Source organism: Dermacentor albipictus, chromosome 6 (genome assembly GCF_038994185.2).
Source record: "Dermacentor albipictus isolate Rhodes 1998 colony chromosome 6, USDA_Dalb.pri_finalv2, whole genome shotgun sequence".
Taxonomy (NCBI): Eukaryota; Metazoa; Arthropoda; class Arachnida; order Ixodida; family Ixodidae; genus Dermacentor; species Dermacentor albipictus.
The window spans coordinates 88,244,241-88,306,807 of record NC_091826.1 but is presented as its reverse complement, the minus strand read 5'-3'; the positions used below and the strand labels follow the sequence as shown (position 1 = coordinate 88,306,807).

The window sequence follows — 62,567 nt, the reverse complement described above, 5'->3', positions numbered from 1 at the left end:
ACTCCTCGCCAGCAGCACGGCACACATCGCAGGGGATGCTTTCCCAGCAGACGCGCTACGGCGCCACGATCCCGTCAGAGGCTTCCAGCATCGGACGCTGCACCTATACGAATCGTGCTGTCAGCGGAAAGAGGAGCCGCGTCGCCTAAACACGAGGGTTCGAGTGACGCACGCTGGAAGTTGGAAGGGGAGAGAACGAGAGAACTTATTAAACGCAAGGGTATTGGGGCATCCTCACACTGGTCCCCGCACGGCCCCCATGCGCTCAAAGGAGACGAAGGGGAGAAGTGGGTGAGTGGCACGGCACCTGTCGGGGCAGCGCCGTGCATCGCGAGGAGGGGGTCTTCTGTGTTTGCCGCAAGATGGCTCTGCGTGTGCGCCAAGCGCAGAAGAAATGCAGCGAAAACGTACTTCGCTACTCGTTTAACTGCGACCTCTCTAATTTACATACTCATATTTACCGATAAACACCGCAGTATAACTTTCTACGGCACGTTTCTAAGGGAACACCACAATCACTAGAGGCGCTTTTGTCCCGTATGAACCATTGAACTCATGGCTGAGTGGTAGCTTCTCCGTCTCACGCTCCGGAGACCCTGGTTCGATTCCCACCCAGCCATTCCTGCAAGCTGTTTTTATTTATGAATTGCCTTCCGCCATTTCTTGCTCACGGCTAACGCCACCGACGACACCGACTTTTCTGCGACACGAGCTCCTTAACGCTTTCGCGTTAAAATTCGTGGGGCTGCAGCATTCAGATGGGATCGGATTACCAGCGAAGTTGCTTAGGCTGTATACATCGTCTGCGTAAGTTATTAAGTTACGCGGGGCAAAACGTCATTGCTACACAGAATTCATCTGGGCGTTGCTTTCACCCGTCGCTACGCGCACCTCATCGGCCATTCGAACAGCCCTGATTGCGAACACTGCCAGGTGCCTGAAATACTGGAACGCATACTGTGCGATTGCCCAGCATATAGGCTGGAGCGAAGGACATTAATGAGTTTCCTAGCCAGCGTTGGCAGGCAACCACTGTGGGAGGAAGTTATCCTCGGCCTATGGCCTGACACTGCAACTTCAGTGCGTGCAAGTAAAATGTTGTTGAAGTTTCTGCACGACACCAAGCTTGACGAGTGGCTCTAGCAAGGCAACTGCCTCATACACATAAGCACTGACCACTTCTCTTATCGTCATCATCCATCCCAGAACTTTCACGCCCCTTCCTTCTTCACCATTGCAAAGTAGCATATAGAGCGCACTAGGGGCGCTGTTCTGGACACGCATGGCGGCTGCACGGCCGCCATTATCCGCCATGTTTACTCTCTGATTGGCTGTCGAAAGGTCACGTGTTTTGAAATTTGTGCCGGGAAGCGGAAGTATTGCAAAATGCAATTTTGCGTTTTCATCAAGATGACGAAACGTGATGTGGAGCTGCAAATTTTATGGACTAATACATTTTTTTGGTCCTTGGCAGATATATTGTGATGTCAGCGCTTCAAAAAGAATGTGAGCGGTAGCGTGCAGAAGCCAGTGCAATGCATCTGCAATTGCGCGAATATGTGGTGGCTATCCAAGATATGCGCCATGCCAGCTTGCTGATTGGCTGAAGGAATATCTCGTGAGGAGCGTCACAGGAAGGGCTGTTTCGTAATCGTCATTTTCACGATGCGTGACGTTGCGCTGGGCCGCCATTGCTGAGATTTTCCGCCATAATTTTTGCTGCGACGTGCCGCGCGAATTATGCTAATGGACAGCCATATGCAATGGCAGCCGAGAGGAATGCGTATCGCCACATTTTCCCCGTCGTTTGGCGCCACGAAAATCTTTTGTTCATAACGCGTGCTCATAGTATTTGCATCGCTCTCGGGTGGTGTTGGCATTTGTGTTTGGGGCCATCGCTTTTTAAAAGAACGCGTTTGTACGAAATAATATTGGTTAAATATAGCAAACTTTCAGCAATGTTATCCATTTTTCACTGCTGCATTTGTATTGTAATCGAGATTAATGCCTTTTCGCACAATCAGACGTTATGACAACGGCCTCTTTCTAATTTATAAAAAGAAATGTACGCAAGGCGGCGCCTTCAAGTTCCCTCCCGCGGTGAGAGAACCAGTGAAATGAACAAGAGATGGCAGCGCCGGCACTTGCGTCGCGCTAGTGGATATCTCTGGCGCGCGCAGCGCTATCGGTGAAATTCGGCCGTTTCTCCGCCAGCCGAGTCGGGCTGAGTAACTTGCGTTTCACAAGAGAGCGATAACGTGGCCTAGAATGTGCGCGCATCACCACTGGTAGGTCGCGTATGTTGTCTCAAGCAAGAAAACAAGCGAGTTGGCGCCAACATGCGATGACTCATTCCATTTTCCGGGGACACGCATCCTAGCTATTGAAGCAGACGACGTCTTGTACGCAGCAGACGATGGAAGCGAGAAGCGTTTTAACGCGATAGCGTTAAGGAGCTCGTGTCGCAGAAAAGCCGATGTCGGCGTCGGCGGCGTTGACCGTGAGCGATAAATCACGGCAGGCACTTCATAAATAAAAAGCAACTTCCAAGATGAGCTGGGTGGGAATCGAACCAGGGTCTCCGGAGTGTGAGACGGAGACGCTACCACTCAGCCACGAGTTCGATGCTTCCAAGCAGTACAAACGCGCCTCTAGTGAATGCGGTGTTGCCTTCGAAACGAGCTGTGGAAGGTTATACTGAGGTGTATGTCGGTAATTATGAACACGTAACTTACAGAAGTCGCAATTACACGAGTAGCGAAGTGCGTTTCCGCTGCATTTCTTCTGCGCTTTCCGCACACGCAGAGCCATCTTGCGGCAAACACAAAAGACCCCCTCCTCTCCATGTACGGCGCTGCCCCGACAGATGGCGCGCCACGCGCGCATTGGACCTGTGCGGGGCGGGTCGCTCCCGGACTCTCTCTCCCCTGACAACGCTTCGCCTTGCTCCCTTTCTTTCTTTAGATCTCTATCTGTCTATTTCTCTGCCCGTGCCGATCACAACGTTTGGCTGGCGTGCATCATTTCCCCCTCCGAGATACCGAGTTCTTCGGTTCGTTCCGCTTGCTCAGGCGCACGTTTCGTTGCTGCGCCGCACGCCGCGTTGCTCGACCATATGGCTCGACGCTCACCGCGTCCGATGCAGGGCGCCTCGTAAGTGATGGCTGCCCTGTGGCCCATTATCTTACACCCCTTGGCGGGTCGACAGGAACGCTGTCGCGTTCCACTCTTGAAGGCGAAGCTTAAGCGTCCTCCAATTTTTCGACTGAATAATCATATGCTTTGAGATAGCTGCTTTATTTTTACTGCGGAGGAAAACTGTTTTGCTTTACTGATAACGCTACATTCAGTGCCTTCATTTCAGTTTCTTAGGCGAAACGTCAAGTTAGCGTCACGTTACGTAAGCAAAACTGGGCCACCAGCGCCATTTTGTTTGCGTCGCGCCTACGCCACGCACCGAAGAAAATGGCGGAATGTCCAGAATAGCGCCCTAGCTCAGAGGCCGAATCTTATAACGGTTTGGAATACGAACCGTTCACTTCGCCGCTTACGTCACTAGATGTGCCACTCTCAAGCCGGCGGTGCAAGAAGGGGAGGACGCGACCAATAGATGAGAGGGTGCCACCTCTGAAGTGTACGTCACTATATGACGAGCTAATCGAGGAATTGCAGAATGTTTCTGCTTGCTAAACAAATGTAAAATATAAATTAAATATTATACGCCAAGTTTTGAAGTATAAACTTGTGGTGCCGGGCGTTTATGCAATGCAGAAGTAATTTATTAATGTCATTCTTTTTCATTCTCAGCCCACAGGCGGTATCGTAAGCGTAAATGAGTTGGCCACGGAGTGGGCAGAGCGCAGCGCAATGTCGTCTGCTACCAGGAGCTCGCACGATGCATGCAACAGGAACGCACTACCAGCACTTCTCAAATAGATAGCGCGACAAAACCGTGAACTGGTTCTTAGGGACACATTTACTAGCCGACTATATCGGTTTTCCTTCTTTTTTCGTCCTTCGTCATCGGCTCGGACATGATTCGCTCGCCGCCGCGCTGCCGCTATCCCTGGGATCTGCCCCACGGCGCGTCGCGTGATAGAAGCAATGGAACTTAAATCGAACATTATTATGGTATACGGGCCCTGCGTTTCCTGCGCGAAGTCAAATCGAAGAGTGTGGTGCTGACGGTGCGCGCTTTGCCGTGAAATTGAGAAACGAAGTATGGCACTCCCGAAATAGAGAAAAAAGGGCAGCCAAATAAGAGAGCTCTACAATAACTTCCCGTCCTGACTGTATAGTTTTATCAGCCGAACGAAGGAAGCGCTGAACTAGCCTAGGTTGAACCCTTCTGACTGCTGAACGGCGATCTGCTCGCTATTCACACTGGCGTTAGCACTGGGAATTCGATTTCACCGTGCAAATATCTCCTTGGCATTCTTTGAAGCTGAGGTCACGGGAAAGCTGACCCAGCCCTTCAACGGGCCAACACAGTAATTGCGAGAGCAACTTTGTGGACAATGTCGGCAGCAGAGATCTAGGCAATTCCGACGAATACTTCGAGTCCGACTGAGCTCTGGGAGCTGCAGGCCGGTGGCAATGAACCCCAGCGCGCAATATTCCTTCCTCTGCGTGTAATGGCCACTCGTACGCTTGCACCCGAGTCTCCTCCATTTGATAGCGTAGCCTGCAAAAGGTCTACTTAGAAAGCCAGCAAGGGCGGTGCAACTCATTATCCGTCACTTCTTCGAAAGCGTATCGCATTTCCAGCCGTGGTCGACACCGAAAGAGCCAAGCAGACGACGAAGGCAAGTAATAGCCTCCGAAGCAACCAACGCACGCGCGCGCGACGCCCGCGTGTCTCCGGGGACGCGCGACCGGCGCGCGCGGCCAGGGTCACAAGCCAACAGCCCAGCCACAGCAACGGAACCCAAAGCGGACTACCCCTTCGCCGGTTCCTACGACCGGTTCGCTTTGAAGATGATTGACAGATGCGTGACGTATTCGAAAATTGCGATACCGCCCCGCTGCCTCTGACGACCTGTGACGTAATCAAAATTTTGGCCAATCAGGTGAGGCCAAAGGAACGGTTCCCCAACCGAACCGTTACAAGATTCGGCCCCAGGTCGACCTTTCCGTCTTTACTGTCAATAAGTTCTATTGTATTCGCCACACTAAGCCGACGCATGCCCCGCCGCAATCAACACACCTCCTATGCATCTGCTGCAGCCTTGCCGGCACCTACGACGCGCGTGACGTCATAATTACAGAAGCGGAGACCACGTGCGCAGGTTCCGTCCCCACACTCCTTTCCCTCACCTTTGTCCGTTCCAGCAGCGCCGGTACTTTCGAAGTGCCAGACGTTATCACCACGGAAGGACGAGCCAAGTGCGGAGGCACCATCGCCACACTCTTTCTCCCTCTCCCTCAGATGGTCAGCTTCGCGCATTCCTGTCCACGCGCCGTGTCCTGATGCGGACGCAAGCCGCCCAGGGTACCCACACTGGGAACGCATGGAAGCGATGCGTATAGCGTCGCAAGGTAAACAGCATGGCTGTAAAAGAAATCTTGGGGCCGCAGCATTCATATGGGGCCCAATTATCATCGAATCTGTTTCGAGTGCGTACATGGCCTGCATAAGTTATGAAATCCTACATTTTGCATACGGCTCCACACTAAGCCGACACAGGCGCCGCTGCACCTCCCAAACATCTGCCGCAACCGCTGCTGCAGCCGGACCGGCTCATTCGACGCGCTTGACGCTATAACCAAGGCCGATTCAAATAGGTCGCGAAGCTTCGGGCGAAAAGCGGTTCAGGGGCGCTATTCTGGACATTCCGCCATTTTCTTCGGTGCGTGACGTAGGCGCGACGCAAACAAAATGGCGCTGGTGGCCCAGTTTTGCTTACGTAACGTGACGCCAACTTGACGTTTTGCCTAAGAAACTGAAACGAAGACACTGAATGTAGCGTTATCGGTAACGCAAAACAGTTTTCCTCCGCAGTAAAAATAAAGCAGCTATCTCAAAGCGTATGATTGTTCCGTCGAAAACGCTTCGCGCTTCCGTCGTCTGCTGCGTACAAGCCGTCGTCTGCTTCAATAGCTAGGATGCGTGTCCCCGGAAAATGCAATGAGTCATCGCATGTTGGCGCCAACGCGCTTGTTTTCTTGCTTGAGACAACATACGCGACCTACCAGTGGTGATGCGCGCACGTTCTAGGCCACGTTATCGCTATTTCGTGAAACGTAAGTGACTCAGCCCGACTCGGCTGGCAGAGAAACGGCCGAATATCACTGATAGCGTTGCGGGCGCCAGAGATAACCACTAGCGCGACGCAAGCGCCGGCGCTGCCATCTCTTGTTCATTTCGCTGGTTACTCGCACCACGGGAGGAAACTTCAAGGCGCCGCCTTGCGTACATTTCTTTTTATAAATTAGAAAGAGGCCGTTGTCATAACGTCTGATTGTGCGAAAAGGCACTAATCTCGATTACAATACAAATGCAGCAGTGAAAAGTGGACAATATTGCTGAAAGTTTGCTATGTTCAACCAATATTATTTTGTATAAACGCGTTCTTTAAAAAAATGATGGCCCCAAACACAAATGCCAACACCACCCGAGAGCGATGCAAATACTATGAGCACGCGTTATGAACAAAAAATTTTCGTGGCGCCAAACGATAGGGAAAATGTGGCGATACGCATTCCTCTCGGCTGCCATTGCATATGGCTGCTCATTAGCATAATTCGCGCGGCTCGTCGCAGCAAAAATTATGGCGGAAAATCTCAGCAATGGCGGCCCAGTGCAACGTCACGCATCGTCAAAATGACGATTACGAAACAGCCCTTCCTGTGACGCTCCTCACGAGGTATTCCTTCAGCCAATCAGCAAGCTGGCATGGCGCATATCTTGAATCGCCACCACATATTCGCGCAATCGCAGATGCATTGCACTGGCTTCTGCACGCTACCGCTCACATTCTTTTTGAAGCACTAACATCACAATATATCTGCCAAGGACCAAAAAAATGTATTAGTCCATAAAATTTGCAGCTCCACGTCACGTTTCGTCATCTTGATGAAAACGCAAAATGGCATTTCGCAAAACTTCCGTTTCCCGGCACAAATTTCAAAACACGTGACCTCTCGACAGCCAATCAGAGAGTAAACATGGCGGGTAATGGCGGCCGTGCAGCCGCCATGCGTGTCCAGAATAGAGCCCCAGTACAGATTGTCACCGAAATCAGCATGGGGGGTTATGGGAGCAGCGATCGAAGCGCGACTATGTTTGGAGGGAACACACACTGGGAAAGAAAAACGCCTTTTTTTAATTCAAACGAGACACAGTTAGATTCATTCAACGAAAATAAAATTCCTAGTCAATTTTATATATTCGTGATGAGTTCAATAAATACGTTTAATTTTATTATTATTAATAAATGCATTTAATTTCAGCGCCCATCGCTACAGGAGGCGTTGACGCCACTATCACTCGCAGTGCAATGCACGTCTTGAAATAGGCAGAAAGGCGCACTCGTATCACCTGTTGAAATACGCCCCCCTCACAATTTGTGCTTTCTTGCTTGTCGAAGTTTGTCTGAATTTGGTGACGCGGGTAGCTTCACTGCTTCTTAATCTGTTCAGTCAAAAGTAGTGGGTTACGACCGCCAGATAATTGTGGAGTTGTTTTCGTGCGACTGCGTTGGCCGACGGACTTGGCATCCGACAATAGGATCAGCACTCTACACCTAAAGGTTTCGTCGGCCTCCAAAGAAAGTATGTTCTGCGCAGGGATGCGATTTCGACAACCGTACGGCTGGCCTTTTCCTGCATCGCTTTCCACGCTGAAAGCTCGAAATGCCCATCAAGTCGAATGGCGAGGCATTTGAATATATAGCTCCAAAGGAAGAACAACAAAACAAATTTCGCGCCTTCGAAAACAAAATTACGTCACTTCTGCTTTTAACGGACATGGCGTCAAGTTATTTTTTCTTCCGCCGGAAGTGTTCCCACCACATACAGATGGCACTAAGCCCCATGAACCGGCGATGGACCGCCATGTTTTGAACGTATGGGCTCCTATGGAAGCTTCGCTACCAGGTACATTTACCTTGCTATAACCACAGAAGCGCAGGCCTCGTGAACAGACGCAGGCGCCACACTCTTCACCCCGCTCTCCAAAATTGTCGGCTGCATGCGCATCTTTCTCTCCCCCTACTTTCATTCCCTACCCCCTGTGCAGCGCGGTTGAGGTGTCCTCTGCTGAGAGACAGTTACTGCGCTCTACTTTACCCCAACCTTTCCTTCCCATCATCAAGAATCTCCTTCTCTCCTACCCCCGCACCGTGTCCCTAATGTGGACGCAAGCCGCCACAATGCCCCCTCTGATAACGTTTGCGGGGGATGCACGCGGGACTAGAGGTAAACAGCTTCGCCGTAAAACATGACGGTAACCACGCACGTTCCTTGTTGCGAGGCGTACGCTGCTCCGGGAATGGCGAAAAATGCGAGGAGCCCATTTACAGTCGTATACTTAAACCGCTAGATGATTATTTTTTCTCCACACAGCGCTGAGTTATACGCGTTCACTGATCATCGCGTCTCATTCGTTTCCACCTGTACAAAAATGACGCGTCCTGGAGTTCTGTCCATAGCTGGTCACTGTGATAGCCCCGATTACCTGTCAGGCACCTCCACATTTTCGTAAACATTATGTATTGCTAATCGCGCATTACAACACACGCATACCTACATTCACACAACAATGTGGTTCTTTTTCCTACGCAAATAATAGCCCACTGTATTACGTGGTGCATGCCCGAAGAAAAGCCGATGTCACTGTCCTTCATGCACAGTCCGCCACAACCCCCGACGTTGTAAACTTGCGCTAGTAAATGCCAGCGTCGCCAATTTTTCATCACGTGGTTTACCACACACCGATGATCCGCGGCACACAATAACTGCTAATCTGGCTGACAAGACTATAGTGGTTCACGAAAGAAGAATTGCACAAAGCACTGCACCCTGCCGAAATCTGCCATAGGCAGTGTTTTTTCTACCAAAGCCACTGAACTTGCGCCGGTAACGTCATGCTATGACATAGCAAGCGCTCTGTAACGGACCGAGGAAGAGGTATATGCAGGGTTTATCAGCGAACATTTTCAAAAATTCAAGGATGCCCGTGGCAGAGAGCAAAATTCTTGTTCATGAGGTGGTCTATACTCAAAGCGGCGGACACTACTTTCAACGAAAAATTGAAATGCATAATTGACAAATAAAATGGGTTATTGCCCCTATTGCAATTTACAAATTGTAGTCGAGGAGTTACACTCTTAGAAAAATTTACACCCTTTGGGGCGCATCTTGTCCCACAACAATAATCGTCATCTGTCTTGCCCGCGTTTCCTTTCTTTAACGCTGCGAGCCCGCTACTTCCCAGTCACGAACGGCATGCGCGTTATCAGTGTGATGCGTCGTTCTTGACAGGAAAGTAGCGAGCGCCGAGTTTTCTAGAAAGGAAACGCAAGCAAGGCAGATGACGATTATTGTTGTGGGACAAATATACACCCGAAAGGGTGCAACCGTTTTAAGAGTGTAGCAACGCAGATACATTTGGGACGAATTCCCATTAGGATACCAGTTTCAAGATAATAATTCTCGAAGTTTGCGGAGAAATGCATTCGCGTTTCGTTACATCATTAACCACACGTCGTTGTATGCGTTCAAGCACAAAAGTAATTGGAACGCCTATGCATTTCTTTGCAAAGTTCGGGAATTCATATCGCGAAGACGGTGCCCTCCGGAAAGTTCGTTCCAAGTGGATCCTTGCTAACCCCACCCCGAAAATTTGGAAATTGTCATATTGCCTACAACGTAATTATTTAAAAAAAGTGAATTACTGAGTTTTTATTGTTTGTCGATTATACATTTCAACTTTTCGTGCATGCAGCATCCGCCTCTTCGAGTAGACCAGCTCAGGAACCAGAATTGTGCTGTCTGCCACAAGCAACCTTTACACATTTTTGAAAGTGTTCGTTGAAGCACCCGGTATATCTTTGGAAACTGGATACGCGTTCGGGGTCGTGATGCTGTGGTGCTCGTTGCATCCTTGTCATACAAGCTTCGTCATCCGACTCCGGTCATTCCGTCGTCAACGCGCCATCGCCGTCATTACGCCTCGTCACGCTGACGTTTTATCACTGTCATCAGTTCACTAACGTGTTCCATTTGTCTACGTGCAATAGGTGTCATACTCCCTTTGTCGTTCGATCAACGTCAATCTTTATTCGTCATTGTATTGTAATCTTATTGTCGTCATTGAAACGTGATTTGGGCGACCTTGTCATAGACAGTCGCTGCCATGCTTGCATTGACAAACCGTCGTCGTAATGCCATCTTGGTCGGCCCGTCATCGTCACTCCAGCTCGTCATCCGACTCTAGTCATGCCATCGTTGTGACGCCACCATAGTCACACAGGTTTAATGATGCAGTGGTCTTCACGTCATTGTCATCACACACTCTTGACGATGAGTGTGTGATGACAATGGCGCCCATGGCATGACAATACATGGCATGCACTGGCATGCCATCTTCGTCACTGCATCATCATTGTACAGTCGTCTTCATGCATTCGTTGTCGGGTCGTCATTGGGATGGCGTTCGTGTGTTTCCCTAGCTATCAGTATATATAACTTCGATATTCGATTCTCGTGATGCTGTCATCGTCATACCGTTGTCTTCATGCCATCTGCGTCACGCTGTCAATTCACCATCGTCATCACTTCAGTATCGCTATCCAGTTGTCATCATGCTGTCATCGTACCGCCTCCGTCGATCTACCGATCTACATCGGTAGATCTAATGATCTAGCGATGAATTCGACACCATTTCTCGTTCGTCATTATGTCATAAAGATGCTGTTGCCATTCAATCCCGACTATGCCGCCGTTGTCATTTATGGTCATTGTGGCGCTGTCGTTACACAGACGCCATTGTGCATACGTAGTCATGCCGCCTTGATCGTGCCATCCTCGTCATTCCTGCTTCTTCATTTCCCGGTTGTCGTCATAGCATCCTCGCCGAGCCTTCGCCTTCATACGGTCGCACTCATCGCATTGTACTCATATCGTTGTCGTCAAGTTGTCGTAGGACCATCCTTATATATTAAGAATTGTCGTCTCATTGTTGTGGTGCCATCTCGTTAGACGCCTTTGTCATTCCATCGATATCATGCCTTCGTCATTTCATCATAATGTCATCAGCGTTACATGGTCATCGATATGCCTCCATGCTCATGAGTTACCTTGGATAACGAGCACCATAGCAAAATGGGACGATATCAGATTATGTGGCATATAACCGAAAGAACGGAAGTCTCACAATTACCACTACACGTGTCAAACTAACATCACTTTAAGAATGTCGTCTGCCGCAACATTGCGTCGCTGCTGTTCGCATTACCGTGAATATTAATCGTGAGTTGAGTTCTGCCGTACTTTTAGTTTTCGCACTTTCGACATTCCTAATGCTAGCGCACTTATATGTACGGTAGCTATTTTGCAACCCAGCGCATTCGAAAAGGTTGATTTCGTGATTGTAGCTTCTAGCCTCGCATGGTGAAGGGCGTCGTATTGTTGTCATGCCTTAGTTCCACTAACTTTTTTTCTGGCGTGTTTGTGATGGAAATTTGATGACCTTGCGCTACTGAGCTCTGGTTCGGACGCTCGATCCCGGCGGTGGTAGCCGCTTTCCTACGGCAGCGAAATGGGAAAATGCTCGTGTACTTAAATTCAGGCGCAAGTTATCAAACCGCAGGTGGTCAAAGTTGATTCGGGGTGCGACAGCACGTAGCGCCACAATCACAACGAGGCCTGGCGTGCAAAGCTTCAGAATCTAATTTTATATATAACTTAATCGCGCCGAACGCGCAACTTCTGCTAAAAGCTTGAATGGTAGAAGTGGATTTATGGAGCAATATACGCACCGGTAGCCATTTTAATAACAATAGGCGAAACCATTTTGGTATTTTTAAGCGAGAGTGCCTCATTGATCAGTGCAAAACAGGCTCAGCTATTATTATTGAATATTTCAGGTAAACATGAGATTGCATGGGCCACATGCATGCATGTTGGACACTGCGGCAAAGAGCTAATCAAAGCTAAAGTCAAAATGAGAAATTGCTGTTCCGCTACTGTAAAAGGTAGTTTTAATGCGACACGTGCGTCATGCCTGTACCCACGATATTCGTTTGATTCTGTGTATAATAAATTTTGTCCTGAACGGGACGTGACTTGTCTTATCCTCGAGGTTGGTGCCTAAAGCTCGAATGCATAGTACTATCGCAGTGTTTGTCACGCATGCCCAGTTGCGCATAGCTCCGAGATATCGTGTCGCTGCAGGCGCCGTGCGCGCAAACGTTCGCTTGGCTAGATGCTGTGCTGACATCAGCTGTGCATCTACCGCGTTCCATCCCTTCTACTGTATCGCCGCCGATACAGCCATGTGGTAGTTGTGTAGCCGCGGGCCCCGTCACTAGACGCTAGCAGGGAGCGCACTCTGCTCGGACATTTACGGAGCCACGTCGTAGCGAGGCCGGGCACCAGGAATCTTTGAAGGTAAGCCTTGTTTTCGTGGGAGCAGCAACAAAGCATCGGCAAATTAAAAATGTGTCGAAAGAAAAAAAGAAAAGGTGGTCTCCAATCCACTCTATGATGGTAGCTGTAACCGACAACTAGAACGAGTACCCATAGCGTCGTCGGTTGAAATTTTTCACGTGTGCTTTACCTAACTAGCCTGAGGCGTTTCGACGGCCCGCGAATTGGCTTGCGCCGCTATTTCGTGCACCTACAAAGAGTGGACCTGACAAAAGAGAAACTAGCCACGGTTCGTATGCACGCTGCCCTTCAGGAGTCCTCACCCTACCTGGCCTTCCCATGGCACTTTCACAACACAAATCAGTTGCTAGGCGGGCTGTTTCACGCATGAAAGTGTAGTTACGTCACTCTCTGCTTCGTATGATAGCCAAGCGGCCGTCCCCGCGGCAGCTTTCGCTACCGTAATCTTTGCAGCGAATGTATGCGGGGAGCGCTACTCTCCTCGCATTGCATGTAGGCGCAGAAACGTTCATCAATTATGCGATTCGGATGCTTGTTTTGAGCTTCTTCTTGATTGAAACGTATGCTATTCTGTATGTTGTAAGGGTAATTCCAAACAATGTATGCGCTGTTCGCTTCCCTTTGCTGAGTGCTTGTATATAGCCTCTGCCTTACGGCGGTATGAGTAATTGCATATGGGGGAATCGACCACAGAGGATGATAGTTCCCGGTCTACTTTACGCCCCGAAGAAAGCCCGCGACCCTAGCTATAGGTAACTTCGCTGTCAAATTGCTTAAGCCTGTGAAACAGTTTTAGCGGTGCGATACAGGACAAACAGGGACAGGAAATTCCTTTGTGTTGTCTTTTTTTTTCCTGTGTCACGCTGTTTGACATTGGGCACTCTTACAAGATTTGTCAACCAGCCCAAAGGAACACTGCTCATGCTTTGCCTCTTAATTTTCTTTGGGATGGAGTAGAACATGAAAAATAAACAAACGCATGCTAGCTAACCGCAAGCGGAAAGTAAAGCGTGAGCTGAGGAATAATTTGTGTAATGTTCAATGCTTTATTGAATTCTCTCATGCTGTCGGTGACCGTTTGGGGCTTTGAAATAAACCAGGGTACGGTAATGAATTGTAGAACTGACACAGATATTTACTCATGACAACTTCTGTGCTCGAATAGGCGGGTGCCATGAAGTGAATCAAAAACGTACAATTCAAACGGTATAAGCATGCGAATCGGTGGCGTGCGTTCATTCATGCTTTCTACCATAAGACTCTGCCTATAGGGCGAGTGTAGGCGCGCTTATGCAACGCATGTAAAGCTATGCTATATGCTGAGTCATCGCCTACACTTGTTAGGTCGTTGGAAGGATTAGGCAGACGTCGTCTTAGCATGAACCGAGAATGTGTAGAAGGAATGCGGTAGAAACGTCGAGTGTAAACAAAACAGTGACATTTTTTATGGTAGAATAAATTTTGCTGCTGTACATGGTTGTCTCGTATACATAGAACCGCCGTCGCATTCAGAAGCGGCTGCAATAAGATTCGTGTGCTTTGTCTTATCACTATTTCGTGTCAAATACTTATGGTAGCCGGCAAGAAAAAAAAGACGGCGAGAAACTGTCCCTTCGGTGCCGCCTCTGTGCAGGCAACGTCAGAGAACGTCACATGCCAGCCGCGCCGTCATTGTAAGACGCGTCGGACGATAAAAATTTGCGCGGTTTTGCCGCGCGTGGGGTGACCCATCCGGCTTTTCGGCACCGCAAAACACCTCGACTCCGGCTGCAATTCCGGCGTGTCGGATGCCTGATCGGATGGTGTATCTATCGCTTTACTTAAAGCTTGCTGGATGTGGTCGCGCGGGTTCCCACAACTGTCGTGTCAGTCGGATGGCCGCAGCCAATGACAGCGCCGCTAGCGTGTACGTCATGGCCACGTAGCAGACCCCGCGAGCAAATTCCTCGCGGCTTCAATCGTCCCGGTGCTTTTTCTCCCAGTTCAAGACGCTGACCTCATTCACCGCTGACGGCGGCATAAAAATCGGCTACCATTTTGGTTCCGACACGACATAACTCATACAGATAGAGCAACCTTGAAAGTGCAAGTTATAAATCGTTTTCGTGATTTCGACTTGCAAGCGGTCATCTCAGCCGCCTCAGCAATTCTCTGCGAAGCGGCTCGCGGGGCTAGCATGTTTTTTCATCGCTACCAACGGCGTCGGGAAAACTGATTGTATTTCCACTTATGAGCGACATAATTGTGCTGAGGTTGATCGTTGACGAATATAGGCGCTTTATTACGAGCTGCGGACAAATCGCGAGGGCCGTGGGCCCGAGATCGAACGGCCAACGAGCTAGGTCTAAACTGTTTGCAAGGGATCGGCAGGTCGGCTAGCTTGCCTGTTTGCTACCGTCGGTGTCGATAAGCGGCAGAAGTGGACAGAGTGCGTTCTCGTCACTGGTCGCCTAGCTTAGACCCCGTTGAAGAGCAGTCAGATTGGCACGCTTCTTTTCAAGCGTGCCTGATATAAACAACCTGCCATGCTTGGGGCTGTCCGAGGATCTTCCACCAAGGCTATGTACACCCAAGTCTTGTGCTATGCCGACTATTTGCCCTGGCTTGTGTCCTGCTCCGGAATGTTTCGTTCCCAAAGCGTCCTCAGCGACTGGTTCGTACTATTGCAGTGGTACCTATGCATATAGCTGTCGCTGGCCGCTCTATCCGAATCGCTGCCTTGTAGTGGATAGAATCGAAGGCGGTTGGTCGTGTTTAATGCGGCGGCGACTCACGCCTGCACGAAATTGTCGCCGCTGGACGACGAAAACGAGGATGTCTACGACGATGGCAGTGAGGACGTCGCAGAGCACGTGCAGGCGTAGCACGCGAACTAGCAACACGAAGCCCTCGCACCGGCGAGCGCACGTCAGTTTAGTATGATCACATGTCCAGCTGTGTAAAAACCTACGGTCCCTACTCGGTACTCTGAAGCCGAAACTTTTTTTCTCACACAGGTAAAAAGTGGATGAATGCTTTCCCCATGCTCCCATGTGGAAGGCCGTCTCAGCCTACCAGAAGCGAAACAGAGCTCAGGAATTTGACCTGGGATTATCTGTGTACTTCACATTGCTAACGCAGTGACATATTTAAGAGCATTTGTAATCGATTCAGCGAAAATAAGTACCCCAGGAAGGAATGGGTCACTTTCAAAACCTCCTGTTTCCTCGTGGAATTACGAGGGCAAGGAAGTGCGCAGAGTGCAAAATAAGGCTTGGAGTCCTCTTCGTGACTCACTACCTACAGATAACCTAATCACTTTTAAGAAGAAATCTCATGGTGGAAGAACGCGCCGCCGTTCCAACAGGGGCAGCTGCCAAAATACATCTGTAGAATAAATTCTGACACACACGAAAGATAGCCTTGGATAGTAAACAAATTAAAATGCTTGCAATAGGAGCCTCTACCTTTGGTAAATAACACGAAGACACTCAAAGATCAAGCCAATACCTATAGGTCTTCACATCGAATATATTTAGTTGTTCCCACTACAATGACTCATTTCTAAGATATCAAAGGCAAGCAGAGTGACGCCATATAGATCGGAAAAGCACGCCAAATGAACTAAACAATCATACATTCAGCATGGCTGAATTTCATGCTGCACTGAACTGAAAAAAAAAAAAGCAATTAGGCTCCCGGTACCAACCGAATGATTTTCGACTTGATCGAACATCAACCCTGAAAGCAGCAAGACCCACCGATCACTTTTCAACGCTGTCAGATGGCCTACCGGTCATTTTCCATCCTCTTGAAAAAAAGCAAGCCTAACCCCAACTTCAAAAGAGCGAGGACCCGTCTCTGGCCAAAAGTTAAAGGCCTACAGCGTTGTCTAGCTGTTTCGTTAACTATTCGAGCACATGGTTTCCGTAAGCAATTTGAGCGTCGGCGTCCCTCGTCGTAGCCGAGTGACCAGCACAGCGAAGGATGAAAGAGCGAACGAGCAGCGCAGTGGGGATGGAAGATGGCGAAGGCGAAGAAAGCGTGAGGAGGAAAGCGGAGGAGGGCACAGCGAAAGCATGAGGCGGATGAGGGTATGACGACAGCGTGAGAAAAGCGTAGTGCCGCACGAGACGGCTACAGTGTAAAATAATTTACATCCTTGAAAGTGAAAAAGGGTGTAAATGTGTTTAACTCACACCCTTAGGGTGTCAGCTATATAAATAACACCCTAATGGTAGTATTTGTAGTAATGGTAGTAGTAAGTATTTTACAGTGTATGCGGCGAGGATGGCTACGAGATGGCGTCATAGCAACGCGCATTGTCTCTTAACCGATGACACCACCGATACCATAGATGGAAACAAAGCCCACGCTTAACCCACGCGCTGCCTCTGGCGATATTCCGATTAACGAGGCAGTCGCGCCACACTTCGCTGTTTGCGATGTGCTGCATGAGAGATTGCCCGTGCGAGCCAATACATCGCGAAATGAAAGCCCTTATACATCGGCTCTCAAATTTCGAATTAGGGAGCATCGTAAGCGCCGGCGAATGTTTCCGCACTGGTTCCAGTATAGGATACTTTTGTATGGTAAATGTTTGATACAATTAGAAAATACTAGCATTTGGTCCTAAACGCTATATACTTTGTGGTCACGAATGTCTGTTTCGCGTTGCAGCATGGAATAAAGGTGCGTAAGCTGCCGCGTTATGCATACATACGTCATAGTGCACGAAGCTTAATTCTTGCGTTTCCTTTTGGCTGTGCCGATAGCTATAGTCTTGAACGAAAACACGCTAACGCAGATAACGCCTCATTCTTTAGTAGCATGTGTTTATTTTTTCATTGATCTGTCCTCAACGACGGCTCATTGCTTCGCAGCACTGCATCTGTAAAAGAGCACACTGGCGGACTAGTTGGTACTGCATAAATTGAGGTACAGTGTAAGAGAGCATGTAGAACAGCTGGGAATGAAGACAAGTACTGTCTTCGTTCACTTCTGTTCTGCTCTGGGTGATCTATGGCGCTTTAGCTGAAGTTCTGCAAGTTTGCAATTTCTGCACCTTCACCGCATTTCTTATGTCAGCATCTGTGAGGTGTTCCTGTAATTGTCTTATATTTGTTTACAAGCGATGACCAAACCGATGACTGCGAAATGTGGCAATGTTGAGGAGTGTGCACGAAATACAAACCCAGAACTCTTTCGGACGCGTTCGACAACGAATCCCGGCAAGCCTGCCGCTGATCGATATCATCGTACCGGTAACAAATCTGAAGCGATTCCTGGATATCCACTTTACATAGTGTATTAAAATGAACAGCAAAAAAAAACGGCTGCCATTCCACTCTGTGAAAGCGGAAGACAAGTGAAGCTGTATAGCTGGTATAATGTACAACAGAGATACATGAATATTTTGGTGTTTATTTCGAGCAAGTTACACTTGTGGTCGCTATGTTAGACGGCCAAGGGTTCGGTGACGACAATGGACAGGTTCTTCGCGAAAGTTAAGGCCAAGCATGTGTGCCTCATGTTCGTTAGCTCCTTGGGATCGGTGTATACAGCACTATAGCCTGAACTCTTGTAGCATAAACGAGGGCCGCATATTACTGAACGCGACACGTCCACGTTGAAGTCGCCAACGAAGAGGACTGGAGTTTGATCTTCATCGGCCGGATCGAGGAGCCATCCGATGTAGTCGTTCATAAAGCTCTCTACGTCGCGCTTGGAAGAAACTGGTCGAACGTATACGGTGCCAACGACCGTCCCGTCGGCGGTCTTCACGGCACACAAGTCGGTGCAAATTGCCGCGCTTTCTTGCTCTTGGCAGACGAAACGTCTTCAGGCGGCGACGTCGTTCTTCACGTGTATTGCAACTCCGCCAGCTCGCGGGTCGGCTCGACGCCCGCACGCGACGTCGGTGTAGCCGTCGACTTGAACGGAAAAATCGGACCATCTTTCGGAAAGACACCAGCGGGATACGCGTCAGAGTAGGGCGTCGTGGACCACGTCCGCCACGTGCAGACGCAGCGAGCTGACGGCGAGAGCCGCCAGCGAGATGCTATGTTGAAATTATACGCAGGAATGATGAGCGGTATAACGGAGCCAGCGGTGGAAGATTGTCGAACCACGACTGATGATGATAGCTGCTGCTGGTGACGTGGTTAGCCCTCTTGCAAAAGAATGGCTCATACCTTTTTAACCAATGAGCGGCAACGGAGCCAGCTGTGGAAGGAGACGACGATGAACGCGTCAACAGTGGCACGCGAGCGTTCACGCGGTTATGCCGATGGGTGCCAAAGAGTTAGTTCGGGGGTCGCTCACGGACACAGGCTAATCTCTGCCTTTCTATAACTATGTCTTCGCTCACGAACGACGGAAATGCCGCAGCCATATACACCGTCGGTGTAAGAGGTTCTGAGGCTCAAATACACCGATTTAAGCATTCGCCAGATACCCACGCCGAGATCGTTCCCTTCCGCCGAAACTTAGGCCTGGCGTCCCCGCTGAGTCAGCCTACAGGCTATCGGCCCATCAGCGCTCAGGAATAAACATGTCTGAAGAAGAAAATCACTTTATAATTAAGCTTTCGCATTAGTGTTTTTCAATAGTTCTTTTGTGTGTGCAGTGTCGGCACAAGCGATGAGCGCCCATGCGATGCATTATAAGCGTACATGTATATGTGCTGCCGTCGAAGGCTGCCAGCTGCAGTAACTGACGCTTCCCGGGCCGCGATATGCGATTCTATACGGATGTGTCGAGTGAAACGCATTTAACTAAGAAAACGTTGCATTTTACTTTCGCGCAGAACAGGACTAGGCTACTAAAATTGGCAGTAAAGCGTTTCTGGTCGGCAGTTCATGTACAACGTCTTTCCAAGCTAAAATACTAATCGCAAAAGCAAATCAGTGTTGTGTCACTTGACAGCAATACCGACAATTCCTTTCTTAATAGACGTAAGATCTGGTCAGGGGCGACAGCACATCTACAATGTCTGTGCGATATACATGCAAGCAGTAAATGAAACTGCGCCTATAGCAGTTGACACAGTATACGTTATTCCAAAAACATCGTGTTCCCGCGTGGCGTAGTGGTAACGTGGCCTGTGGTCTCTAGGTCAGAGGAGCGAATCCTAGTTGAAAGTTTCCTTTTACTTGTCTTCCTTTTATTGCGTTAAATTGCTCTGTTGCTTATAGGAAAAGCGATGTAATCAGGTGACGACATTCCGCGTAAACATGGCTTGTTTCAACACGCACTTGCAACATGAACTTGAAAAAAAAAATTACCGGCTACCGTAACTTCTATAGAGAGATACAAAAGTTATAAACAATAATGTGGAAATTCAGTGCCGCCTTCTGATTAAGGACTGCCTTATTAAGTTGACGACTCGCAAAAAACGTAAGAAATGAAACGGCAGCATTAGGTGTACCTAATATCGTGTATCGCTGCCACTATTAAAACATGGAAGCGAGCCATTCACGATTTAACATGTGAAGGTGGCGCGTTATGTGCCGAAGATTTAGTGAACAGAATGGAGGCGCAGCAAAATACACGAATAACAGGGGGAAAAATGAATCAGCCCTTCCATTCTGTGAAAGACGAACAGTGAAGCTTTGGTGCGTTTTACCTTGTTCGACGCATCTGTATGTATGTATGTATGTATGTATGTATGTATGTATGTATGTATGTATGTATGTATGTATGTATGTATGTATGTATGTATGTATGTATGTATGTATGTATGTATGTATGTATGTATGTATGTATGTATGTATGTATGTATGTATGTATGTATGTATGTATGTATGTATGTATGTATGTATGTATGTATGTATGTATGTATGTATGTATGTATGTATGTATGTATGTATGTATGTATGTATGTATGTATGTATGTATGTATGTATGTATGTATGTATGTATGTATGTATGTATGTATGTATGTATGTATGTATGTATGTATGTATGTATGTATGTATGTATGTATGTATGTATGTATGTATGTATGTATGTATGTATGTATGTATGTATGTATGTATGTATGTATGTATGTATGTATGTATGTATGTATGTATGTATGTATGTATGTATGTATGTATGTATGTATGTATGTATGTATGTATGTATGTATGTATGTATGTATGTATGTATGTATGTATGTATGTATGTATGTATGTATGTATGTATGTATGTATGTATGTATGTATGTATGTATGTATGTATGTATGTATGTATGTATGTATGTATGTATGTATGTATGTATGTATGTATGTATGTATGTATGTATGTATGTATGTATGTATGTATGTATGTATGTATGTATGTATGTATGTATGTATGTATGTATGTATGTATGTATGTATGTATGTATGTATGTATGTATGTATGTATGTATGTATGTATGTATGTATGTATGTATGTATGTATGTATGTATGTATGTATGTATGTATGTATGTATGTATGTATGTATGTATGTATGTATGTATGTATGTATGTATGTATGTATGTATGTATGTATGTATGTATGTATGTATGTATGTATGTATGTATGTATGTATGTATGTATGTATGTATGTATGTATGTATGTATGTATGTATGTATGTATGTATGTATGTATGTATGTATGTATGTATGTATGTATGTATGTATGTATGTATGTATGTATGTATGTATGTATGTATGTATGTATGTATGTATGTATGTATGTATGTATGTATGTATGTATGTATGTATGTATGTATGTATGTATGTATGTATGTATGTATGTATGTATGTATGTATGTATGTATGTATGTATGTATGTATGTATGTATGTATGTATGTATGTATGTATGTATGTATGTATGTATGTATGTATGTATGTATGTATGTATGTATGTATGTATGTATGTATGTATGTATGTATGTATGTATGTATGTATGTATGTATGTATGTATGTATGTATGTATGTATGTATGTATGTATGTATGTATGTATGTATGTATGTATGTATGTATGTATGTATGTATGTATGTATGTATGTATGTATGTATGTATGTATGTATGTATGTATGTATGTATGTATGTATGTATGTATGTATGTATGTATGTATGTATGTATGTATGTATGTATGTATGTATGTATGTATGTATGTATGTATGTATGTATGTATGTATGTATGTATGTATGTATGTATGTATGTATGTATGTATGTATGTATGTATGTATGTATGTATGTATGTATGTATGTATGTATGTATGTATGTATGTATGTATGTATGTATGTATGTATGTATGTATGTATGTATGTATGTATGTATGTATGTATGTATGTATGTATGTATGTATGTATGTATGTATGTATGTATGTATGTATGTATGTATGTATGTATGTATGTATGTATGTATGTATGTATGTATGTATGTATGTATGTATGTATGTATGTATGTATGTATGTATGTATGTATGTATGTATGTATGTATGTATGTATGTATGTATGTATGTATGTATGTATGTATGTATGTATGTATGTATGTATGTATGTATGTATGTATGTATGTATGTATGTATGTATGTATGTATGTATGTATGTATGTATGTATGTATGTATGTATGTATGTATGTATGTATGTATGTATGTATGTATGTATGTATGTATGTATGTATGTATGTATGTATGTATGTATGTATGTATAAAGTTATTAGTGGCACAAGCATCGATGGACACTTTTGTTTCTTCCGCAGCACGTCCGGTTCATTTGCTGAGACGGCTGTGGAGCAAATAAAATGCAAAATAAAATAGAAAAATAGCACAATGCCACATTCGTTGGTTTCGTTATCGATATATCGGTGCATAAGTTTAGTTACAATTTGAGGCGATGACGTCTCTGAAATAGTGTGACATCACCGTTTACCGCACATAATCGTAGCCTTGAGACGAGTTTGGCGAAATTGCTGTATAGCCGGAAGTAGAAAGTGGGCGTAATGACGGCATTAATGACATCACACACAAGGTGGCAGGATATTTAACCGGTTAATAAATGGACAAGTTGCCTCCGAGTTCGGGTCATGCGTTGCATTCACCTAAATTTAACCCAAAGAATACGAACGTCGAGGTGCGAGTGCCACTTGGACATCTAAGTCAAAGATTAGGATCTCCTACTATTTTTTAAAATATTATTCTTATGAATATTGAAGAACAGACAACAAATACATCTTTTGACTGTGTAGTGATTCATTCTTATTCTCTTATGGAATAGTGACGTGTACAAGTACCGCCGCATGGCAGACGGGAATTCCACAATATTTACAACTTCACTGTGAACTTTTAGCTGCTAAGTGACACATTTGCTTCTAGTTAGTTCTGATGACCATATGGTTTTACCATATGGTTTAGGGCCATGTATCCACAGCAGACGGGAATTTGGTAACGTTTACAACTTCACTGCGAAATAACTAATTGCGGCAAGTAAATGAAACTCGGCGTAACGATAGTTCTCTTAGCGGCCAAATATTTGTATTCTTTCCAAGATTGAGAGATCGCGAGAAACTGCAGACGAAAATTTTATCACGTCGACGTGATGCCTGCACGGACGGACATCCACCATTGCCGGTGGGTAGCTTAGATGTATTCGTTATACAGCTTCGCTGTAAAACAAAAACGCGTCCATCTTATTCTTTAAAAGCGGATGCACAGCAAAGCTGGTGCGGTTAGACTCACGCTACATAAGCACCACAAACGACATATACGTACGTCACGTGCCCACGACCATCGGTGGAAGTGCAGCATACACCCTCCATTCTTCTAGGCCATTCCCTAAGCGCAAGTGCCTTATTGAACTAAATTAAACTTCAAAAGTAAACTGCGCCAGAAAATAGGTGAAGTACGCTGCAGGCATGATAGGCACGGAATGTTATTCAAATATACGAGAAAACATAAATATGTTACGCGGAAACAGAAAGACAAACCATTTTTCCAACCGTCGTGTTCTGCGTGAACACGTCACGAAACAAACCCGACACACTACAGGCTAATAGCTTTGCTGCAAAGCATCTGTGGTAGCCAGGCACCGCGTTTTTCTCACTCTAGAATTGCTTTCCGCGCAAGTGACAAGCGCCCTGCAGTATACCACGCCAGTCCAGCGCTCCAGCACCTAGCACGCGACACTGTTCCCATAATAAAGGGAACAAGTGTCTGTGCCTGAAATGCATGGACACAGAATGGAGGAATAGGTCCACGAAGTAGTCGACCAAGTACATGTTATTGAAAGTGGAAATAGGAGACTAGGAGCCACCTATCAGAAAGTTAGAGAACCAAAGACATTGAACTTGATGCAAAGAATACAAACACAGAACAGCATGTAAATTTATAACAACAATGAAATTAGAAGAGAATCTGTAAGGTAGCACAAAATGCAGTGACTTGCTATCCGAGGCTCAAGCTGGTTGCCTAAGGACGCAATTATATGGGAGCAAGTACTCGTGACAAGATGGGGCAAGTGTATGCTACAGCGAAAACCCGCAGACTACTGAGCACATCCTCATGGAAGGTGAAGGTATTCCCGCGGTGAGGCAGCGAGCACTTTCCGGAAGCGCTCGGATTTAAAGTGCGCGCAACCATCACCTGGTTAACAGTCTAGATAAGGAAAAGGCGTTTAGAGTACTGATTGGGAAAGAAAGAACAGGAAAAAGAGAACAGGTACAGGCGCAGGTAGCTGTACAAATTGCAAGTTTTGAACAAGGATAAATAAGATTGAGGAGATGGATAGGAAAATACTAAAGTGAAGAGCATGTATAGCCTACTTGATTGCGGCAAGCAGGCTAGGCGACTATTTTTCGCCACCCCGTTTCAATGGGACGGCCAAAAACGATCATCATCATCATCATCATCATCATCATATACTGCAGCATGGCACAGGGTGTACTTGGCGTTGAATTATGAGTGGGAAAAGAAACATGCACCGACTAGTAGAAAATGTCCTAATGATTCTCAGTCGCCTTCCAGCGCTTTTGAAATGGCAGACCATCGATTGCGACAATCCAACAAAACGTGCTCCTGAGACACCCATAGTCGCATTTCACTGAACTTCAGGCGCAGTATTCGTGCGCATTTTATACAGGTGGTTTCAAGTTCACAGCTGGTGCTGCGTGTGTAGCTTTCCGGGCGTCGTTTACGACGTCCGGCGCTGTAAATCCTAAAACAAGTATTTTCACGGCTAAGGCGTACGTGATGCTTTCACCTGTGAAGCCCATAAAGCAAAGAAAATTCAATCCAGCTATCATATTCAGACTGATGAACTGCTGTAAGAGCTTTAATGAATTTCAAAGGAAATAAATTTTTAATGAAATGAACAACCTAGTAAGCTTTGCAGATATATGTACAACAAAAGTATTCTCTTATGTTACGTACTTGGCTAGAGTAGCAATAAAAGGCAAACTAGCTGCTGACAAAAATGCTACGTCGATTATTTTTGCCAGACATAAACGTATACCAGCTACAGACCTTAAGTCATTCTTACGCCATAATTTGAAGTATCGGAAGCGGCTGTGGGATGCTGAAGTATTGAACAAACTACATATTAACAAGCCAGAATTAGGGAACTATGTATCTGAAAGAACGGCAAGGCACAAGGACGTGCGTATTTGAAGAATAAGGAATTGCACATACCTACTGCACTTACCTGTGCATACTGAGAAGCAATCCTCCGACATGTAGTAGGTGGGGGTCACTGTCTCGGTTCTTCAAGTTCTTCAGTGCCCTGAAATATAGGCAGAGAGAAAAAGGTACTTCCCTTCCGCATGCCGCGACCACATACCCTTGCACTGAGCACGATTCCTGAGCAATGAACCCCTTTTGCAGCGAAGTTTTGTACCTCTGCCATCGAAAGAAATTTTCGTGTCGTTGTTGACGTGGTATGCAAAAAACTGCGCATATGTGGGCCGATCCCGGAGACAGTGCAGTGCCGGGCCGACCCGCGGCGGAGGTGCCGTTCGCCATGAAGGGGCCCGCATGCGCAGCTTCACTTGTCATCCTTATTCAAAAGGTGGACGGGGACTGAGTTTCTTTTTGATTTTAAAATAGATGAACTTCTTGGCAAACTCGCATAATAAAAATTCATTTGGCCAGGTTGTTTGCTCAGCTTTCGCTTGAATGTTGTAACTGCAATGGAAGCATTCTGTAGCACACGTGCGTTCAATGGCCCTGACGAGGTAATGGCGCTACTGTCACCTATACGTGTTACTAATCATCCATTCGTCGCGAAACATTTATAATCACAGCACATATTACGTATTATTGTCAATAATTTAATGCGGATATATCCTGCGCAATTAACAGCGACTAATCTTTAGCCTTGTTTCTACCATTTGCAATTCGTGTTATAATTTTGTTGACAATTGTACTGCTGCTGGTCACCACGTGCACGGCGCTCTTCGGTCATACCTGGTCCTTGCGCCAATAAAAACTACACATCAATCATCAGTTAATCAATCAATCATATCAGATGGCTTATTCAAACTGCCAAATGATTGCGCGTGGCATAGCCGGTAGATTAAGGCAAATATTACTTAACTGCTCTAGCTGCGCTGGCAAGATGCGTTTGCGCGCTCTTTTCTCATTACAGAAAATGGCGAGCTCCTCAAAGCAGGTGCCACGCGGTGCCGGAATTCTGAGTCCGGACTACATGGCTTTGCTACAGAGCCTCTGCACTTTGAACCAGCCAACAGTAAACGATGTCACGGCGATTTTTCACAGCGAGTTCCGCCGCGCGTTAGGAGGCGGAAGAGCGAGGCCTTCTGTGAGGGCTGAAGCTGCCAGTGCTCAAGCTCCGTCCACATCCCGTGGAACTCCGTCCACATCCCGTGGAACTCCCTCGACATCCCGGGGTTCCAAAAAACGCGGCGGCAAGTCCGGTAACGACTGTTTCCTTGTATGCTTTCAAAACGAACCATGCTTTGCGATTCCGCGGAGTTTCCTGATCGCGGCTGCTGTCTTGCAGAATATCTGCGTGGATATATATGCATGCACACCTTACGTAAAAGCATCCACTAAGTGAGTCCTGTAATCCTCGTATGCGCACCACGTAACAAAAGAAAACAATCTTACTGTAGAAAACATATCATGCCGGTTAACACGCATATTTAAGCGCCTGGTAATGTAATGATGGATCACTTAACGGACCCTTCAATTTGCTTTGTGTTCTCCAATATAGCCACTCAGCATATGTATGCCACTGCGCTCTCGACTATTCCTTTAGAATGGGTATGACCCACTGTGACAGACGAGGTACGGAATCTTTATAAAGGGTAAAACTACGAAGATATTACGTAACATTTAAAAAGGACTGTTTTGTAATGAAAAGACAGTTACTTCGGGAACATGCTGACAGTGATGGCAACAGTGAGGTGACGGGTGATAGTATTAAACGTACTTCAATTAAGTTTTAAAAATATAGCTTCAGCCGGCTCATCGCAACTGCGAAAAATTGAAGCGATCTCCCCGTACAAACCCTGTCTACTCTTAGGTCTGTAGCAATTCGATCACCTGCGGGAGTGTGGCATGGCGAATTTCGGCTTCCGGTGAGCGCGAAACAGAAACAGGGAAGATGCAGCGAGCGCAAATCCGGGCCCCTCGAGTTGACGTTCTGTTTGCGTCAGCCAGCAGAGGTAGCCAGCACGCTAGGCTCCGTGCGCCTCACTGTCGAATGGAATCGCGCTTTGCGGTTGGAACGTTCGTGCTTCATTCATTTGTGGGCGATCAACGCAAGTGCAATAATCGAAGCGAGGCGTAAAGGACCCTGTCGCCTCCTGTGCGTCGGTAACGCGCGTAGGCGTTCCAGTAGAGAGTAAGCATCCTGAATGCATGCTGTGGCCACGTCAATGCGGTTTCCGGTGGTGCCTGTGTGAAGGGACTACGTGACAACATCGCCTGCGGAGCAAGGCCGACGATGCCCTCGCACGTGATTACAGCTTTACGTGCTCTACCCCCAGTATCTCATCACCGACCGAGAAGCGCATACACAAACAAAGCGGTAGGAAGAAAGCGTAGAACGCTTCGCTTTATTAAGAGTTATGTGATTGACGGCTTATAATTGTGTCCGTAGGGATTTTTGGGTGCTTTTTATTTTCATAGCGAAATTCCCCAGAACACGTTAGATCATCACATATCTAGTTGTAGTACTAATGGCCATACATAGGCCGATTATTTCTTGTGCGGAGGCCTATAGACAAGATACTAGGCAGCCACAACGAGTAAAGAACTAGAGGGTTAACAAATGAGTCTTTTTTTGAAGACTCCACAGTACGCGCTGCGGTGCCACTGAGAAGTGATCTTTCTTTGTTCTGTCACCATCGACCGTCCGTCTTTGACTCAGCTCGTGGCAAAGGTCGTGGCCGTAAGGGTGGCGGTGGTGACGACCCTGATGATGACGGCGAAGGTGGGGACGACACCATCGGCGACGAAGATGGCTTCCAGCGATCGTGCACGTGGGAGCCTGACAAGCCCTGCTGGCTTTTTGGAGAGCTGGATGAGTGGAATCGCCAGCTCGCCAAGTGCTGCTTCGAGCTGCGGGTGCACAAGTGGTCCGAGTTCTCGCTCACAGGGTTCGCCTGGCCCGACAACAATGCACCGGACTACCCGGACGTGCTTCGGCTTTCACTGCTGATGCACTTGCTGCTACGGCAGCACAGGTAACCGACAGCCCCTCTTTGTTCTTGGCGTGTTTTTCTGTAATCAAGTTTATGCGAGGTTACAGCATTGTAGATAAAATAGAACCAACGTAAAATGCATAATGAAAACCACTGTCCTTAGAAAACTAGAAGTGTAGAAAATGCACATGCATATATTCAACACTGCAAAGAATAAAAACATTTTTCAGATCAAGAGACGTGCCGCTGATACAGTCCGTGTACCTCTTTAAATTTTGAAGAGTCTTCAAGCACTTCCACATAGGCTAACTGGTCGAAAGGCCTCTACGTGTGCCGTACTGCTCGGTGCACTAAAGACCGAGGACGACAGCAATAAACTTAAAATAAGCATAGACAGTTTTAGCAAAGAGTTTACGATATGCTTCGCTCGCATTGGTGCGTCAAAAGCATTGCCCAGCGGCAACGGCAGCGCGCGCACGCACAGCGCTCACATCAGCAGCGGAACGTAGACGCTGCCGTCACTTCGCTACAAAGCCGATCAAGCGAAGCGTGAGTGCGCGTCTACTCACTCTGACGTGGTAGCCCTGCTGGCTGCGCGTCGCTCGACTCTCTGAGACATGGCTGCTCAAGCAAAATCAACGCGCTGCTCCGTGGCCACCCAACGAATACCCATTTGCGTGCACCTTGCAAGGCTTGACAAGTGTAGACCTTGACTTCACAAGATGAACACCCTTTTCAGAAGCAAAGAAACTGCATGCGCGTGTGAACTTTCTGAGACTTTTGCACATCGGGAACAGAGGTATGGGTTGCATCAGCAATAGGCCTGTTTCAAAGCGAGATTCGGTTTTTCATATTCATAACGGTGCTGAGCCCTGCGCGCATACGTACTTATGTTCATTGTAGCACCCTCGCTGTCTTCTGTACTTGCCGCTTGTGGCGCTCGTGTAGTACGGGCGGCGATGGGCACTCGTTAGCAATGTGCGGGGTGCTCCGCGTGATCTTTTTTTTATATTTTGCAGATGCGTGACCCGCGTTGTTGTGGACATGACAACGTGCACGCTCGAACACAAGATGTTCTGGCACGCCTTACAGAATGGCGCCGGTGGCGTCAAATGCATTGAATACCAGGGAACCCTCGCTGAACAACATGGCATAGTGAGTGTGCGACGGCCCCTTGCGGGAACGGATGTCTGCGCGTGAACCCGACACGATTGATTCCAGCTTGATGTTCCTTAGACTTTGCACTAGCTTACTCCATTTCTTTTCTTTATTTTATTGCCCGAGTTCGCCGAGCCTCGCAATACCTCAATTCAATGTAGCATGTGGGAGCAGGCGTCCTCTGCTTTACTGCCACTGTTTCGCACCTCCATCCGTAGGGCTTCGATGCATTATGCCTCGCTGCGCGTAGGCCGATGCAAAAATGTCTTTAAATCAGTGATTCGCATTGATACAATAACTTTCACAAAGTTTCTGTACTGTCCAGGACTGCTCTACTGCGTTCGTTGGCCCCTTGCGATGGGGCTTGCATCAACCTACCCTGTAAAATTAGTGACGATTTATTGTCGGGCTATTGGGTCACGTTTGGATGAAAACATCGATATCATCCCGGTAGCGTCATTTAACGTTTTGTGTAGTCCAAACTGGTAGCACTGTTTTCATATATCATGTGGAATAGTATGGCAGACACCAGGGGCAATCTCAGGCTAGCCATATGCTGCTGATTCGAATCGATGAAGAGCCATATGCTGCTGATTCGAATCGATGAAGAACGGTTATACCACATAGTTTGTGCCCACTCAACTTATTCATCTACCGTCTGACCCTTATTACGCGACATGCGCAGCTGTTGTTGTTATTTGTACCAAGGATGCTAGTGCACGCAACTTTCATATTCCATGTGAAAATTAAAAAAAAATGTGCGTACAGTTGAGAGGCATGCATACACAACGCAAAACATTCTCTGCTGAGTCGGGGGATTGATAGGTGCAAGTGTCTGCGTGGAAAGGTGCCCGTTTTCCGAATAATAGTTGTGTTGTATGGCTTTAGCAGTTTCCTCTGGCGCCTTAGTATATTTGGCAAATGCAGCCCTGGCCATTCACGAGACAAGATCTGGGCCACGATGGCGTAGCGAAGTGGTGCACGTAATTCTACACTACACTTATAATTCACCGTAGACGGCCAGCTGTTACCATTGAAAACGCGGGCCGAGCATCGCTGTGACCACTCGCGAAGCGGAAAAAGAAATGGGAACAATACCGCAATTTTGTGCAGGTGTCATTTTTTTTTGCTGTTCCCCATTATGCGTTAAAACTAGAATGTGACGGGAAGCCATAATAAGAACTCGGCACATAGCCACACTGGCATATCGGCACATCGACATTGTCCGTGATGTTTCCTAAAAATACCGCATAGAACATCTGACCCTTCAAATAAGAACTCTTTCCTACTGTCGTATTGCGAAATCTATGCGAAGCTATTTTTTCATCCGAACTTGCGTCTCAGAGTACACACTCTTTATAAAGCTTCTGTCTGAGTGCTATTTCGAAGCCTATGCCCAGACGGAAGATATTGTAGTGTTAGCTGTTTACAATAGCGACCCTTTGGTAGCCTGCCAAACGATTGGAACTCATTGCTGTGTAGTCTTCGTCGCACTTAACCCGAACACGCGTTAAGCGTTCTTAGTTTACAGCTGACGTTGCTGGAGATCTGGTTGTGGTGTTCTGAAACTGTCCGTAAGCCTTTGTCTCGAGGTCCTTTGTGTTTGTTTCGTACGGGTATCCGGATTGTCAGAATGTAGAAGCGGATATTGGCTGTCCGGGTTATGTCTGAGGCTGACTGTGCCGCAGCAGGGCACGCGCAGTATCGCAAGTGATCTCGATGTACATCTACGCTCCCCCTCGTTTCTCCATTCCCTCTCCCCGCAGGCACTTCGGCCTGAGTGCGTTCGGTGGGCTCACTCGGTCTCCGGCATGAGCTCTCTCTGCGCCTTGTACCTCTCAAGTGTCTACTTCGACGCAGAAACCTCCGAGGCACTGGCCAAATACGTTCAAGAAACTACCACGCTGGTTACTTTGTCGTTTCAATACATGAACGTAACTATTTCTCTACCTTTCTAAACTATTTTCTCCGTTGTCTTGCCTATTGTTTGCTTATTCTATGATTACCGAGACCCGTAAAAATATTTCGTAACGAAGTGCCTTTCTCTGAGTTTCTTTCCCCGTCTGTCAAAAAACGGAAATTTGTGCCGAAAGGCAAGCCTGCAAGCGCATTCTCTATAGTACCAACTGAAGCTATATTTGCAAGCACTGAGACACGTTTACTCTAAAGGACCACGTAAACATCTGAAGGATAGTAGTGCTGCTAAGAACTCTCATCTATTCATAAAGACGGGGACATTTAAAGCCAAGCATACGCCTTTCAGTCTTTACGGTGCACGTACAATTACTTTCCATGCTGTTAAATGACAACGTTAGTAACAAGCATTCTGTTCTGGCTTCTGCATCGGGTTTAAATACTAGCACTTTTTGAAAAGTGCTACTACGCTGGCACGCTTATCGGTGTACATTCTTATGACACTTCACGCATAGCTTACATTTCATCACGTAATTATTCATTAAGGCTCTACAAAGAAACGCTGCGCCGGATGCTTCACGTTACCTGAAGAAAGCTTCAATGTGAAGTTTGCATTGCATTTAGTAATATATATGAACTGAAGATGCTTTTACACGCAAATTTGTTGGATTCGTGTACATTGTCGAGTCTTAGAAAACCAAGTAATTTTTTTGAAGTTCTTTCTTTAGCGGTTTTAAAGAAAGCGATTAAGTCACCACGCACTGATTTCGGGTGCTTTCCTCACGTATGATTCACTGACTTTGCAGATAATGTCAGTAGTGCGGATTCGATATCGAGAAATTTGCGCGGGAAATGTAATGTGTTGGTCAGTGCAGGAAGTGTAACTATCAAATTTTATCTCTAGTTGTAGGAGTGTGATTGGTGCGAGCGCCGTTCATATGAGCGGTAGATTATCGATAAGGCAATCAGTGTGATGACCTTATAGAACACCTTAAGTGTACACAGCACCTGACGGGAATACTACAATAATGTACGCTGATATCTTACGTCAATAGCTTGCTTGACATAAATGTTGAAGACGTGTCGTATACATCTTGAGACGCATCTAATTTGTCGTTGGTTACAAATGTGACAGGACCATGTGTTCGGGAAACGAGTTAGATGATGAAACGGCTGTGTGCTTTTCCTGTTTCAATGCAACATGTGCGGGGTTAGCTTACATTGCTCCTGAAAATCTTTCACGTGGGCAATATTCTTCCAAGTGTCAAGAAGAATGCGCTCACATTTTTCTGGGCATACAATATTGATCCTGCTACCGGCTAATGCAGAGTAGGGTATAACCCCGGGTCGACGCATGGCCAGCGTCGTGACGTGTTAAACCATCATATGCTGGCACTTTATTAAAGTTATCGGTATCCTACCCTAACCGATATTTGTGTAGAGCATGCGCGCTTGAAGTCAACTTTTTACCCTTGACAACTTGCTGAACAATTAAGTAAGTTTAATTTTCTTGCTGCATTATACTTATAACGTTTATGACGGGGACAGGACATCTGAGGAAACAGTTTTCAGTAGACTCAATTGTCCCATGAACGGAATATGGCCTGACCACTACCCAAACCTGGCCTTGCTCCGAGCTGCATGACTCCACTTTGTGTACTGTTTGTGTGTGCAGTCGCAGACTGAAGACGATGCCGCGACCTTTCTGGAAGCCTTAGCTCTGAACAAGACGCTAAGGACATTTTATATTCCACCGGACTTTGTGATGGCACGAGACGGCAAACCCATCTCGAAATTCCTCCGCAACCACCCTACCATCGACAAAATTGTGGTAAGGCATGTCTACGCCTTTGGCATTGTTTCAGCTTATGAGAGCGAGCAAACTTGTCACTTGAGACGTCTCAGTGCAGGTCTTTCGCGACATCTCATTTTCCAATTTTGTATTCCGCGACTTCTGTTGCAAAACACCCGCACGCACTGTTTCTGACGTATTGATAATACTGATGCTTGTTGTGAATATACTTAAGCCATGTAGGTAGCCAGAAATAGGAAATGATACACACTAAATTGTACTGCTTAATCTCCTAACAGATGACCAGTTAAACGCCCCCTACTTCTCGGCGCAATACGGCGCTTTCAGAAAACCATCTTTTACTCAGCAGCGCTTCCCAACGTATGGCGACATAACCACGCTGGACTTTTCAGCCAATTCTAAATATGGTTAACGGCGCCCGCTTGCTTCCGCGTCTTCTCACTGAATCAATCGGCTGTGTCACACACTCGCTTCATGCTACATTTGCTTTCCTTGAATATCGAAAACCATGCTTTTTCGAACCTTACCACGATGGCACGCATCATCCTATGCATCGCCGAGCATGTCTTACACTGCTCGAACCAAATGTACTCGTCTGTGCGCATACCGCGAAAGCCTTTCAGGGTACAATGACTCGTGTGTAGTGAGTGGAGATTTCAGTCGCCTGATGCCACACTTCGTTACCACACTACTAGTGTGCTGCCCTCAACACATCAGTCTGTGCCTGTACTGACTGTATCCGTAGTATCGTGGATTTAAGTGTGCTATATGGTCTAGTTGTTGCATATTTTAAAGACTACGTGCGGCGCAAGGTTTAAAACGACAGAAGAAATAAGAGGATGCCGAAAGCAGCATATTTTCACAGCATTCCTGCACTTGCGGCGAGTGCAATGGTTGTGCCCATTTGTGTTCTGTGTAAGTATGTTGGGTGCTTCCTGGAATGAATGAGTTGCGAGTTTGACGCTCTTTGCGCCTCTATTTGGGACCTGCCTCCTCCGAGTGAATGCCGACGTTGCTTATTTTCAGATGCGCTCTCTTGGACTTCGCGTAGGCGCTGCAAACACTCGTTTTAGGTACATAGGTTCCCCTTTCTTTTGTGTTGAAGTTGGTCATTCTCTTAGGGGAGCTGATAAGCGGGAACACAAGCAACGAACTCACCAGGAAACACGGGGGCTGGTTCGCCTTTGAGGTACGGTTAAAATGTGCAATAGTCTCGCGTGTGCGAAAACGCGAGTTTCGAAAGAGATATCGGTAGCTGAGTTGGTGAATGTTACGCGTAGCTTCAAATTTGGGCGGTAAGAACGAATGAATATTGTTCTGTATTTTCCACGCATGAGAGCGCGAACACAAATGGGGAACTATTTCCAGCAGTGGTACAAGAGGCACACTTTGTTGCCGTATCCTTCGCTTAATATCTTAGAAAAGGTGTCTGAGTATAGCGTTCATAGCAGTTGCAAGCGTGGTGGTTTGGCTGGTATGGGATTATCAGTTGAAGCTGGCGACTGGAGAGTCATCATTTTGAGCAATATGTTGGGCTGTAAAGGAATTTATTTGCAGTCATTATGCATGTGTCAAGCGTCTTCGTCTATTCCGAGCTTAAGAAAACAGCGTTTCTTCAGAATTTCTCAAAAAAGGGCAAATAAAACCTCGTAGACAAAGACACAAGGACTGCATGTACCCGGGAACAGGATAGGACAAATTATTATTGTACTAACCATAATTACCATTGAGAACTGAATCACTGCCGCGAGTCTTCTGGCTAAAAAAATTCAAGACTTTCTCCTTTCACTGGCTTTTCTTTCACTCTTTCTTTCTTCTATACAACTTTGTTCGAAGCTTACAGCCTTTCTAGCACTGTGCTGACTCGCTATCTTCGCCGAGTTTCAAGAACTCTTTTCGGCCATCCATTTCGAAAGGGAGGCATATGGTTCCAAGGCGCACTCATAATATCGCGAAGGCGACAGCATCCTCGCGGGTGCTTCCGCGAGATGTAGCCCTTAAAAAATATCTTATTTTTGCTGCGCAAGGGTAGCCACCGTGGCTTGAGAATATTACGGCCTACATTCGGCGCCGAAAATTTCAGGTTTCTTATAGCGATGTGCCGTTTCGTCTTCCAGCTTTCGAAAGCTTTGCCATGCACCATTCTCACGAGCACTGCTATCCACGTAATTTTGATACTTATCCTGTGTTTTCTGCCTTGAGCGTCGGGTTCACCAGTGTTGACGACGGCGATTCCGATAGCTGGATGGAAACGATGGCTGCTTTCCTTTTGTACATGAGTCATTGTATCGTCCAAGTGCACTCCCGGTGGCGATGTGATTGCCAAAATTTGCCACAATTGTCTGTTGTCGCGCCTGCTAGCCTATGCACGATGCACGTCTTTCTGAAATGTACTGGATTGGAAAGTTCTTCATTATGTGACATAGCTAGCGCCTTCTCACGCGGTAGCATGAACGCAATAGCCAAGCGGCAAAGCAGCGTCGAACAACGGTATGCTTGTCGCAGCAGCAGGTGTAGGCACTACTTCTCTACACTAAGGGCTGCAATTATAAGGCAATCTACAAAGGGGAGGCGAAAAGCGTTTCAGCCCTCATCGGGACATTTTTGTGCTACTCGTAATTAAGGTTTGGTGATAGCTTCCTCGATGGAAACAAACGTTGCACTTATTTCTGCTGCACCACTATGCTTCTTGGGGTCGCCTTGTCGTAGTTCATTCCAGTCACAGTGCCCGCATTCTCCGCGATAAGCAGGAATAGGCTCACCGGGCACAGCCACTATGCCTTAGTCTTTCCTAAGTTGCGATGCCAAAGGTTATGCTATTAGAGAGCGTGGAGCAATGCTTACGATGATTATGTGATCTCTTATTCTGAAGTAACAAGGAAGGCTGCGCATGCGCTACTTTAAACAATGCTACTATACAAGGCACAAGTCCTGACCTTCATATTCAGAAATCAGTTATCTAGAACCGAGGATTTTCGCAGAATACCAATTTGATAGCATAGTATTCTGCAGAGCTCGGTGTGCGCAAGCACCTTGCAATTCGTACAAACACAAATAAAGTGACGGAAACAGAACTTAGTGTTGCGAAAGGGAGTTTTTGATTGTACAATGGACTCAACCTATTACAGGGGCAGTTCAGTCTCTGGTCAATTCCTTGTCTTTAACGTAGCTTAATGACGTATTCCTCTTCAATACATCATGCTAGGCAATGTCAGCAAATCCATTAGAGTATCTTCTATTACAACTAATCAGCTAGACTTCCTATTTGGAGCACAACTGCCTCATTGGCACTATTATGCAGCTATTTGTCCCGTTTTGTCCCTCGCCAGAGAGTAGCACACAAGTTAACAGCCGCAGACTGATCTCTACAGCCGTCCGAGCTTTAGTCCAGTTTTGCGACGGACAGATGAACAGAGGTACTTCAGTAGGCATGGACGTATTTTTTCACGACACTTCTAAGGGCTTCAGGTTTGTTCTCAATTTGGCATTGAGGAGGTTACTATTTACATCGCAAGGGTGGCATGTGCCCATTTTTTCTCCTAGCAGAAAAACGTTTCGTGCTGGCTCTTTGTTGCGGTCGCGCTGACGGTTCCCCGTAGTGGCGTACCCACGTTCAGCCACTTCAGCCTCTCCTACGCCTCGACGGGATCCCCACATATAACTAAGCGCTACGTAGCCACGGAAGCTTCCGTTGCGATTTCCAGGTCGGCTTCGAAACGGGGCATAAAATTTGAGCCAGAGTTCAATTTTAGTGAGGTTCTTTGGCCCCATGTCGCGAGAACATGTAAACGTCTTCAGCGTGGAGCACGCCATCTATTCTTATTGCATATATCAACACATATACGTCTATAGGAGTACTTTTTTTTCTGAAAACCATGATTACCTGCTAAAATTTCAATCCCCCACCCAAAGACACCTTCTCAGCGTGCTGAAGGTTGTGCATATTGTCTTAGTAACATCGTTAATCGTACAATCGGGAGTCTGCAAAGTGTACGGAACTTAGACACAGAAAACACTGCCATTCACGCGACAGTGCCGTGCCATACATCTAAAAAAAGTTGAAATAAAAGCTCTTAGGTGGCTTACCAACTAGGTCGTTCTGCTAAACGCGATGTGTGGACGAGTCGATTAGATGCAGGTAATGTATGTCTTATCGAGAAATGCGACTGTGCACATGTGCCTTGCGGCGACGATTTATTTTCGGGTTTCGTTAAGTTGGTCTTCACTACAAATATTGCGACTATAGCTGTTGGACTTCCACTCATGTTGGATTTTCGGTAACTGCAACAGCATTTTCATGCACGAGGACTACTTCGTGTACCACTATTGTTACCAGTGAAATATTCTCAAGGTGGTCGAAGTCTCAAGCAACTTTTAAGCTTCCTCTATTTTAAGCTTCCGTGTATGTGTAGCTTCGAAATCTGAAACATCGTAAGTCACCCTACCTAAAAGTCGGGCATCCCAGAAAACTGAACTGCTTCTTTTATGTACACTTCTGCATAACGCGACTCGAATTTCTTGCCTGCGTTCAGTTACCTTCACTTCCTAAATTTCAGTCCCAAATTTATTTCTAAAATCACTCGAGTTTTCTTTCTATACTTGTGCTGTTATTGCGTAAACGTCCGAGCACATGTTTGCGAACTTCAGCCTGTGAGAAAAGTGTTGGGGTACCACAGCCAGTTACAGTTGCGCCACCTTGATGCCTGAACTTTCATTCACTATCGGCAGGCGTACGGATCGCAAACTGCTTCCCCGACAGGCCTGCTGGTAGGGGCGATGAGGAGTGCAAGCCTCAGGAGTCTGCATGTCAAAAACTGCACCATCAACCCCGAGGACCTCCAGGAGTTGGGCTTTGCCCTGACTCGACGTCCACCGTCTCCAGCCACTGAGGAGGGCACGACGTCCACGCAAACGAGCCGCCTGGAGAATCTGACATTCACAAACTGCCCCGTCACCTGCCTAATCATGGAACACGCCTATGCCTCCCTGATCGGAGGTAAGCACTCCACCCAACTCGGGCGTGTGCCAGATAAAAGCGATGATATAAGGCGTAAAGTAAAACGAGGAAAGCGCGATCTGAGGGACAATTTTCAGGCCAATAGATGTGTTTCGCTCTTTATATTGTGGTCACTGGTTTGTTGTCTGCAGTCGGACTTTCACCACGCGTGCGCACGCGAGTGCGCTGCCACCCGGTCGTCTGAGGTCGCTCAACTTTAGCGTACATCATACCGAAGACGAAGTGTGTTATTTAAGTGCCCCAAGAGCATAAGCGAAAGAAATAGATTGTGATGTCATCTGCGATGAAGTGGAGTACAGTCGTGTACGCCTCTGTGACGTGAGCTAGGTCAAAAAGACAATATCGCATTTTTACTGCGGCGAAGAAAGGGTAACACTTGGTTGATCGAGGCTAATCGTGAAGGTGTTGCAATGTCGCACAACTCCTACGTAGTGTTAGCTGCTACGAAGAGGGGAATAATAAATGTGGGCAGGTCGCAAGGGTGATGCAGTCATGACGTCGCAAAGCGCCATCTGTCACGCGTCAAAAATGCGAGAAATCGGCATATGACGCATGCGTCAAACGTCTAAAAAGCTAGTTGACTGTGGCACAAGATATGGCTTGTGAGCTTGGCCTAATTGTGACTCTAAGGAAAAAAACGCTTAAACCTTATTGGACGTATGTTTTCCCCAAACGAAACCCGTCTGTCTGGCTAGCGTTTTCTTGGAAACTCTGCTTCCGGCATTTCCATTTCAAGAATGCTATGTACACTGATAGCGCACGTGTCGTTCATCACCCTGAAATGCCCTGTGCGCAGTGTTCAAGTAATGCAGGATGACTAATTACCGAGCCCGTGGCACTCAATACGTCCGTTTTAAGTTTATTTTTTTGTTCTTCTCTGATGTAGCCAAAGTATGATTATTATTTGGGAAAAGGTTAAGCCCCAGATAGCTTAACGCCTTTAGCGCAGAGCATGAAGTTGAGCTGAAGGGCCAAGGCTTGACGCCACCATCGCTCATTCATTTGGTTTCATTGGAGGCCAGAAACGAGAGCAAATAGTGACCTACCAACCTACCGCAATATGCTCGGATCAGAAAGCAATGAGAGAAAGCCGGTTTGGCTACCCTACACTGGGGGTGAGAAAAGGGGGATGGTAAAGACGAAGCGATGGAGAGCGGATTGAGTGCACTTGGGAGGCAAGGGCTCGCCACTGTACTGCAAGGGCTCGCCACTGTACAGAGCGCCAGTAAGCACGATGGCAACATGGCAAATATGCCGTGTTATTGGCTCCAGCAATCGCTTCTCCAGTTTGTAATGCACAAAAGCATTTTTCAGCACAGGACATACTCCTGCTTTTAAAAGTGGAAGTATTAATGAACGCCCCCAAGGCAGGAGAACACATTGTCATGGCTGTCGACATAAAAGGGGCCTTTGACAACGTAAGTCAAAAAGGGATACTGGATGTACTTGCAGAGACCAGCTGAGGTCAAAGGACGTACGAGAACATCCGAAGCTTCCTCAACCAGAGAACAGCAGTTATCAAAGTAGGGAACGATGAATCTGAAGTCTATCATCATCCTAACAAAGGAACGCCACAGGGTGCGGTGATTTGGCCTACACTCTTTAACATAGCCAGGATTGGCCTAGCTAAAAAACTCCAAGAAATTCCTGACGTCCGTCATTCCCTATACGCGGATGATATAACGATATGGATAACCAAGGGCAACTTGGGAGAGAAGCTTCAATGGGCGGTCAATTTAATAGAAAACTATACCCAACAAAGAGGACTCCAGTGCTCGACGGAGAAATCAGAACTCATTCGCCCCACAAAAACAAAGAACTGACCCGAAACTCAAAATCGAGATCAGGCTGGAAAGGAAAATTATTCCTGAGAGGTGAGTAGTAAGAGTGTTGGGGATGTGGCTGCAATCGAATGTCAGATGTTTACACACTTTAAACACGATCAGAAATACACCGCAACAGGTTGACCGGATGATAGCCCATATGGCTCATAATCGGACAGGAATGGGGCAACAAGACACCCTCAGACGGGTGAAAAGCCTCATCATTAGCATACTAATGTACTCCCTACCTTACCATACCATGAACAAAGAGGAAGAAGAAAAGGCTGCTAAATAATGATGGCTTATTAATTAAATAACAAGGACAGCCCTGAGGTTGCCACGCAACACTTCAAATTAGAAGCTTCTAGCCCTCGGCCTCCACAGTACATTCCATGAGCTGGTTGAGACCCAACTAATAGCGCAGAAGAGTCGATCGGCGCAAACGACAGTCGGCAGAGTTCTTCAAAGAATCGGCCTTGGAGAATGTATACAAACATACCAAAACACCAAAGGTCTACCCTGTCAGATTAGAGCTTTTTATGGGGTATCACCAATACCAGAAAACATGGATCCGACATTACACGCAGGAGGGAGAAAAGCTAGATCAGAATGTATAGACAAAACAACAAAATACTTGGACACTGCACGATTAACGGATGCTTCACTATATCGGGCCAACGCAAAGAATATGGTGGCAGTTGTAAACCGTAAAGGCAAAATTACGGCCTGTGCTTCGGTTTCCCGAGCAACCATTTTAGGAGCCGAAAAGATGGCTATCGCCTTAGCTATAAGAGAAGGCATAGAGCGCAATGCTCCACTAAAAATAATCATTCTGAGGCCGCATGTAGGAACTATCAGAGGGGACAAATCGGCGCGAGGGCACACCGGATACTTACCGAAATCAGCAAAGAACTTGACATCAGGTATACTCAAACGGTAACATGGACCCCGGGACACGAGGGTGTTACTGGGAGCCTCCACGCAGATGAGGAGGCTCGAGGTTTCACTTATTGCCGAGCTGCCCATGACAACATTGTGGAGGACCCATCGCTCATCGATCCGAGTTATAAAGCGATCTTGCAACACTACAGGGAATCCAGAAGGCTCTCCCCAGCACCGCATAGGAACCTTTCAGCCTTGTACTCAGCGTCGTTACGCAGGCTCCAAACGGACACATATAGAAACCTCCGTAAATTGCACATATACTACCCAACAGCATACAAGGACATGTGACCGTGGTGTGGGAGCACACCGACACTCTACCACATCACATGAGAGTGCACAGCTCACACCGAAGAACAAGACAATAAATAACACGTCAGTGAGGTGAGAGGCATTGCTACCTAGCTCCGCCCTCGGGGATCAGCTCAGGCTGGTCCAGAGAGCAGAAAGTATGACGAGGGCCCGCGATGCCTTGAAATAGGGGCCCGACCACATGGCGTTACCCCGTTTTAGGGGCAACGAAGTCCTTTCTACGAATAAAGTTTTGTTCTTCTTCGATATTCGCTTCCGGTATACCGAGCAGAACTCATTGCTAGGGTTTAAATTTCGACCACCTATTGACTGAGATGTTGTTATATCGTGTTGACTACCCTGCACAGGTGTCCTCCTCAGTCTCAAGCTGTCCAATTGCGCACTGCGAGAGACGTTCACGTCGGCTGCGGCAGTGAAACTGCGCACTGACGCCCGCCTGCGCAAACTCGACATCCAGCACAACGAAATCGGCCTCGTTGGGCACAGAACCCTGGTCCGGGTCCTGGAGGTAAGCTATTGTTCCGGATCACGACACACGAATTTACCTACTCGCGGCATAATTCTTTAGCATTACAATAGAATCTCGATGTGTAGTAGTTACCCCGGACCGATGGTAGTAAAATTTGAGAAAGCCAGTAGAAGGGTAAGGAAAACGGATATTCAAGGTCATGTTAATACTGCTTGTGTAAATCCCAATTTCGGACACAGGTTATTTGAATTCGTGATTAGCAAATTCTTTTTATTACACCAGCATGCTGCTTTCACTTCCCTAACTTGTTTCGAACTTGACCTTGATATAGAGAATACACCTGTGCTTGTTCTTTCGGAAGTACCATTGGATTATATCTTGTCGATTTTTTGTGTTGAGGTTTATGGTGGAGAAAGCTGCTTAAAGCATTTATACTCTGCGGCAACTTTCTGTGGCACTTGCACCATAAGAAAACAATAAGTATTTTTTTTACGGCAGCACAGCCAAAGCTACTTGGGCGTGGTAGTGTTACTACGCCAAGTAGTGCGAATGCTTTCAAGGCAGTTTCAGTTTTGATTTTGCCAGGGCATACAGCACATTAGCGCTTTCGTGTGTTTTCATGAGTGTGCTTGGTGCACAAATGCTGTGGCTGAAATTGTGCTAAGGAAATCCGAGATTTATACCTTGTTTTCAAAAGCAAACATAGTGATCTAAGCCAAAAATGGCGCTGAAGACAAATAGCTGGAACTCATGCTCTTCTCGTAGACTCATTACTACAAGGTTTCCAGTGATTATACGCTTAGCCTTGCGCTATTGAACTACACTTGGAAACGTGCAGAGTGCATTGCAGTAATGTCTATGGCAACCTATACAGTAATTTGTATCGCGCAAGTTGTACTTATTGACACAAGATTTGTTATTTCTCGAAAAACAATGGATTGCACAGAAACTGCGCCTTTAGCAGTCCTACGGAAAGGAAACGAGATATTTCGTAACTTGCATTGCTTACAAAAGTATTTGTTCTAGGTTGTCCCCCTTCATCTACGGGCAGCAGCTTCCCTCGCACGTCATTACGACAGAGTAGAATAGACTGTCGACCGCTTAGCAAACTGCCACCACGTAGGAACATTAACGCTTCAATGATATCGTTCCTGCGTGGCCGTGAAAATACATTGCTAATGCTAAGAGCAAAACATTGCGAATCGTGGTTGCATCCCCGAAATTAAACGCTGTCACCGCAAGGCGCCAGGCGCACTCTTGTCTGTATACGCTAACGGACCCGCTGCTACTCGCGAGATCGTGCTATAGGGACCGCTACATCTGCGACACTCATGGTATCTTCGACTGGTCGCCTGTTTGCCCCGAAGCAGAGTCGGGTAGATCGGTCGTTTCCCGAGCTCAAAGGTAGGGGACAAGCGTGCAAGCCGAACGTGCGACTCGCTCTCGGAGGTGGAAATTGCTGATGCGAAACCACGTGACTACTGCCAACGTCCGATGTTTCGCCTGTCCAAAGCTCCCGGCGCTGCCTGAAAAACCGGCGGACGTGCCGGCGGGGCGAACGTTCGTCGCGACGCCAGCATGCAGTGGCCTAGGTTGCCAAGGTTACGGTGGGCCGTCGCCAACAGCAGCGACGCGGCGCTGCGATGACGTTTCAGTCTCGATGACTGCTCCGACGACAGGGCTCGGAGCGCCTCAGAGCGCTCCAAGATGGAGGAGAGCAATCGAGAAGAACCACCCGAACGCAGAGCGCGCACCCTCTTTCAACCAGTCGAAGACAACGCCGCTCGCGAGAGCGCTCCAGTGCGCTCAGAAACGACCAGCCGAAGATAGAATCAGTAACCGAGAACACCCGCCCTGTATCCCTGCAGTTTATCATATCGGTGCTTACATATCATGCTGTTGATAATCGCAGCTGCGCTTGCATAGCTGGCGGACTCGTAGAAAACGTTCAGGTTGTCGGCTTCAAGGTTGCCTGTCCATCACGACCACCGACGCGCTTGTGCTTTCGGCGTGTGTTGCTCGCCGCACAGCACATTCCTCCGTAATTATATGCAGCCAGCGAGACGTTCCGCAATGCACTGATGTCTTAATTTGCTTCTGACAAATGAATCCAAATCAGCTCACGAAAAGTCACTCTGGCTTGTTGCAGCCCAGCGACGTCATCTTTCGTTTACAAGAGCTGGAAAACTACGCGCCTACGGCATGAAGGCAGAAAACGTGCGGCATGAAACGGGGTTCCTTATCGAAGAAAGAATTTTTGTTACATAAATAATCCGAAATTAGAGAAACAAAAATTGGGGTGCTGTGTTTTACGCGACGTAGACTAAACATGTTTACATTCGCCGACTACATGAGCATCCGCAGTAAAAAAAAGACAAGCGCACTTTCGCTTCGCAGCTTTGACCATGCCTTGACGAATTTGTTGCCGGGTACAGTGCGTTGTGCTAAATTGCCGCTATATATTTCTTATTCACTTTTTCGAGCCAACTTTCAGTACCACTGCTTTTTCAAGTGCCGTAGATTCGAAATCTTGTTCGAAACGTTTTTCCCAAGTGTTGTTGCGCACATGCATGTTTTCTTCCTTTCCTTTGCTGCCACGTTTCCTTATTATACATGCAGCACTATCAATGTGTCACTTCGTTTTTTATTCTTACGGGAATGCATAGGCAAGCTTTTCCTGTGCACTTTTGTCGGTACTACAGTCAGTTAGAGTTGTCTAAATTTTATTAGGGGCAAGGTGTCGGCAGATACATAAATAGAATGGTCGAAAAAAACTCTGTCCACTATACATTTTTCATTGGAAAAATGCATTTCTTTTCATTGGGTAAGTTAATTCTTTGTGAACTGCCGGAGTCCTCAGCCATTTCAATTATTCCTTCGTTTACGAACAGCCATGCTCGGAATTCCACATGCTACTACAAGCACTGAAGATACGTGAGAGCATGAATTCGCGATACTCCATTACTTATAAGATGGTTACAATGTAAACTAGACTAGCACATGTTCGCGGCGATCATAGTCACTGAAATTCGGTATGCAATACTGCAGCTTACTATAAATTCAAATTTGGAGTGCGTCGTTTTCCCATCCCTCGCAATGTCAACAGTTAAGCCGAAAGTTGGGGCTTGGAATTTAGTTTACCTGACCAGCCAACCTACGCGTGTGAGATATATTGGGATATAGATTCAGTGCGCTAGACCTTTTTATACAATCGTATTTCATCTTACTAATGTTGTCTTGAACAATGCATTGTCTGAGAACAGTCGTTATTCATGAACGAATTGAGCAAGCAAATGGCCCATTCACATCACGTGACTTGAAACGTTTGTAGCAGCTACGTATATCACGACTTCCTTGCTCCAGTTGGTTTACTTATTAGGCCCTGTAATACACCATTAAAAAGCTATGCCCACTCGGACCATGCAGAATGAACAGAATGCCAGCAAGGATTCTTAATTGCTACAAACCCATAATCTGCACTAATGTATTCGCACTGTTTGAACTCGACGAGTTGTTAGATTATGCTAAACTTGCTATACCGCGTTACTACAGGTAGACGCTAAGAAACCTGCTTTTCCGTCCATCCCATTTGTACCACGCTTTTGCGAGTTTACTGTAATATCGTTGACTAAGTGCGACTGTTCAGCGAGAACGCTACTTGTTACACAAGAACGGGTCAGATTCAAGCTCGCGGACAACGAGTTCTCGCTGCTTCAAAGCACATTCGGTATTTCTTCATGCTGCTCAGATCAGTGCGACGCACTTTCCTCATTTCTATATGCTCCCGCAGATCAACCAGAGTCTGGAATTGCTGGCATTTTCTATGAGAGCAGCAGTACCTGCACCCCATATGACCGTCTTCTGCAACGTCATCCGGGAGCTGAAAGTCTCTGCTCGCCTGAGTATCAACTGGGTAAACCCCCGCGGACCCGACTTTGCGGAGGCTGTGGACCTGGCCAAGATCACTTCCGCCTACATCGATCTAGATGACCGGAGCCTCGTGGACGCCACGCCTCTCCTGGATGCTGTAGCGTCCAGTCGCAGCCTCCAATCCGCCACAATTGAGTGCTCCAACCTGACGCTCGAACCTGTGCTTCAAAAGCTCGCCGCAGCCATCGCCTCCACCAGTCACCTCAGGTAATACACCCTACACACCTTCGCCGCAACGTAGTTCAGCCGATAGCTGCAACATCCTTCCAAATTAATAGCGACTGCGCTGCTTAAATTGAGCTAAGCACACAACAGCACTAGAAATTTTCAATTAGGAATACGGGGGCGGGAGGTGGGGGGGGGGGCGAGTACAACATTCTTCTTCTGTGTTTGAATACGTGTCGTTCTATTCTTTCAACTGCCCAACTTGGGGCACTGACATATTTAACAGAAACGCTCATGATTTGTGATCAGTACGGCTATTTCCGTGATGCCTAGCGATTGAAGGGGCTGCTAACACTGGCGGGCGGCCATTTTACCATTATAACATGATCAATTACTCGAAAATTTTGCAGTTTTCAAGATGGTACGAACAGTTATTTCAGTGATTCTACGACCCTAATAAAATTAAATGATACATTACATTCGCATGCATTACACTACGCACACATTAGAGCGCAGATGTTAAAGGAAGTATGAAGGACCAAAAATAAACCTTACAGTATACTGACGTCCGCCGGTTCAAATGTGTTGTCGAAAAATTTATTTCTTGGCCTGTTGAAGATGTAGGACATCAAAAAGGCACAAATCAAACGGCAAAATCTCGTCTACCCGACAGTAGCGAGATGTTACAAGTGAACTTTGGTTTGTAGGTGCGAGAAGTATTGATTGTCATCAGAATGGCTATATTTGTAGCCGGAGATAGTCAAAAATTTCTGCTCCTACAGCACAAATTTCAAATGTACGATAGCGAAATTGTTTTTTCGACCACTTACACCTCTTAGCCACGATACAGGCAGTCAATGGCTGCAACTGCAAAATCTGTTCCTTGTTTCGAAAATTTTTGATGTGGGAGTTGCCTGTCAAATTTTTGTAGGTCTAGTACATTTGAATCCATATTGCTGCATGATTAGCCTTATAGGATGCAGCGCATTGTGTGATCCTCTACGAGAGGCAGCCATCGAAGTTTCAATGCTCGACCTAACCATTTATTTCGCGATAAAGCACCGGCTTTTCACCAATGCAGAGATCTGAAGCTGTGCATCAGGCTACCCGAAGTCCACGCGGTGAACCTCCTTCGGTCACTCGAAAACAATCGAACCATCCGCATCCTTGAAATCACCAACTTTGTCTTCAGAAAAAGGGCCATTAAAGCACTGGGCCGAATGGTCGAGGAAAACCGGGTGGTCAACATGCTCACGATTATCATTCTGGAAGGCAAGGACTGCTTTAACGAAATGCGGGCAGTCTGCCGCGAGCTGAAGGAGGCCATTCTGCGCAACCGTTTCCTTATCGCCGTCGCTGTGCAAATGTTCAGGGACAACCATGCCAGCGACTTCGTCATCAAAGATGCTCTACGGCGTAACATGGTGAGTTCTTTGTGCACATGTCGTGTGTGTTCGCAGATATTTCCAGGAGTGTTGCCCTCACCATGTACTCTCCAATATGCTTTGCGGAATTACCTGCGAAGATGCCACGCTGACCTGAAGGATAAGTTTTTTCACCATGGTCTCATTTCAGAAAATAACTATCAGCTTAACTGCTTATCGTATTTACCAGTGTACCATTCCATAAGGTTTGTGTGTAGGTGACGCGTGCGATTATTATTTAATTTGTAGCCATCTGAAACGTTGTCAGGCTATTGCTCCACGTGAGCACATGGAAGGTTAGTAGGGAGGCTGTTTCACCGAATGTTCAAGGTAATGTTAAGGTGGAATACAATCAACTGTGATAGGACTAGATCGGCGTAAAACAGCAGGCGAATTTGGTTCTCGACATGCATTTCAAACTAACCACCTCGCCCAGCTAGCCTTTGTTCCTTGTACAGACTAACGTTTGTTGATTTTCTGCCGTTGTAGCGTCTACAACGGCAGGAACACTAATTCGAAGCCCGCGTAATTTCCACTTGGTACCTATGGTTCTAACCCCACCTTCATACTTTTCTTACTGCCCTCCGAGAAGATTCCCAATAAAAAACGATGCAGAAAGTCCATATTAGACGGTATATTGACAGAGCAAAACCAGCCGACACCGTCATTACTACTACGCTTGCATGACACCTGAACATCGGTCAGCAGTGTGGGAAAGAAAGGACAAAGATGACAGGACTCCACTGATGATAGAACTCCACATCGGAGCCCACCCTGAATAAGTTAAGGAGCTCAATAAAGCAACGTTTAGAAGCAAATTGTAGGCTAAGACAAACGACCTTACAGTAAGAAAAGACTCTTGTTTCATGTTTTATACCATTAACCTTATTCCTAAGCCACGCTTTGTACGACAAAGCTTTAGACTTAATATTGGTCTCGTAGCACTAGAGGTCAGGGGCGCCTGTCCAATTTTCTTGACATAGACATACACATATGTATAGGTGTATGGCCTGCGTACACGCCCTAACTAGCGTAATTTATTGGCGTAATTCAAGGTTGTGGAGCTGTTCTAGAAGAATTAAAATTCTTCGCTACTGCACTGGTCTCACACCATTCGTTGGCGACTGTAAATTCTTTTGCCGCAAGGTTGCATTCTCCATTTTTTTTTGTGCACCAACTCGCTCTTCGTGGATTTCAAGAGCACATCACAACACTGCCCATCGACTACAGCACTGCTCTTCAAAAGCGTTTCTGGGCAATCTCTACGATAAGTAGCGGCTTGAAAAACGTTCAATTTCAAGCACATGCTCAGTCTATGAAGTCCACAAATATAGTGCTTCGCAGTAGAAGACTTATGGTTGGTGGCGCTTCCAACTTTCTATACACATGTGCGATGCACGCATAACGTAGCTCTGTACTTGCGCCTAGACGTGCATATTACTAGTGGACCACATTGTACCTTCAGTTCACTGTGCTTTAAACGTGCTGCGGTTCTTATGGAAACTGTAGGCACACTGACGAGACGCGATGGCAGTCTTGGAGGCCTTTCATCTATGCTTGACTTGATTCACTATGACTACGCTCATTTACCAAAGGCTATTTCCCACATGCGCCAGAGTTAATGCATAGGTACCTTTTAGGGAGCCAGAGTTACACATAGGTCCACCATTCTAGGCTTCGCCATCTTAGAGTGCCACTCCCTGTACATGTAGGAAGCACACTCGCGGGGCGATGCCAGTAGCGCTTTTTTGGTGCAAAAGCACCACTTGCTTACAAACCTTAATTTCGCCTCCATTTGTTTGAAGCCTCTTATCAGTTAGCTGTGTATGTGTTGCTGTCAAAAGTAAAATAAGCCTAAAACAAACGAAAAATACGTCATCACACGTGGGCTTGTCTACATCTGCTATATATATATATATATATACATATATGTATATATATATATATATATATGTATGTATATATGTATGTATATATGTATGTATATATGTATGTATATATGTATAATCAGACACACACACCTGCAGAAACGACTTTTATATTACCTTGAACCATTACTTTGAGTTCACAGGGTCTCTGCATTTCTTTTACTTTTGCTTATTTATTATTCTGCGAGTACAAATCGATCGCACACTTAATTATTACGAGCCTAGATTTTATGTCTGCAGTCCTTATTTAATGATTATTGAATGTGCAGCGTGTGACAGACATATACCGGCGCATGGTGGCAACGTCTGTGAGCCTTTGCGATTTATATGCAAAGCGTTGAATGCTATTATAAGCGTTCATAGATGCATCCACTGCGATATTTTAATGCGATAGTGTTAAGGGTCCAGCGTCAACCGTCGCTTCAGCAAAAAATTATTCCGAACCATGCAGACCCAACCATACAAACGCAACCACCATACGCAACCAAGCAGACCCTGCGTGTAGCACAAAGAAGTTATTGAACTAATTAGGTTTCTCCAAGTAAAATACGTGAAACACCGTGAAGTACAACTTACGCACGACCTACAGACGTGATAGTGTTGGATTGTAATATGAATATGCGAGAAAACAATTCTGTTACGCGGGAACACGAAGAGAAACCTTTTTTCTGGTGTTTATACCGTAGATAGACCTGCCACGGTGTCCGAGATTTGAGCACCCGGTTACTTGCAACAACTCCAGATAGCGCTCGAATCCGCCGCATCACGCCCCACGCAAGAGACTGTTTCTACAAGAAAGCTCACCTTCATGCATAGCGTTCGCCACCAACATTTGCCTTTGAACATTAGCGTTATATAAGCTGCATTTGCCAGGAAACGTGAGAAGCCGTCGGGCATCGTTGAGTGCTATCGCGTTCTACTCTTAAAGGGGAACCACAAGCGACTTCAGACATTTTTGCATTGACCCCTGCAAAAGTATGTGAAATTTAACGAATTTAGTTCATCCTTGGCGTCTATTGTACGTCACGGGCAAATTTATTTGTTGATGTATTATACACATAAAGCCCAGGAACCGCAACAGAAAAGAGAAGTGAAAATGTACAATATTTCACTGCAACACAAATTCTACTCTGGCCGGCAGCCTGAAAGCGTGCTCGATTCGGTAGACAGTCATTTTGTGTTCTGCAGTGAACATTACTCCTCTGAAGACGTGCATCCTATCGTCTTGTCTGCGCATACAAACCTCTCTTTATATCCATAAATGCATGGGCACATACGGTGCTAGCTCCACTTGCTTCAAGAGCCATACGCAGGGGCACTGGGAATATGCGTCCCGCTCTAAAAATACTTGCACCTCCGCGGTGTATTTTTCCCTCGGGACAATAATCGTCATCTGTCTTGCTTGCGTTTCCTTTCTTGAAAACGCTGCACTCGTTAATTTTCTGTCGAGAATGCGGTCATGCTGATAACGCGCATGCCTTTCATGGCCTGGAAGTGCCGGGCTCGACGCGTTAAAGAAAGGAAATGTTGCCAAAATAGATTACGATTATTGTGGGGTAAGTATACACTCAAAGGGTGCAACTGTTAAGAATGGCTCCAGCAACTCGCAGTCGCCTAGGTTCAAGCGGGCACAATGTTTCTGCAGCGGGCTCGGAGCAACCCTAGCAGAATGGGCCAGTCACGGGTGGACCCTCGCGCTATTGAAATTGACACCTTCATTTAAAGCAAGGGTGCCCAGCATTTGATGCAAATCATCTTCTTAAGAGGTGCAATGATGCAATGGCAAGTTAAGCAGTTCTGTGTTGTTTAATTTGCTCATGTCATGTGCAATGATTATACATTTCGTTTGTTGACGGTCTGCTTCGCGAAAAACGCCAGATACGAAACGTGCAATAATTGTATTGACTCGGACACGAAGTCGGGATCGACAAAGCCATGGCTAACCTGACGAGCTTACGCCAGATACGCGACAGTAGGTTATGATAGAGTAGGAATTGGCTTACGAAAATTCGGTGACGATTCATCGGCCCGCATGATATAGAAGGATTACGTTATTCGAAATCATAGCCATCGACGCTGGGTGGACTTGCAGAGCGGACGAACGATCTAGGAGCCAATTCCTAGCTCCTGTGTACGCTTCGTCACGCGCTAAGTGGCTGATCTCGCTCGGTAACTGCTCTTTCTTAACGCAGCTGTACGTCCACGAGGCCATCCGCTTCATCAATGGCTCCGATGAAAAGAGCCATGCCCTGGCCTTCGAAACTCTGCAATACTCCCAGTCCTTAAAGATGGTGCTGGCCCTCAACTTGTCCACCAGCGAGGAAGAGGCGGCCGAGAAGATTGACGAGGCCCGCGAACGGCTTGCTGCAAACTACTTCAGGCTGACCGGCATCGTCAGGGACAAAATAACCTGCAAACGGGGCCGCAGGAGGCGAGCCGCGCTGGACGACCTTACCGTAGAGCTTCTTGCACGCATCTGCAGTTATCTCAGTCTGACTGACGTGATGGACATTTAAAGCACCCAAATTGCTCCGCTCTGCCTGTTTACTGCGTTAGCCCATTGGGGTGAACAAACTAAATGCTTAATTGCATTCGGGCACATCAGGTTCAAGCGTTTGCTTCAATCAATCTTCAGATTGCATTTTGAGGCCCGCTAGTGCTTCAGTGCGTCAGCTATGAAACGAAACTTTCTCTTCGCGCAGCATCACCTCATCCCCAATGCACCATTCTAAACAGCGCGTTTGTGTGTTATCGTCTTGGAAACAAAGTTAATTTACCGTAACATTTTTATCGCCACGTTTTTCGGCATTTCTTAACACCTGTAAAGTCTGTTTGGGACCGCGATTACTATTTCGTGGCTTTAACGCGTGCTCTACAATCACACTGGCTTACTAACTTATGCGTGAAAACGTGTTGACCGTATTTCACCGTCGTTATGGGCGTGCAATGTTTATTTTACTTTAAATATGCCTGACTGATGTATCAGCCCTCATTTTATGGGTCCATAGGTGGCCTTTATGGATGTCTTGTGGAGTCTTTAGGATCCGTACACTTTCCCGATTCATGGTCGTTGAAGCAGTGTGTATGTTGTTATTGGTCTAAATGCAATAGCGCTTCAGCGTGAGTTTCCACCCCGTTTTTATGTTCATGTCTAAACGCGAGCATTCTTTAGACATGTTGTTGGTATTTGGCTCTCTAATAAATGTTTAGTCCAAGAAGTCATTGTGGTTTCATCATTCTTTTGTGTTGTATGGTTGAGCAAGAGTTGTACCTACCCTTTGTTTTGTAATACGAGTGCATTTGTCTTTTTTGCACTTACGTGCTGGTCATGTTGGTTTTACGGAATTTCAAAGAAATAAATTGTTGCAGATAAGGTAATTCTAGTCTTTGAGCTGGAAAATTCAGAGGGTCAGTACTTCTGCGAGATGTCGAAATGCATATTATTCTAATTAAGAACCTTCACCAGTTACCTTCCTAGTTATTCACTACGCGTACTACATTTTAATACGTATGGCCAGTTAGTTTGCAAGGTTTATCCACTTCCACTGAATTTCCAGAATGACACTAATTTTGAGATATGCGCCATCGAACTTACCATAAAAATAAGTCTGTTTCGAAAATATGTCAACACTGGTGTCATCCTGGACATTCAATCGGATAGTCCGTGCAAACTCACTAGCTGCCATTCGTAGTTTGCAACGTGTGCGATAGATATATAGTCGGTTAGTCATCTTTAATCAGTGGACTGTGTTTTGATTTCTCATGCAGGTAATGTCCACTTATTTGGATAACCCAGCTCAAGAAATGGAACTATCCTACATTCCACAGGTTAATAAAAAAAATCCGGAATACTTAGTGATCACCACGTATATACTATGCCCTGCGCATGTGCTTGTGGTACGTTTTGCTTTATGGTAGGTTGACTGCCCATCTACAACTAGATGGAGTAAGCAGGAGTGACAGCTGCGACTGTCGGAGTTTGACCGACGCAACCGTAGTTGACAACCATAGCGACCGACGCTACCGTAGTTGACGCACAGCATGGTGCCAATCGTGGCGGCAGGAGATGCCGACGTCCGACAAGCTGGTGGGGCACCTATTGACCCAAGACGCACTCGGGGATGAAAGCAGCCTAGGAAGTTTTCGGCCAGTTCTGCAAGCAGAAATTTCGACGCTTTAAATAAGGTTTGGAGCAGAAATTGTCCGTCTTCGAGCAGAAATGCGCTTTTTGGAGGAGCCTGGTAAAGGCCAGAGTGAAATAGGTGCATATGGAGAAAAGGTGTTCCTTATTGGGAACTTGCAGTACATTATGCTGCGGCAGGTCAGTTCTGCAGAAACCCGCAAGGCGAGCAAAATCACTTACAGGAAAAAGCATGAAATGGCAAAATAAATAAATAGGTTTCCCGGAACGGGCACTTTAGAGCTGCGCTGTATATAGAATACTAACGAGTCGGTCATTCGAAGAGGCAGACGCTGAGGTATCCGCTATCACAAGCTTTCGCACCGTCCAGTAGCCTTCAAGAATTTCAGAAGGGCTTTGGTGGCCTTCTGCATATCCCACTAACCGGTGCGTCGACTCGTTCTTATCGATTCTCTTAGCATGCCTTCAGTAAACCTTGTTAGTATAGTTACCACCGTAAATATTAACGCGAAAGCGTTAACGGTCCCATGTCGCAGAAATTCTGGTGCCCTCGTTCGATGTCCCGCGCCGGTGCTGACCCTCTTGCGAGCGGCAAAAAAAAAAAAACATTCGGAACACGCAGGAACTCCGCGTAGCGCCAAAGTGTACTGAGCTAATTGAACCTCTGAAACCAAAACGTTAGAAAAATTGTAAAGTACGACTTACAACCTGCAGACATGATAGCGTCGGATCATACCTTGGAGAGAGAGAAGCACACATTTCTGTTTAGCGGAAATTTAGACCCAAACCCCCTTTCCCTGCGTTTCTATCATTCATAGGATGGCTCGCACCACTCGGTTTCTTGTAACACCATCCGAATGGCACTCGTCCCCGCGCGTGTGCAGCCCGCGCAAGAGGCCGCGTTTCTAGCAGAAAGCTAGCCTTCGCGCATAACTTTCACCGCCAGCGCTTTACGATAAACATCACTCTTTCATAAGCTGCAGTTGCCCGAGAGCGAGAGAAGCAGTCAGATCGTTTAATGCTATCGCCTTCTATTATAGACAAAGCATAAGTGTCCTCCAAAATTTATCATGTTTGAAAGCACATTTGCCCTCCAATAGGCGTCTGCTACCGGCCACGGGATTCTTAGTGTTATTTCTTTATTCGTAAGATTCATAACGCTTTAAGCTCGGTTGGTACTCCAAGTGATTGCGATGCTCGCGTTATCTTGGTGATTTCGATTTCCCGATGATTACGTCATATAACCTGCCATTAAGGTCTTCTAACAACAAAAATGTAGGTAATCGCGAGGTCGATGGCAGCCCGTCTTCTAGGGATGAAACACGACAAATATAAGCGTACAGCTACCAAATAAAACCTTAAAAGAAAGCAAGACGTTTCGGCTTCCATACGGAAGCTTTGTTCCAATGTGATCAAGGCTTAATTCCGTATGGAAGCCGGAATGTCTTGTTTTTCCCTTTTGCTTTTTTTTTTCTTTTAATTTGTTGGTGTAACTCTTTGTCAAAATCGGGTATGCAGTATCAAGGTATAATTTGCGACGGCAATTGTCTGACACTCATTCCACAAAAACTAAATATCAAGTTGCATTGATGTTGACGAAGGGCAGTGTCAAAACTGAGTTACAAATTTACCTCTTTCGCGGGCGAAGTCGTGCTCAGCAAAGCAAGCAACACTCGAGAAAAACGACAGCGGCGAATGTCGAAAATCTTATCTATGGGTCAAGCGTGACGGATTCTACAAATGAGTCGTCTCAGATTCCAGTGTTATCGCTGGTGCCGTATGCCTTCCAAAAAGTATTGTACAATTCGTGTCGGCCATACACTCTGAGTACAAGGAGTTTGGTGAAAACAAGCGCAGTGAATAGGCTCAAACACAATATTGTCACGTTGCAGTGACGAAGAAGAAAACAGTCACAAAACTGTGAATGACGAAACGAACTTTTTAATAAGCGAACGTGTGTCCACTAAAAGAACTCAAAGGACAACAGCGGCCAGCACAGTCGGCGGTAGCCGAAAAGCTGATCTGTGGCGCAAGCCAGTCGGCTTTTATACACGAGGAATTGAAGGTTCCAGAATAATCGCTGGTACCCGCTTGTCTTCTAGAAAGTACTACACAATTCGCATCGCGCATACGATCAGATTACACAAGGCTCGGTTGAAATAGACGGTGGATAGAACCATCGATAACATTCGAGAAATTTCGGTAGATGCAGGCGCGTCCTGCTCTGAGCGATAACGTTTAACCTTTGTTAGCCGTGAAAAAGCGGTCACCCGGAAAAGATTGATAGCCTGGCCAGTGAGCGCCCCCTTTTCGTCGTCGTGGATTTGAACGCCCCACATAGGGTGCGAGGGTACACGCATAACCCGCCCAAGGGACGCGAGCTGTGGCAGACTGCGATGGAAGAGGACTTGACCATTACTACCTATAAGGAGTTCCCCTCTAGGAGAGGCGACTCCACATGCCGGGACACTACTCCAGACCTCTCTTTTGTCGACAACCTAGGGGAGGTCAAGTGCTTCAGCACGGCTCTAGACTTTGGAAGTGACCACTACGTCATCGAAGTCTCCCTCGCAATTGCCCGCTATAGGACGAGGAAATTCAAGTTGATCGACTGGGACGTTTTCCGCAAGATCAGAGCCGAGCGATGGTCTTCATGGTCCTTGCACGTATAGAATGGTATCTCGAGTGTTACTATATCTACCCTGCTTCCATGGCAGGCTTTCGTCGGGGCCATTCCTTAATTGTACATTTTTTTCTGATGTATAGGATACGATCTATAATGCTAGATTTTCTCGTCTCGTGTACGCGAAGCGTCATCATGTAGGTAATATAATATTGATGCACTTGTTGAAAAGTGTTCTGATCTACCTCATGTTTTCCTGTTGTGTTTTTGGGAACTTGTTGTATCTTATTACGCCCATGATGATGTAAGCCCACTCCCTGCACGGGTCTGCAGATGACCTACAGTATTGATAAATAAATATTTTAATGCATGATATACCGACCGGCTTTTGTCCAAGTGTGCATTGTTAACCCTATCCGTTTGTGCGTTTTGAAAACCCGCTTTCTGCTGCAGTGCGTTATACAGTGCTAGCCTTCATCGTTTACTAGTGTGCAGCTTGTGCTTCTTTAGCACCGCATGATTTTGTGATTACATGTAGTGACGCTTCCTAGTTCGTGAGGCATATTTTATTTAACATCATCGTTTTTCTTCGAGCTATTCATATGATTTTCGTATCAATGGCAGTACCTGGTAGTATTCGCCATTGCTTTTTTGTGTGACATGGTAATGACATCCCACTCCGTATCACAGACAAAATCGCGGTCCGTCGTGCGCATACATTCGCTCACACCGTAAACCACCAGATATGCAGAACCATGGGCACCGATACTTCGTCACTTTGACTTAGTTCTGAATCCAAACTATGAACTACGTAATGAAAGGAAGAGGCTAACAGCACAGAAGACGGCAGTGAATTATGCAACAGCAACATATTTTTAAAATTAGAAACGTTCAGGCGTTTTTTCATTGTTTCATCTCCTTGGAGAATTATAGCCTCAAAAGCGTTGGAAAGTAATTAACCGCAGCCCTATGAGCAATAGCAAGCTCAAAATATATAAAGAAACAATAGAAGTGCTCAGAACATATCAATGAAAAACTTAACGGTTGTCATGGACGGGAACCACACTTGCATTTGTTGTCGCCCAATAGGGTGTCATGATGTGTATGCAAATTATACGTATGCGTACGCATACAGAAACACATCCTATAAAAGTTCCCAGCACAGCCTTAATATTACTGCCTTCTACAGCAACGTACGCCAAGTACAATGACGCACTGAAACTGCTTGATGTACTTCGAGATGACGAATCAGAGCGTGCCACAAAGATATCAGCACACGCCATCGAATATGGCCGCTGCCCGATCGGCCGCAATAACGCGTTGGAACACTTACCCAAGTCATCTTAACGGCGGAGATAGACATAATAATATTCGCAAGACTTTTAATCCCCTATCGCAAAAAAATGACTACGTCGTCAACTTCGACGCTTGTTTAGATTTCGTGAATTGACTTACGCTTACTATTGGCGCAAAAGCTGAAGTTCGCGCCTGCGCTACCTTTACAAACACGCCTTCTTTGCCCGACTGCAGCGCGCGTCGTTGCAATGGCGGGCGTCGCAAGCTTGCAGAACATACGTAGACTTTTAGCTTGGAGAATACGTTTTTTTCGTAAGATTTTTCTGACGCTAAAATTTGTTCGCAAGCTCGCCTAATGAATTCCGCCCCAGGTTCGCCTCTTTTACTGCTGGAAGATTGCGCAGCTCGCCACGTACGGTCCGACAGCATATTCTCCATTCTTGGAGACCAAAAGCGTTCGTCGACCTTCCGTAACGCGGCCTGCTGACCAATGTGTCCTGCCTCTTGTGGGTCCTACACAGCGCGCAACATTCACGACCACATTAAGTAGGGAACTACAATTAGGTGCATCTATTCTTGCTGGTCGCTCTTTCATCTGTGGCTGTATAACGTGTCTTATCACGTGAAGAAATTCTAAGAGTTACCTACGTCCGCAAGAAAAGCAATAATTGCGGTCAATTCGCTGTCCTCCGGCTGTGCTTTCTATAAGTCCTGCTGAGAAATCAGTATCAAGCTACCATTGCTTCTAGGCGTGTTGTCGTCTCTAGAATTTCGCGATGGAGTGTAAGCAACTTGATCCAGAGCGCACTTAAAGCGTCGCATGTTGCAGTTACATTCTTGTAGCATTATATTCCAACGGGCTACCTAGTATTTTGTGTGTTGCTTCGTAAACATTCAAGTGATAGCTTTACTGCCTTGTTACGATCGGCCTGCAGGGGTACTGCTCTGCAAAGCTATTCCAGCCCACTGCACGTGCTTCGATCGACCCTCGGTGGTGGCGCCCTTCAGAGAACCAGCGAGGACGACAGCGCTAACCGACCATAAACTTCCTCCGGAGAACTAGGGACTACGGCAGCGTTAATCCATCATGCACCTTGTTCGGAGAACCGGCGACGGCAGCAATGCTGGCCACGTTTGGCACCCCGTGTATTGTCGGTTGATTTGCCGGGTCTTCATGGTCTCTCTGCAGCAAGAAGAGCTTCCACAACAAAACGGTGCTTTGCGGTATGTGGGCCTCAGGATTCGTCACAATCTGCTGACACTCGTGGCGACTACAGGAGAAAGCCAGCTCTGGAATTTAGAGGCACCGGCTGGGTTCAGGCGTGACAACCTCGCTACGAGGACGCGCTCACTTCGGGTTCTGGGACTCCAAATTGCGTACATGTGTGCTGGTAAGCCGTGTGGTGTATGCTCGTCTTGCGTCTTGTTTAAATGAAAATACTGTAAATAAACCCGGTATGCCTAGTTCCTCCCAAGTTCCTCTCTACGACCTTCAACCATTACAAATAGTGGTAGCAGCGAGATCGTCATACAAACTCTGACAGTCTGTAATCACCGTAAATATACGTCCAAACAAGCAGTGTCTGAACTTGTCGCCGTCTACATTGAAAACAGCCAATGCTCACACACACACCTTGGTGGTGGCAGCGGCGAGATCGTCCGACAACTCTGACTGTCTGTAATGACCGTAAATATACGTCCAAAGCAGTGGTGTTTGAACTTGTCGCCGTCTACATTGCAAACAGCCAATGCTCACGCACGCACGCACACACACGCACACACGCACACGCACGTACGCACATACACGCACGCACGCACGCACGCACGTACGCACATACACGCATGCACACAAGCATTAGTGCACCTGACGGGGCCCGGAGGAGACCGGTGTCACTTGCACATCGCTCCTCCAAACGGCAGCAAGTAGGTTTGTCCGGTGACCTAATGAACATATTGCAGAACGCTGAGCGCAATATTTTATTTATCGAGAGGAACCTTAGGTGGCTCATGAGTCAAAAACATCCGTCGTCCGGCGTTATCGAAAAATTGACTGTTCCGCGTAATGGCACCGATATTGAAGGGCACTAAAATTGATGGTGCAACCCACGACCACTGGTGGGGCTGCAACCCATGACCTTTGGTGGCAGTCAAACCCATGAACAGTGGTGGGAGTTGAACCCACTACTTCTGGTGTGAATTAAAGGAAAGTAAATAATGCACTTGAATCCACAACCTTTAGGGGAAAGTCGGGCCCTCGACCTTTGGCAAGACCGAAATTCAATGGCACCTAAATTGATGGCACTACCATTCATGGTCAAATTCACTACCAGTTGTAGTAGTCGCACCCACAACCTTTGATGCTAATTAAGGCACTCCAACCAACGACCTTTAGTGGGGGCTGAACCCTCGAGTTTTGATGGGACCAAAATTCAGTGGCACCAAAATTTATGGTGCCACATTGATGGTCGTAAGCACGACGTTAATTGAAGCACACTTCATTAAGATAGAGTAAGTTAAGGCCCTCTAACCCACGACCTCTGTTGGTAGACAACAATAAGAAGTAATCACGCATTGGAATGAGAATATCAAGTAATTTAATTAATGTCTCTTGAGCACGCTCGCTTTCATCTTTATCACTTTGACACTTTATCACTATCACTATAACTTTGACGCAGTGGGGATAATTATTTGCCGCTGTTCTTTCATTTCTAAAGTCCGCACAGACGAAATCCGACCACCGCCATCAATTATTTATGTGAGCGCGGTCCTATATGTGTGCGAAATGTCAGATATGATTCGCAAATACACGCTAATTGTACCAAACAAAGAAAAAAATTTTATCTGGGATCTCACCCATGGAACACAGAGATGAGCTTCTAAAGCAGAATTGTGTGAAGCCTCCCTTGAACCGGTTTTCATAGGGCGTTCAAGCCCTGACCTTTGCCTCTTTCCGTGAGTGCGACTCGCTATTCGAACAATCCTGAATAAATTCTCGCCCCTTTCCGCGTACCGGAGAGCGGTGAGACAATGGGCAAGGCATCTCTCAGGCTTCCAACATCTGCAGAGTTCAGGCTCCTCGATGAGATCTTCCACGTTGCAATGGGTGCTTTTGTCTTCAAACAATAACACATGTGCCATGCGATGGAAGAAGAGTAACGACTTTCGCGTTGTCATCGCGAATAAAACTGTCTCGGTGCCTCGAAGGGCTCCTTATCCAGGAAGAGCACCCTTCGCGCAGCGTGTCGCGGTCAACCTGGGCCCATTTGCAACACTCGGGCCGAACAACGACCTGGGTGAAATACACAATTCATCGATATCGTGTCTGTAACACACATCTCCCATTACCGCAGCATACAGCACTTTACGCGATAGGCCATGGTCCTGGTGGAGGCTGATAGTAATACAGCTCCTTATGAAAGTACTCATGACGATGTGAGTACATCTGAAGCCTTCATTATCACGTACATATATGTGTCATACGAGGTATACTAAAGCGAGCGGCATGTACAGCGAGAGTAAAACATCTTTATTATTAATATTTGAATAACGAGAGCAGTGTGGGATGACCCTTCAGTCCAGGGTCCCTAACATGATTCCGGCGATGTTTCGAGCCCGTTGTATCTCAGCTCGGAGGACCTCCGGAGGTCCGTCGCGGAGGGCATCGTCCCACAGCTCTTTGTTGCGTAGGAGGTAAAGGAGAGTTGGCAAGGGAGGAAAGAGGTTTGCAGTGCACTAAATCGTGATGTGGAAGATTGCGGGTGAGCTACCAGAGTCAGGACAACGATCTGCATGACAGTGTGGGTAGAATTTATTGAGAGAGACAAGATTTGGAAAAGTTGCGGCTTGTAACTGGCGTAATGCCACTGCTTCCTCCCGCGAGAAGGACGATGGTGGTGCGGCATGGGTGTGACGAATGCGTGTATAATGACGGAGTATGTCTTTGTAACGGAGCAAGGTATCCCCCCACTCTGAACTAGTCTCCTCACCACGCCGAGTCGCCCGGAGGAAAATTTCTCGGGCAACCGCATGTGCGCGTTCGTTACCCGGCAGCGAGGTATGACCAGGGATCCAGAGTAAGTGGATGCGGGGAGGTGGTTGGTGCATTTTGCGGGATCTGTTTGAGAATTTGGTGCGCCGCCTCTCGGGATGCCATGTTCTGATAGGAACGCCCGGCATGCCTGTTGCGAGTCCGTCAATATATACACTTCCTCAGGAACACGGATGGCGTATCTAATTGCAAGAGCAACACAGAGAATTTCTCCATAGCGGCATTTGTTCCGCGAATTGCAGCAGAGCCTCTCAGGGATTTGGTGCCATCCAAAACTACCGAGGTATAGCCCTCTTGAGTGCTTGATGTGTCCGTGTATAAAGTATGTGTTTCCGGGATGTTTGCAAGCATGCGGCCAATGTATCGTACACTGGCTTTGCGACGCCCTTTGTCATGCTCGGCGTGCATATTACGGGGCAATGGATGAATACTTAGTGCTTGGCGTATCGCTGACGACAAGGTCGTTGGACAGGTTTCAGGCTCAAGGGGTGGGACAGAGTATCATGGCCGTGTGAGAAGATGGCAGCCAGTAGGAGTGAGTAGGAGGCGCTGGCGATGGCTGACCCAATGTGCCTCTAGCAGCTCGCCTAGTGTGTTATGTGTCCCTAAGTTAAGGGGACGGCGTGTGGAAGTATAGTTTTGGAGGCCATGGGCCAGCTTCGTCGCTTTGCGAATTATTGCTACTATGCGAAGTTGTTGCGCTTGAGTCAACCCCTGCAATGGGAGATGGCATGTAAGGTGGCTGATTGCGCATGCCTCCACTAAGCGCAGCAGGTCCTCTTCTCGAAGGCACGAGCGCCTGTTGGAGACCCTCCGGATTATGGACAGAATTTGCTCAATCTGGGGCTCTGGATAGAAGGAAAACGGTGTAGTTTTACCTGCCATCCGCTTGGACGTGTAGGCCGAGGATACGAGCACGATTAACCTGTGGTATCAGTGTGCCATCCACGTGCACAGTGATAGGCGGAATAGAGGAACGGCTACGGGAGCGAATGATTACGAGCTCCGACTTTTCCGGACCACATCTTAAGCCGCATTTTCTCGCGTACTCAGAAACTGTATCGACTGCTTGATGCAGTCGGTCCTGGATGGCTCCGTCGGAACTCCGTGTCGACCAGATAGTAATGTCGTCCGCAAAAATAGCGTGGGTGACATCAGGGATCTGGTCGAGTAGCCGGGGGAGCCCTGCGAGTGCGATATTGAATAGAGTAGGGGAAAGAACTGAGCCCCCGGGTGTGCCACGTCCCACATGGCGAATCGTACCGAATCAATGAAGTCCCATTCCTACGGTGACTGTGCGACCTCGAAGAAATGCGCGAATATAGTTGTACATACGAATTCCA

At 46.6% G+C, this 62,567-nt stretch overlaps 1 protein-coding gene across 1 annotated transcript; it reads left to right on the top strand.

Annotated features, from left to right (window-relative positions):
- The first annotated feature begins 12,383 nt into the window (after window positions 1-12,383).
- LOC139061277 (uncharacterized) lies at window positions 12,384-52,334 on the top strand. The gene is made up of 11 exons (XM_070541002.1): window positions 12,384-12,612; window positions 26,199-26,487; window positions 27,948-28,263; window positions 29,241-29,376; window positions 31,146-31,313; window positions 32,969-33,124; window positions 37,835-38,102; window positions 41,548-41,708; window positions 45,460-45,806; window positions 46,846-47,188; window positions 51,309-52,334. The coding sequence occupies exons 2-11, from the start codon at window positions 26,202-26,204 to the stop codon at window positions 51,630-51,632; spliced, it is 2,505 nt and encodes an 834-aa protein (XP_070397103.1). The 5' UTR covers window positions 12,384-12,612; window positions 26,199-26,201; the 3' UTR covers window positions 51,633-52,334.
- The last annotated feature ends 10,233 nt before the right edge of the window (window positions 52,335-62,567 follow it).

Excerpts from the sequence above, each read along its gene's own strand:
- LOC139061277 (XM_070541002.1), top strand. The coding sequence starts at position 26,202 with ATGGCGAGCTCCTCAAAGCAGGTGCCACGCGGTGCCGGAATTCTGAGT. Across the intron at positions 31,314-32,968 it reads TGTCGTTTCAATACATGAAC|TCGCAGACTGAAGACGATGC; the intron begins GTAACTATTTCT and ends TTGTGTGTGCAG. Across the intron at positions 33,125-37,834 it reads CTACCATCGACAAAATTGTG|GCGTACGGATCGCAAACTGC; the intron begins GTAAGGCATGTC and ends CACTATCGGCAG.